The sequence below is a fragment of the Lactuca serriola genome, chromosome 6 (assembly GCF_051521515.1).
Source record: "Lactuca serriola cultivar US96UC23 chromosome 6, Lser_US96UC23_V15, whole genome shotgun sequence".
Lineage (NCBI taxonomy): Eukaryota > Viridiplantae > Streptophyta > Magnoliopsida > Asterales > Asteraceae > Lactuca > Lactuca serriola.
This window is the reverse complement of record NC_136413.1, coordinates 63115617-63187705: the sequence shown is the minus strand read 5'-3', so window position 1 is coordinate 63187705 and position 72089 is coordinate 63115617. Positions and strand designations below refer to the sequence as shown.

Below are 72089 nucleotides of genomic sequence, written 5' to 3'. Positions count from 1 at the left end.
TTGAAGGACTTAGGAAGGTTGTCCGCCCTATTTCCTTTTCTTCGTTGAGATGTGGTCTGGTGGGATCGGATGTCCATCCGAAGGTCGTTTGATTCATTAGTTATATACTATGTATACAAGCTTAGACATACGGGTCACTTCAGTCAATTCAGTTAAGAGTCTCTACCGCTAGTATATCACTTTCATTAGAAACCCACTATTTGGGATGCATCTTCAGGACACGGCCTTCTCCGTCGTCTAGTTGGTAACCAGAGTCTCCTGTAGGGAGAGCGGACATTGTGTGTATAGATCTATACGGGATTGACACTCCCGCACCCTGACTGCTAGCTACAGTCCACGGCTCACCAAGCCAAGGAGTGACAAATGTCACATTATATAGATGCTTGCAGAGTGTCTGGAACTCTAGTCAGTATGGTTACGAGTATCCTGGGTTACCTTATAATTCATGGCTTTAAGGTACCGGTATTTCGTCAGCAATTTACACTGTATTATGATGTCACTTTTCAGAGTCACGCTGTTTTGACCTTGCTAGCTGTATCTTTCATTTGATACTGTCTGGGGTCTATAGTCTCTGTTTCGACCTTGCTAGCGGTATCTTTCATTTGATACTGTCTGGGGTCTGTAGTCTTTGTTTTGACCTTGTGAGAGATACCTTTCAATTGGTATCGTCTTCGTTCTATATTCACTGTTTTAGACCTTACCAGCTGTACCTTTCATTTGGTACCTTCTGGGGTCTATGTCTCCCCTTTGTTAGACTGAACCAGACTTACCGTCAGTTCGATACCCTCCTAGAGTCTATGATTCTTTGCCTTAGTTAGCAGTCCTCACTGCTGAGGCATATGTTTTTCCCTGATGTCTCTTGCTTTCTTTAATAATCAAATTAAGTATTTTGATAATACTAGCAATTGAGGGAAAACTACCTTTGACCACATTACACTGAACAGTCTTGGTAGAAGGCTGCTTTATTTAAAGAAAATATAGGATTTTCTGGAAAGAACACTGTTGCACTGAAACCACTTAAACTACTACTTATTAAAGTTATTTGACTAAATGACATTAAATACTTATGAACTCACCAGCATTTGTAAAAATGCTGATACTCGCTTTTCAAATAACTTGTAATCTCAGGTCAGCAATTAGACAGGTACATCCCCGGAACTGCTGATGAAGATGGCTTAAGTACCTTGCTGCACTTTATATATTTTGCTTGTATTACTTTGATACTATGTAATGTAACCATGTAAAATTATTCTATTAATGCAATGTTTTGTTGTACTTTGATTACTATATGCATGTGTTGTGATACTTGACATGACGTCATCCACCCCAGAACGTTTCCGCCGTTCCGGTTTTGGGGTGTGACAGTAAGGGAGGCTAATGACCCTCTAAATATGGTGCAAAACCCCGAAAATTAGGGTTTCATCCTCTAGCTCCAACGCGTCGAGTCGTGTCCTCCGACTCGCTGAGTTGGTCACTTAAATTCGCGGTCAAAAGCGTTCCTACTCGACGATTCAGGGCCTCTAACTCGTTGAGTGGACTTTTCAATATGAAAAATAAAGCTGGAAATTAATACCTGAGAGTCGAGGTGTTACAACAAAACAAGTAAATGGTTAGGTGACCTTTATTCCATCCATTTAATCCAACTTGGTAGGTAGCGATTACCAATTTTCATCAAATGTAATTCCAAGATAATGAGGTCCTAAACAACCATTGTTTAAATTTTGCATGTTTGATCTCATCTATGCCCCAGGCCTCTCATGCTTAGGTGACCTTTATTACACAAGATTCCCGATCAAGTCTTCGTACCTAAAAAACTTGTAGCATTGTAACTAACTAGTGACTAGGTGACCTATCTGGCATCAGAAATTATAAAAACTACCTCGAACATCATAAGACAAAACCCAAGCGACCATGTGACCCTATACCATAAAGATTGTACAACAATTCATGACACCCTTTTGTGAAAACATAACTCTTATATAAGGTTCTTTTGGATCCAAATAAAACTTCATTTTATTAACATTTATCCGTGATCAATTATAAACTAATATCTTATATTTAAAGTTTAGTTGTAGAGCGCTTTAAAAACCGATTATAGTCTTTTAATAAAACTTCATTTTGTATTTATGATTTTATGAATTTGTAGAATAAAATTCATTATAAACTCATCTTATATACATCTTATGTTAAAAAAACAATCATATTTTGATAAACCAAAACTTACATGATGATAATTATGTTTTAAATCTCATTTAGCATTCATAAAACATAATATCAACATAACGCGTTAAATTTTAAAAAACTAATTTCATATATAAAGTTTTGACTTAAACATAATATCCAATATTATAGTTTGACATTATAAAACTATAAACTGAATTTTAGTCTTTTTATTAAAACTCGTATTAATTATAAAAGACATGAAGTTTAGATTTAATTTAAACCATATTTTAAACCATTTTAAATATTTTAAAGTTGGCTATTAAAAGTTTTACAATGAAAACCAATTTTAAGAAAAAAAACTCAATTTTAAACGTTTTAAAATACTTTTAATAAAATTCATCATTACACTTCTTATGTTATAATATAAATATTTATTTCCCAAACTCCAAGTGATGTTAATTTATGATAAAATGTTATTTAACATGCAAAAACTATTTTCATACATAAAACATAAAATATAACAAGCATAAATAAACATCACAATTATGCATCAAAAGTGTATAAACCAAGCCATAAACTAGTAATAATTTTTGTAAGCCAACACAAGAATTATTGTCTTTCATAATGGACTTAAGAGATACTTCAAAAGGTCTCAAAGCTTCCATTTGCCAAGACAACTCTTTCTTGCAAAAGAAACTTCAAGGCACCATGTGTTGTAGAGGTCATGACACTTAAACTATTAAGATCATAATTAATCGCAAAACCACGAGTAGAAGCTCAAGGTTGGGATCAAGGGCAGGGCTTTATTAGGGCGAGGGGGGTGTACCCCACCCCCCTGATTTTTTGGTTAGAAGTAGCCCATATATTTGAATTTTATACATATTAGGCCTAAAAATATAAAATTTTGGCTATCCCCTCCCCCCCTCCCATGTTCACCGATTTTTATACGTGTTATATTTCCAACTCCCAAAATCAAATGTTGAAGCTCCGCCTCTGGTTGAGATTATAATCTTAAGTGGTTAAGACATAACAAATCTTCAAAGATAGTCATTTCTTAAACTTGTTACATTTGGTAAAAAGAATAAAACGACTCTAACTACTTTATTACATACAAAATAAACATATAAAAAATACTAATTTATAAACTAAATAATATGAACAGATAAATATTAACCAAACACAACACAATGGTCATATTGGTTTGTATCTACACAACAACATCATATGAAATATACAAACAAACACTTTGTTTTTCTAAGGTAATTTTATACAACCAAATGCATGAAAAATTGGTTGAATAAAAAAAATACTAATTATAAAATTACGAGTTGGCAAAGACAATATATATAGTGATTTCTTTGCCAAAAGAAATACTAAAAATATTTTCCAAAATCAAAGATTATCATATTAATATTAATCTTTCCAACGTGTAAAAGAGACTATGATATTTTGGTATCTACTAATGATTTATTTAATTGTTTGGCCAAAAAAATCATTCAAATGGTTCCTTTTTCACTTTACTCGTATAAGTTTTGTTTCTCACATGATCATACATCTCCATTTCTCTCTGTCTCTGTCTCCTTCTCTCTATCTCTTTCTGTATATATATATATATATATATATATATATATATATATATATATATATATATAGAGAGAGAGAGAGAGAGCTAGATTCATTTGTTTAAACTAATTATTGTGTTATTGTATGAGTAAATACAGACCAATCATTTCAAAAGGGTAAATATGTAATCTTATACTTAATTAATTATGGTAAATATATAAATCAATTAATATCCCTTTAATTTAGGGATATCAGTTTTAAAACCCAATTTCTAGTCCGCCTCTTCCCTCCTCTCTTATATTCATCGACTCCGGCAGGCATGGAAATGGAATGGATGAAGAAGATGGGTGAAATAGCTCACCATAAAATCAAAACCAATGGAATATCGATGCATGTTGCAGAAAAAGGCGACGGACCTGTAGTGCTCCTCCTCCATGGCTTCCTGGAGCTCTGGTTTTCATGGCGTCATCAGATCACTCACTTAAGTAACCATGGTTACTATGTCTTCGCACCTGACCTCCGCGGCTATGGCAATTCTGACTCCCCATCCTCTCCCTCTTCCTACACCTTCTTCCACATAGTCGGCGATCTCATCGGCCTTCTAGATCACTTCAATCAACAACAGGTATGTCGTATGTTGCTTTAATGGCGATGAAGCTTTAATCAACGTTAGGGTTGGATTTGAGTAAGTATGAATATCAGGTGTTTGTGGTGGGACACGATTGGGGCGCAACCGCCGTATGGCATCTAAGTCTTTTCCGGCCAGATAGAGTCAAAGGAATCGTTTATCTCGGTATTCCATTTTTTCCAAGATACCCTATCAATCCAAGTCACTTATTCACCAAATCGTTTTGAGACAATTTCTACATCTCTCAATTCCAGGTTCTTCTTCTTCTTCTCTTTCTTCTTCTTCTTTCTTTCATTCTGTTTACATGGAGATGAGTTTTATAAAGTTTAGGAAATTAATATAGGAATTAGGAAGAGCAGAGAGGGCTTTTGTGAAATACGATTGCTTAACACTAATCAAGAAGTTTTTGCTGATCAACCATGGCGATGTACCGGTAGCACCTCCTGGAATTGAGATTATCAATCACATGGAAATTCCTTCGGCCATCAGAAAGCATTCGATGTCAATTCTGTGCACGGGAGGTCGTTTCAGATTTCAGGTTTTGCCCCCTTTGTGCTCTGCTCTCTGAGTTAATCGAGGCTGTTAATAGATATTAGTCATATCAATAAGCAGTTTTATTTGCAGTGACGAATGCTCAGTTTGTATAATTTTTTTCATTTAGTATTTCATAGACATGTAGGCCGATCGATCAGGTGTTCTTTGAGTTTGAATTGGCAGAAAAGCCCTAGTTTTCATTATTTGAACCATCCCAAACGAAATCCCCAATAAAAATGTACGGAATTTGGAATCTTCTGTTGGATGATTCAAAAATATAGTCTTGAATGATGTCATTGATAAACTCGATATGTTTAGGTTTTTTGCGAATTTGTTCTAATTGTCTAATTTTTATAGGAAATTGAAAGTTGTTTTGATACACACCAAGCGCTCGGTAAAATGTTTCAACTGAATGGTATTTCTTCGTTTATAATATTCTATCATAAAAGAATGATTTTTATAATAATCATGAACATATTCTGTTAGAATGCCCCGAATTAATAGAATTATTGGTAAATGAATTCCAATTCTATCAGAAAGGAATCACGAATTCCATTCATGCTAGAATGGAATATGGATATTTTCTCACCAATTTATTCATTGGATTATTTTAGCTGATGCTTGAAGAACGGACCACGAAATTTGAACGACGCCTCTTAGCAACATTATTCTTTTAGAATAAATTAGTGTATTTGTTAGATTTTGATGTTTTTTTCCCTGATTTTACAGTTTTTTAGTGTTATTCTTTAACAACAAATGTAATTCTTAGCAATTGTTACATGTATTCTATAAGAATTAATAGCATTTTTGTTTTAATTCTTCAATTGCTGATTCGAGAATTTGTTATTCTACAAGAAATATGTTTAAGAATATTTTTATAATTTTATGGTTCTAGAATATATTTTTTGAACATACTCAAACATATTCTGTCAGAATGTCCGAATTAAAAACCTTATAATTCGTAAAATCGGATTTTTAAAATTAATAGAATCTATGATCCCTTAAAATATGCAAATTTCCTTTATTAAATCTATATTAATTGACTAAAATACCCTTCTAGTAAATAGATGGTATTTTTCGATTATTTTTAATTCAATAATATGTATTAATTACTTTCTTAAAATAAGTAAAATGATTGGATCATATTTATGCATAAAATAACACAATAATTACTTTGAATAGAATAACCTAGGCCTATATATATATATATATATATATATATATATATATATATATATATATATATATATATGCACCTTAATAAGAATTTAGCCTCAAATGCTGAATTTTAAGAGGTACAACCCCTAAAACAACATATACAATCAATTTATGCATTATTATTCTGTTAACATAAAGTAAATCTCTCAAAGACTTTGACCTGATCCTTTAATCTTTGACGAAGTCTTCTTGAAACCCCGATATCCTAGCAAAAATCTTTTAATTCTGGCAAACCCTCCCCTTATATTAGGCAATCGTCTCCTTCTCTGATGTCATTTCTCGTTTCTCTTTCTATGAAGCTGATTTTCTTCCTCTCTCAGTTAGAAAACCCTAACCGTGACACTAGCACTTTTATATATCAGCCTGATGACCACCATCATCACACACCATCGTCTCCATTGCTAACATTGAATTTATTGATTTCACCTCTTTTTAATTTATATTTTTACTTGATTTTCAGGACTCTGTGATGTCGACGCAACCATCCCCACCCTCTGTTCCAGTCATCACTCTCCAAGTAAGATTTTACATAAGCTTTCAATCACTTTCTTTCTCTCCATTTGTTCATATGCTTTAGTCACCATCGTGCACAACTTGAAGCTTGACGCAGTTGTGTTGCTCTTTTTTGCACCATCCCTAACCAACAACCTACTGAATATGGCGCCTTATCCTCACTCTATATTGACTATACCCTCTGTTAATCTTCTTCGCCCATGGTGGGATGTCAAATCCACAAAGCAAATTACACTTTGTTTGCAAACAAAACGTAATATAATGGTAAAAAGGGGTATCAATCCTCGGGGAAATGGTTGTATTCAATCACAAATGCAATTTAAAAGAACTATTTTAAATAAACTAACTAACTACAATTAAACTAAAAGGGGGGTGTTTGATTACTTGAAAACTAAAAGACTTGAATAACTAAAGACTTGCAATTAAGCAAGATAGTGAGATGCTTAAATATTGGAGAGAGTTCGTTAACTAAGGCAATTCAACACAATGAACGTTTGTGTGTTTATCATTAGGATTCAACATGAAGCGTATCATTCATCCCAAATTGGTTATAGCAATCATGAAGCATGATATGCCAAGATTCCTCTTAGGTAGTATGGAGGTTGGGAAAGCCCACAACACACCTTCTTAATCAAGATCAAGGGTTTAATTGAAGCAATTGAACCCAAGAAGTTAATTAGCCTTAAGAAAGAAGGAACCCCCAATTCCTAGAGGATGTAAATGCTTACACATCCATAAAGGATCTATGATTCATAAACTAGAGATGATTTTACCATCATAAATCCCTTGTTCTAAGTTAATTCAATGATTCAACGCAAAACCAAAGAAATAAACTAACAATAGCTCATTCAAGTGCCAAGCTCACGATCAAAGCATTAAACAAGCATAAGAAATATGATCTAGAACCATAAACATAAGATAATTGATAATCTAGCATAAATCCTTCAAAAACCCACAAACATTCAAAGGTTTTAACCAAAGTTAACCAATATAGAGAAATTAGCCACTCATGGAAACAAAATAACAATCACAAAACTCTAATTGCATAAAGAAACTACCAATATCTTGGAAAGATGAAAAGAAATGAGTCTTGAGATTCAAAATCGCCTATGGTGAAAAATCGAGAGTGTAGCTGATGGATCTGATCCCCCAAGGTTATGGTGTGCCAAATGACCAAAATGCCCAAACTGGGCAGTTGTGCAACGGAAATTCCACCCGCACGACGGAAGTTCCACCCGCACAAGTGTTGTTGTAATGCTATTGGTCCTTCATTCCACCACTCCACCCTTCCACTACCAAAGATTCATTTGGTCCCCTCCATATCCATGTGATTTAAACCAACCAATCATCATTTAGTTTCAAATGTGGATGCTCCAAGCCCAAAATGAAAGTCCAAGATCCATCTTCACAAGCCCACTTCATCCAAGCCTTTAGATTTTTAAGCCCAAATCTTCTTTTATGGATCCGCCAAGCCCAACAATGCATCGGAAAGCCCACTAAGCCCAACTCCAGTCAAACCGCAACCACAATAAGCTCCAAAATCCTGCAAAATTTCTTATGCAAAATAAAAAATCCCCGATACGATCCATCATAAAGAAAATAAAGAATATACAATGCAAAAATAATTAAAAAAAAGCTAAAAATCTAAAATAAACTAACAAAAATAAGGAAATAAAATAAGCTATCAAATCACCCAAGCTTAAACCTAACTTGTCCTCAAGTTAGAACAGGACTAAAATGAGCTCGGGATGAGCTAAACTAAAAAGGAAAAAGAAAGATACCATCTAACTTGGTCAACATCAGTCAACATGGTCAGAATTAGTCTTTCATGGACCCTACGTATCTTCAAAATGTTCCCCGCTTTAGAGCCATAAACCACATTCTCAACCACTTGATGGGTGAATAGATCACGACTGGATGTAGTCGCGGTGTGCAAGACAAAGGAAACAGAGATGCACCCAGTGGGGGCACTTTAAATCACCAATGCAGATCATAATGCATGAAGGAAAGGCGCCTCTTCACACACTATGATTCCTACATTTGTGAGGCTAAAGTGTATAATAGCGAAATAGGGCTTTGCAGCACGGCCTCCGGGCAAACATCCAGTTTCAGAGGCTTCTCCCTTGTACTGTCCTTGACAGTCTACCGTCTCATCGTCGGGGCCTTTTCTCACCAAAAATAAAAAATAAAACAAAATAATAAAAATTCTACTTAATCTAAATCTAAACCTAACAACCTAAATCTTCAATCTTGAACTTCTTTTATTTGGTCTTCAGTCTTCTTTTCTGGTTGATTTTTTTAGAGAAGTCTTGAACTTGGAGTCTTGTTCTTCTTTTTGTGTTGCTCTTTTTCTTCATTTTTCTTGTCTTCATTTTTGTTGTTTTTCTTGAATCTTCTTCCTTGTCTTTTATTGTCTTCACTTTTTCCATTTTTTTTATATATATTTTCTTCTTGGAAGGTCTAAGGAATTTCACCATGTAACATAGGACTCCAATAGTGAGAATGGAGTGATAGATGGAGGCTAACATGAACACCTATTGATCATTAACAATGTTTCAAGATCTACTAACAGGGGTGGGATATGACTAAAAAAATGGGTGTTACCGAAAAAAAAACTTGGTCCCAAAAGATGTGAATTGGGGGACCCACTTCAAAGTTCATCAAGCACCTCAATGGAAGGTGTGATAAATCAAATCTATCTAAATATCTATTCTAGACCCTTAGAAAAATGATGACCTATCTTAAAAAGGTGGTGAGAATCTAACTAAGTAAGGCTCGGACGAGACTCGGGAGTACTCCCCCCAAAACCAAGATGCGAGTCTTCAATGTATTCAAAATACCATATCAGGCTAATCTTTGCTCGCACACATCGGTTTGACCAACCACATCCCTCCGCACCTAGACCCAATCAAGCTACTTGCATCCGACCCCCACATAAGCGGTCTCAAAATGGTATGTGAGGCTCAAAATGTGTCCCATTTATCAAATACAAGGAATTCCATATCAATACCCATAACCAATCTATGATTCGATACTTATGACTCGACGCTATGGTATCTGTAGGGATGAGAAGACAAGAGAGAACAAAAATGCAAGAACTTAAACTAGAATGCATCTAAAAAGTATGAAAATTAGAAAAGAAAGAATTAAAATATGCAATATTTTTTTTTGAAAATTTTATGCAATTTTTATGAATGACTTAAATGACTTACTCTAAATGCAACTATATACAACCTAAATGCAATAAAAAAAATAAAAGATAAAGAATACCTCACCCCAAGCTTAAAATTAAGCATTGTCCTCAATGCTTAGGATGAGAGTAAGGAAGGATCATACCGGAATCAAGGTGGAGGAGGCCCACGAGGAATACAAAATGATGTGTGGGTGGAGTTCTTGGCCGCCTAAATACACACGGGTAAAAGCTTGGTCGCACAAAAGAAGCACATGCAATGACTCAAAGTTTTCTTATGGAGTGGCATATTTGAACGGGTACCCTCGCAAACTTTACGCGGGTGATGGTTGAGTCGCGCAAATAAAGAATTAGCATCATTGGTCTCGCAAAGAAGAGGAAGGATTTGGTCTTGGCCGCGTAAAAATCTACGAGGGTGGAAGGCAACCACGCAAGTAGGTTGCAAGGGTGGCAGTCGGTCGCGCAGAACCTGCACGGGTGGGGGAGCAGCCACACGTGTACATCCGAATCCATCCCGTGTTGGAGGAATTTTGGAGCTCGGATTTACGCGGCCAGGGGTCGTCCGCGCAACTGTTATGCGAGCACCCGCGCAAATTGCAAATTTTTGGCATTTTTTCAAACTTCACCAAGATCATTGCTAGACTTCAATATGCTTATTTTTAGACTAACTTCAAGCTTAGAAACACCCAAAACTTCAAGCGAAGATTATTTATTTACAATGCATTTATTTAACGTCTTTTCCAAGACATAGCCCTGCTTCCGTCAATCTTCGTAAATTGGAGTCTCCAATGTGACGTTGTCGAATTCTCCCATGTCAAAGCCTTCATTAAATGGCTTCAAGCGATGCCCATTCACTTTAAATATTTGATTTGTTTCCAAACTCTTAATTTCAACCGCACCTTGTTGAGACACTTTTATGACAATAAAAGGTTTGTGCCATCGAGATTGCAATTTTCCCGGGAATAGCTTTAATCGTGAATGATAAAGAATAACTTTTTGACTCTGAATAAAGTGTTTTTGGGTTATGTGCTTGTCATGAAATGACTTTTTCTTCTCTTTGCACCTTTTGAACCTTTTAATTATCTTCTTCTTGATCACTTCCATCATTTGAGGATTCAATCTTCTTTGAGCTTCCCTTTTAGGCTTACAAGCATCTTCCATGAGTATCTTGTCTGTGCATACATTAGGGCTTATCTCGTTTATTGGCTGTTATGTGCTTGTCATGAAATTCCTTTTTCTTCTCTTTGCACCTTTCGAACCTTTTAATTATCTTCTTCTTGATCACTTCCATCATTGGATGATTCAATCTTATTTGAGCTTCCCTCTTAGGCTTACAATCATCTCCCTTGAGTATCTTGTCTATGCATACATTAGGGCTTATCTCGTTTATTGGATCAATCACATCAACCCGATACAATGGAGAAATGTTGCTAGGGTACCTCATTGCTTCAAAGACGTTAAAGTGAATGGTTTCTCCATCAAACTCCATAGTTATCTTTCCATTATGGACATCAATGATTGTGTGAGCGGTATGCATGAAAGGTCTTCCAAGGAGGATCATATATGATTTGGAAGGAGTCTTCTCTTCAAGATCAATGACATAAAAATATGTCGGAAAAACAAGTTGATTAACTTGTACTAACACATCCTCCAACACTCCTCTTGGAGACACAATTGACTTATCTGCTAATTGAATGATTACTCTGGTTTCTTCCAAAGGTCCAACATTGAGAGATTGAAAAACCGAATATGGCATCACATTGATCGAGGCTCCAAGATCTAGCACTTTCAACATGCAAATCACTAATGGTACAAGGGATAGAAAATATTCCCGGATCCTTGCATTTGGGAGTTAACTTCTTTTGGATAACCGTAGACACATTTGCATTGACTTGAATCTTTTCATTTGCCTTGAATTTTCTATTCTTGGTGCATAAATCCTTGAGGAATTTTGCATAACTTGGAATTTGCTTAATAGCATTCAATAGTGGAATGTTGATTTGGACCTTGCGGAAAGTTTCAAATAATTCATTTTCTTCCTCTATCTTCTTGGAAAAGGTTATCCGGGAAGGAAAGGGTGGTGGTATGACCAATGGCTTGATGGGCTTGTTGGAATATTCGGGTTGCTCAATGTTTGGAACAACCAGTTCCTTTGGAGGAACTACCACTTTCGAAGGTTCAACAACAGTAACCTCATCTTCTTCTTCTCTTGAAACTCTTTTCAGGTTGCTTTCTCCAAGTGTTTTCCCACTTTTCAAGGTGATTGCACTCACATTGGGATTCTTCTCGGTTTGAGATGGAAGTCTACTCCTTTGTTCTATCTTGTTGATAGCGGTGGCCAAGTCTCCGATTTGTGCTTGAATGTTGGAGAAGGTGTTCTTGGTCTCTTGTTGAAATTGGCTTTGCTTTGAGCAAGAGAAGTAACGAGTTCTTGAAGGCTCATTTGATGGTTACCACTTGATTTGCTTTGTTGTGGAGGTTGTTGGTAATTTGGAGTGTTAAAAGAAGTTTGTGGATATGGAGGTTTTTGAGAGGGGTATTGTGGATGTTGAGGTCTCATCAAAATGTTTAGTGGATTTTGCTTTGGTGGGTATGGGTTGTTTGGGTTATTCCTCCAATTTGGGTTGAAATTTTTTTGAAATCCCATGGGTCTTGGTTGACCTTGATATCCTCCCATTGCATTAACATCCTCCGGTTCACTACCAAGTGATGGACACTTATCTGTATAATGCCCCGTCATTACGCAAATACCACACACCATCAATTGTTGACCACTTCCGACCACCATTTAACTTAGTACATTAGTCAAATCTAAGAGCTTTGATTCCAAGTGTTGGGTGTTGCTAACTTCACCAACCACTTGTGGAGAATTTCTCTTCATTTGATTGCGAGTTCCAAAGTTCCTTTGATTTTGAGAAATGGTTCCAAAAAGTGATCTTATCTCTTGAGGTGTCTTGTTGAAGATGTCACCACAACTTGAAGCATCAATCATCCTCCGATCTTTTTCGTTCATGCCCTCATAAAATTGTTGAAGAAGTAACTGTTCAGGAATGTTGTGTTGAGGGCAACTTGTACACAAATTGTTGAATCACTCCCAAAAATCATAAAAAGTTTCATTCTCCCCTTGACGAATACCCAAAATGTCACTTCTTTGGCTTGATATTCGGGAAGTGGGATAAAAAATTGCTATTGTAGGCCTTGAGTAACTCTTCCCATGTGTGAATAGATCCTGGTGGTAAGTTGAATAACCACTCTCTAGCTTTGTCTTCCAAGGTGAGCGGGAATGCGGTTAACTTGAAATCATCCAATGTCACATGGTCGGACAACATGCTAACACATATCATATGAAATGACTTGAAATGCTTTTTATGATCTTCTCTATCCAATCCATGGAACTTGGTAAGTTGATGTATGAAACTTGACTTCAATTCAATTCCTCGGCGGCTTGCGGGATAAACAATAGCAACAGGTGTATGAGTAACATCCGTCTCCATCATTTGTCTAAGTGTCAACTCTTGAGGGGGATTGGGTGGATTGGGGTTGTTGGGATATTGTTGCAAGTAATTGGGATTTTGTTGGTAAGGTGGGTATGGGTATTGTTGGGGATTCTAGATTGGTAGTGGATAAGGTTGGTAGTTTGGGTATTGGTTGTAAAGAGCTTGCTGTTGTGGGTACATTGGGTTTTGGTACATTGGATGGTGTTGGTAATTGGGTTGATTTGGGTAATGTACTTGTTAAACTTGAAAAAGCATTGTTTTGAGGTTGGTTGTTTTGGTGGAAGTGTTGGTTTTGTGGTTGTGGTAATGGTTGATAATTGGGTTGGTTTTGAGGAAGGGCTTGATTCCAAGGTGGCATATCAATGAGAGGTTCTTGTGGTGCTATCTTGGTTGATGGGGTGGGGTATTAGCATCTTGATTATTTGGGTTTGTGTTGGGATTGTGAGGTAGAGTGTGATTCATGGCTATGTAGTTTTCAAACGGAATGTCTTCAAAGGATTGACCAATAATTGGAGAATTCGGCTCGGTGTCGGTATCACTTGAAGTATGAACTTGATCTTCTATGTTGATTAGTGGAGATGATGAAGAATATTGAGCAAGTTGTTGTTGCTTTGCTTGTTTTTCCTAGCTTTTTCAATCTTTTTGCTTCTTTTTCAATTTCTGGATTGTAAAGTAGCTCACCGGTTCTTGTAGACCTAGGCATAAACAATCAAATAACAATAATCAATTTCCCCGGCAACGACGCCAAAACTTGGTGGGATGTCAAATCCACCAAGCAAATTACACCCTTTTTTTGCAAATAAAATGTAATATAATGGTAAAAAGGGGTATCGATCCACAAGGAAATGGTTGTATTCAGTCACCAATGCAATATAAAAGAACTATTGTAAATAAACTAACTAACTACGATTAAACTAAAAGGGGGGTGTTTGATTACTTGAAAACTAAAAGACTTGAATAACTAAAAACTTGCAATTAAGCAAGATAGTGAGATGCTCAAATATTGGAGAGAGTTGATTAACTAAGGCAATTCAACACAATGAACATTTGTGTGTTTATCATTAGGATTCAACATGAAGCTTATCATTCATTCCAAATTGGTTATAGCAATCATGAAGCCTGATATGCCAAGATTCCTCTTCGGTGGTATGGAGGTTGGGGAAGCCCACAACACACCTTCTTAATTAAATCAAGGGTTTAATCGAAGCAATTGAACCCAAGAAGTTAATTAGCCTTAAGAAAGAGGGAATCCCCAATTCCTAGAGGATGTAAATGCTTACACATCCATAAAGGAGCTATGATTCATAAACTAAAGATGATTTTTACCATCATAAAGCCCTTGTTCTAAGTTAATTCAATGATTCAATGCAAAACCAAAGAAATAAACTAACAATAGCTCATTCAAGTGCCAAGCTCATGATCAAAGCATTAAACAAGCATAAGAAATATGATCTAGAACCATAAACATAAGATAATTGATAATCTAGCATGAATCCTTCAAAAACCCACAAACATTCAAATGTTTTAACCAAAGTTAACCAATATAGAGAAAGTAGCCACTCATGGCAACAAAATAACAATCATAAAAGTCTAATTGCATAAAGAAACTACCAATATCTTGGAAAGATGAAAAGAAATGAGTCTTGAGCTTCTAAATCGCCTCCTCCATGTCTCCAATGGTGAAAAATCGAGAGTGTAGCTGATGGATCTGATCCCCCAAGGTTATGGTGTGCCAAATGACCAAAATGCCCAAACTGGGCAGTTGTGCGGGTACCCGCGCGACGGAAATTCCACCCGCACAAGTGTTGTTGTAATGCTATTGGTCCTTCATTCCACCACTCCACCCTTCCACTACCAAAGATTCCTTTGGTCCCCTCCATATCCATGTGATTTAAACCAACCAATCATCATTTAGCTTCAAATGTGGATGCTCCAAGCCCAAAATAAAAGTCCAAGATCCATCTTCACAAGCCCACGTCATCCAAGCCTTTAGATTTTTAAGCCCAAATCTTCTTTTATGGATTCGCCAACCCAACAATGTATCGGAAAGCCCACTAAGCCCAACTCCAGTCAAATCGCAACCACAATAAGCTCCAAAATCCTGCAAAATTTCTTATGCAAAATAAAAAGTCCCCAATACGATCCAAGATAAAGAAAATAAAGAATATACAATGCAAAACTAATTAAAAAAAAGCTAAAAATCTAATATAAACTAATAAAAATAAGGAAATAAAATAAGCTATCAGCCCATTTATATATGCCTTCCCCTACCTCCCATTTTCTCCATTTCAAAATTTAAACTCTCCTATCTCACCTCTAGCTTGTTTCCTCTCTACCAAACAGTCAATGCCCACAACAATCATGCCACCATGTCTGCCATGCTACACATAGTTGTTGCGGCCACCACCACCACCAGTCGCCACTTGCCTCCGTGTAACGCCCGTAGATCCGGGCTAGTCAATTTAGAGATAATAGGGGTCGAGAATGACTTTTCGACAAAAGATTATTTAGAATAAATAATCTTAACCATGTTGTATAATATGTCTCAAGGGTTCCGTACATATAAAGAACGCCAAAATCCGAGTTATAACAAAGAAGTTATGGCCCGTCGAAGTTTTACGGCAAAACCGGCACAACACCAGGAGATGTAAATAGTGAATTTATGATGGAGGACTTTTTAGCCTTAGTGATCTAAACCAAAGTTGTAGTATACATTAAACCGAGAACATCCATAAAAAGAACGCCTAAATCTGACTTCGTATGAGGAAGTTATGATTTTTCTAAGATTCGGCTTAGCAGTGTACAGCCCGAAACTTGAATTTTAGTTCGAGCGGTTTTTGGCTTACACAAACTTAATGAGAGTTGAAGATCTCATTAATAGGAACTCAACGGTAAAAACATAGACGAAAACGGAGTCCGTATGTACAAGTTATGAATTTTACGCGGACATTTAACAGTATAATCTCCTCCTACTTTTAAATTTAAGATCGGTCGAGAATTAGCCGATGGAGTCTAAATGATAGTTTTAGATCTTATTTTTACCTACGTGTGGATATAAAGAACGTCGAAAATGGAGTTTGTATGTGAAAGTTATGAATTTTTGAAAATCGGATGATTTCCACCCTGTGTGCGATGCCACGTGTCAGCACCAGGTGAAAACTTGGAGCCTACGCAACACCATGACGTGGTGAGGGCCACCACGACGTGGTGACGCTCTAGGAGCACTATAATTAGAGGTGCCGGGGCAACCCTCAACCTCACACCTTCACCCCTTCTTTCTCTCTCTATATAAACTTTCTCTAAACCTCCCAACCCCCCCCCCCCCCCCCCCAAAAAAAAAAAGCCTAGGGAACCCCCTAGCATGAGGCGGAAGCCCCGGAGCGCCTGACGGCTCCGAAAAGAAGAGCCTTCAGCTCAGAAACTCTGCTCTGGCGGAGCCCGGTTTCTAAGGAAACCCGCTGTAAGTGAGCTATACCTACCCTATCTTTAGTATAGCTTATGTTTTAATATAGTAACGTTATTAGGAACTTATAATGAGTATTTGGGCTATTATTATGAGTTATATAAGAGTGTTTCTTAACGCTTATATAATAGTAATAATATCTAGACTATTAATTAGTCGTTGTTAACTTTAGACTAAACTCTAGTGGTAATGATACTAGGTTTTGTCCGAGGGAATTGTTTTAACAGTAACGAAGTGTTGTCCGAGTACCGAGTCATCACCTTATCAGGTGAGTGCATAGTTACTTTCATCTTACACATAGATATGAAGTATTTTATATAAATTATGTGCTATGTGTGCATATTATCTGAACGATTTTATACACGTTTTAAACGATTTTATACACGTTTTTATATGTATTTTATATCTATGCTAGATGAACGATTTTATACATGTTTTAAACGATTCAAACTATATATGTATTTTATATCTACGAAAATGTTGGGATAAAACATGGGTAGATATAATAGATGGAATATGTGTTGGACGATGAGTAGAGAGGTGTTATAGACCACGAGGTGAGGGTGAGAGGCGAACGATTGAGAAGCCTTTTTCCCAAACGATGGCCCCGTCATTCAGCAGAGTATGGATGACAACCACAAACTATTCTAGACAGTCCAGTGGAACACTAGCAGGCTCGCAACCTGTAGGTGTTGTGAACAATGTGTTCACCGGTGTACTTTAAAAACCCATTGACATGTATTGCGAGTGGATACTGTCGATAAACGAAATAGCCCTAGCAGCTATGGATTTAGTGCCCGTTGAGCAAACTCTGACAGCTATGGAATTAGTGCCCGTTGAGTAAACTCTGGAAACGATGGATTTCGTGTCGATTCCTTAGGATGATCCTTAGGAATAAATGAACGAGGAGTAGCTGATTCTTAGGGTAGACCCTTAAGAGTAAAGAAGATAATGAGGATGAGTAATTGGGTTAACTGTTTGACGATTAAATATAATAATTATATTATTGTGGGTTGAAAACCCTATGTACTCACCAGGTTTCCCAACCTGAGCCACTCAGTTTATTTATACCACATGTGTCGATACGAAGTTACATTACACTGAGATATTAAGGAGATATAAATCACTAGTGATAATGAATGTAAGTTACGTTTATGCTTATGTTTCTGTATTGACGTTGACATCCCAAATGTTTTAAAATGAATAAATATACATTTCTTCAGAAATGCTTTGATAACGTATTTATCATGTTTTACTGGGAACAAATTCCGCAACATTTTTATTAAAAAAAAAGGAACTCTGATTTTTATAAAGCATAAACATAATCGGTCTTTTCTGACTGTGAAAATGGGGAAGTCACACTCCGCTAGGATCTAAGGATAAATTCTTTTTGGAGGATCGCCATTCATTATGTAACATTGTAAGTTCTTCTGATAATTCATGTTTGTTCAATTTTACGTTGGTATCAAAATAGATCCAAAACAGGAGAAACCTAAGGATCTCAATATCGACCTCCTCCTTCCCCCCACCCTCTCTGTCATTCTGATTTGAAATCACGGATCCATCATTTGGGTTTTTTGCTCTAAACCTTTTTTTTCATTCTATTATGCAAGTCATATGAATAAAAAAAGATGAGGTTGAATTTTGTTTACTTGACCGAACCAATCTCTTTCACTTTCTTCATCTCTCTCCCACACACAAAGCTTTTGTTTTGGTTTTCTAGAGGATCACCCACCCACCACCACTCTAGGAGACCAAAGGCTTACCATCACACCTCTTCCAATACTGATCAATCTAAACCGCCACTGAGGTATCTCTCTTCAATTCCTCTATCTAACTATGTCTGTGTGTGTTCAACTTTACGTGTGTGTTGATTCATGGACATGGAATGAAATCTAGACACCAATCGCTACCATTATCAATTTTCAGCATCACCTAGCATCATCCTTTGAAGTCTTAGGTTTAGTTTTTTGTTATCATATTTGCTCTGGTTGTTTGGAACAAGAACAATCAATGGTTTGTTCTTTCCATTTCTTATATTTGGGTAGACATTTAATCTTTAATGTGGCTTTGTATGTGTTTAATGGGTTTTTGTATGTATTTTTGTGTGCAAAAAAAACATTTTTGTAGATTACAATTTAGTAATATATTTGGAGGTTACTATTTTTTGCATGAGGGGGATTATAAATCAATAATCTCATTTAGGTCGATTGGATATGACTGAGCATATCAAGGTCATTCCTGCTAATCAATAAGCTTTAAGTTTTTCTTGTGGCTGTTGTAAACCGGAGGGTAAGCTTTTATGAATTCTTATTTTATCTGTTCATATTCATCGTGATTTCTCTGCCTTTTGTACTCACATTTGTATTTGTTCTTTATTTTTTTAGGGCTCCGTCTTTCCTCGAATATAACTGAGCATATTACAACAAGATTTTACGTTCTTCATGTTTTCCTTTGCAACTTTTGATCAAAGGGAACGTATGTCCTTGATCTTTTAGCTTGCAACCAAGGTTAAATTTGTTAAAAACATAACAGATGAAAGAAAGGCAGCTTTAGGGTACCCTTTTGGAGAAGAGATGAACAGATATAAGTCAAAAAGAAAAGGTCCTTGTGCAAATTTGGAAAAGATAAATACATGGCTAGATTTGTCTTTTTTCCTTTTCATTTTGGATCTCGAAGTACTAGGCAACAAAAATGAGTTAATTGTTAGTGGACTAACTTTGTCAGAGCTAATGGTATTTTTATTATTTAGATACGCTGGTGTAAACACCCTTCACAAGAATGCCTCTAAATTTTGTAATTCTAGCATTTTTCTATAGATTCAATTGAAAAATGTACTTCTGCTAAAAAATAAACATTGGGTCCTAAGCTTCGTTGTAATAACATATATGAAGTTCATGCTTGGGTTTTTTTTGTGATGTATGGACTAAGGCTTGAAATTTCTTCTTTGTAGGATGTAAGATGTTAACCTTTACATTATATTGTAGGACAAAGGGTAGTTAGGAAGTTAAGATCTGTGGCTGGATTGCAGGACAACCGTGACGTCAACTTCTCTTTTTATCCAATAGCAATGTACTTAAATCTTTTTGTTTCTCATAGCATCATACTTTTATTTCTTTTATTACAACATATGATATTTTACCCTTATATACATCTGGTATTTTCTTTTACACTAATTAAAATTTTACTACATTTAGAGAAAATAACTCATCTTGATGACATGGTAAGTTGTTGAGAGAATAATAGTGTTGCATGGTGAACAATATTTTCAAAGCTGAAGTTTGAAATGGTCTGATGATGTTGGTGGCACTGATTGGGTCAATTTTTCATGGATGCAAATTATTGATGATTTTACCCCTATTCTAAAAAAGGTGGATCTTGAGTGATCTTCATTATCATTTGTGATTCATAGTAACCATGGAAGTACATTGCTATTCTTGTGATAAAGATGCAACAAGTTTGAATGTGGTGTGCCCTTAATGCTATGGTACTATGTAATTTTGGTATGTTGTCCTTGGTTTGGTGGTTTTTGGAATCTCAAAATCTAAGTTGCTATTATTATTGACAATATTTTTTCTTAGTTGACTAAATGACCTCCTTAGTTTGGGTTGTTTGTATTTTGTTTTTGTTACATTTGTATTGTCTTCCTTTGTGTTGTTTTTATTTAATATGTATGTTGCGGTTTAAAAAAAGTTGCTGAATAATTAAATTAATTAAAGTTTAAATTTTCAAAGTTATTATGAATTTAAAATATAACTGGTGTATTACTTTTTTTGGAGAGAGGATTCTCCCCTAACAAGGCTGTCCGGGCCACCTTTTGCGCACCTCGAATAATCCCTGGTGCGAACATGAAGCAACGTCTCATGCCCTAGAGTTACTCCACTACAAACGAACTTCCATAGCCATAAGAGCAAGGGCGAAGTTACATACAATGTAGGGGGGTCCTATGACCCACCTTATTTTTTAAGGCTTATTGTGAACTATGATGGAAAAAATTTAGGAACCATCTTAAAAAGATTATAGGACCTACCTTTATAGTGTTGGACCAAAATGGATGACCAACTATTAGTACCTAGTTAATTTGTAACTTTATCTATACTGATCCCACATCCATATTGGAGTAAAACATATGTGGTTTTTGTTACTTATAAAAAGAAAAGCTTATGGGAATTTATTATGGATTGTTCAAGTAATCAAGCTTTCTAGCTTCCGCTCCAACATTGTTAAGTGAAGTTATTGAGTAAATATTAATGGTTAAATCCAATGCTTCATTTATTTCAAGTTTAAAACAGGTTTAGTTATTTAAATATTAATGTTGCATGTTGAACTACATTATTGGTTTAATGTTACTGTAGTTGAAATAATGCCTGATTTTTTAGGTTAAATCGATTTTAGTTTGGCCGAGTTTTAAAAATCCGAATTTATTAATCGAGTAGGCAAAACTCGCATCAGTATAGAGTCAAGTCCAACTAACTTGTCTATCTCTCATCCTAGTTATCATAGTTTTACAACACTGCATATGACCAACTCACCACTAATATTTTTACTTTTTCATTTTCATTGGTTTCATTGAAATAGGGAACATGTGATTGTATGCCCTAGACTCGCCACTGCATAAGAGTGTAGGTGTCGGGTTTGAACGTGGGTCAATAGATTATTTTTTATAACACTACAACAAGATATATAATTAATAAACATAAAGAATCAAAAAGTACATCAAATTTGTTCGTGGGTTTGAGTTAACGAAAGAAAAAGAGATTGAAATTTCTTTTTTATGTTTTGTTTAACTGTCAACCAAAATAAGATCTAAAAAAGTAATGAAAGAAAATAATAAAGTAAAGGCAAATTGATTTAAAACTAAACTTTTAAACAATTTTTATTTGAGCTAAATGTTATGAATATGAGTTTTTATCTGCAACTCTGCAAGTGAAATTTTGTTGGTTTGACCCGAACTAGAATCATTCATTTATTTTCAACTTAAAACAACGTTTTTCTTTAACCCAAACGATGACATACAATTATTTTAATTAAAACATCAATGTAACATCATATGCTTTTTTTAGTGTTATACGTTTCCAAAAGAAAATTAATCCCCGTAAGTAAACTATTCATCGATATAAGTTTACTTACCATCTATCAAAAAACGACCGCTCGAAATCTATTTGCTCATTGATGTATGTAGTTGGTATATATTTTCATCCATATTCGAATAAATTCAATGATCCAAGTTGTTAGTGTAATGTTGTTTAAGTTCAAACATTAAATAAGAGAAATGGTAACGTTCTTTTTAAATGACAGTACAATCTTATATTTAATCATAAAGGACAAGATAAGTTTATTTGTAACCTAAAACAACATAAATTTATTTATAATGCAAAACAACTTCTATTTTTACCCAAAAAATATAACATATATTTATTTTTATTTCAAAACAGTAACATTCTTTTACTTTTAACCTGAAATAATCTACCAAAAAAAAACTAATCGTTTTCGGAAAGTATTACCTAAATCTAATATATTGTTTGTCGAAAAATAATACATTGTTCGTAGGAATAAATTGTGTATAAATTTTAATATGACATGTTTACGAAAACAAACTAATTGTTGAATTGAAACTAATATTGTTGAACTAATCGCCTCTAAAATTAATTTGTTAAAAAACAATTCGCACCCGTCGCTTGGCGCGAGTAAACGACTAATATATATATATATATATATATATATATATATATATATATATATATATATATATATATATATAGAGAAAAAAGGTTGAGAATGAGAGAATCATTCTCAGCCACACATTTATTTTGCCGCAAAACACTTAGGCCTACCGGCGAAAATGAATAACGGATAAACATGTGTTTTCTAATAAAATATGTTTCCTTAAACTATGCTAATCATTACCTTAATATACACAAAAACATACTTTTTTTTTTGTTTTTTTGATTTTTAGAAAACCATTTTTATCGAAAAAATATTTTAAATATATCAAAATTCATAATATTTAATCATCTATAAATAGACATCCATATTGATATAGTTTTAAGATAAATAATTTTTTTTAGAGTTTCAGCTCTCGTTATTCATAAATGAGTAAATCTATCAGATTTTTATTACAATACATTCGTTATTCACTTATAAATAAAATGTATGCTTAAATTTTTTTTTTCATATAGTTTAACTATCGTTCATATATGAATATGACATGTAATAAAGTTCATACTTAAAATATATTTTTTACATCATCTTTCGTCATATATTCTATTTATATATGAATTAAACGTATATTAGTTGTCGTCATATTTTATATTAATATATGAATAAAACATTTATAAGATTTTTGTTACAGTCAATTTGTTATTCATATATGAATAAGTAGTATAAATGATACTTAAACTGTAAAAAAAATTTTAATTATATATTTTTATTCATAAGTGAATAACGAATGCACTGTAGCAAAAATTTGATGCATTTTTATTCACTTATGAATAATGATAGCTGAAAATATAAAAAAAAAATTTGTATTTTATTTTAAACTATATCAATATGAATGTCTATTTGTAGAGAATAAAAAATCATGAATTTTGGTATATTTAAATTCATTTTTCTATAAAAATAGCTTCTTAAAAATTAAAAAAACAAAAAAACTATGTTTTTGTATATATCAAGGTAATAATTAACATAGTTTAAGAAAACATGTTTTGTTGGAAACACATGTGCATTCCTTTCTAATTTCTGCTATAACATGGAGACTTTTGCGGCAAAAATAAATGAGTGACTAAGAATGACTCCTCTATTCTCAACCTCTTTTATTTTTCTCAATTGAACTTACCTATCTCTCTTTTTCTCTCTCTCTCTCTCTCTCTCTCTCTCTTATATATATATATATATATATATATATATATATATATATATATATATATATATATAGATATAATTGTGTTAAATATAAATATTCAAAAATTAGGTATGTAAAGTAGAGAAAACAAAACATTTGAATTTTTTTTCTTAAATGATTTAAATACAAAAGTCTTCTTGTATAAAGTCTTCAAGGTTAACCTCATGTGTCTACCTCAACTTTTTGCACTGTAGTGGTCCAAAATGTGGAAAACTAAATTATAGATATTTCGTTCATTGACTATTGTGAATGGTTGAAGGATTTCAAACTTTATTTAAAAAAATATGTAAAGATGTTTAAAGAAGCGATTCTAATTCATCCTAGCTAGATTGTTACCTGCCCAAAAACTATTGTTGTTATGTCCATAATTTCTAAGGAAGCAGGCATAACCAATCTTTTGGCATTCGGTTTTTTAGAGTATGAGTGACTAAAATGCATAATGGTATATAATGGTATATTTTCTGGTCTTCTTCAGCCAGACAATAATAAAGTGGAAGTATTAGCTCAAAAAGTAAAATACTTCCTATTAAACATGAATTAAACATCAATATGCTTTAGAGTTAAAATATACATGGGCTTAGTGTTTTGATAAAAATTAACTTATAAAAATTACCTTATAAAATAGATTGCAATTTAAATATATAAATGGACATTTTAAAATATAATTAAATAAAAAATATATAATTAAAGTAACATTTGGAATATTTTTGAACAAGTTTCATAAACTTATTAAAAGTTATCTCAAAATAGCTTATTAAAAACTAGACTAAATTACAAAAATGGTCCTTATGGTTGTCAAAATTCTACGGTTTTTGTCCAAAAAAATTAATGGTGCATCACTGGTCCACTTTTAGATTTTTTTTATTGATTTTGGTCCCTATGGTTGCCATTTATTTGTGGTATTGGTCCACACTCCACCTAAAATGACAAATACACCCTTAAATAACTCTTTTTTAATTTCTTTTATTTATTTTATAATTATTCTAATTAAAAAAAGAAAAAACAATCACCCTTCTTATCCTCCGGTATGCAATCACCCCTCTCCCCTTTGTTGTTATGTTCTTCATCCCCAAAAAACCCTCACATGGAGCAACCAACGTTTGAAGATCTGACCGCTGCCTACACTAGACCGATGACATCAATATGAACCTCATCGACTCTGAAATCAGTTTGAACCCCATCTTCGTCGATGAACATTAACCTCCGTTCTGAAACCATAGTTTTGAGAGAAAATTGCAAGAATGGTCCTTGTGGTTAGGTCGAAATTGCCACTTTGGGACAAACTAGTTTGGACTAGCACTCATAGTCTAATGGTTTTCATTTTCTTACCAATGTGGTCCAATTTACTTTAAACTTTTTTCTAATGACGATTTTTCCCTTGGTTTTGCTTTTTCAGTTTATTTATTTATTTATATAGTTTAATATTTAAAAGAAAAATAAAAAAGAAAATACCTCTCTCTCTCTCTTAACAAAAAAACAGTTGACCCAGTCATTTCTCAACATCTATTCCTCCGACGAAGAAAGGAGGTTGCCGACCACCACCTTCGCAGCCCCTCCCCGCCTCCCTCCGGTCGTGTAGCACCACCAAACACCCATCCCTTCACCCACTGTTTTGTTGTTTTTAGCTTCGACAAATTGACCATCCCAACTCCCACAAATCGACTTAGCCACCAAGAAATGAAAACCCAAGCCGCCAATAAACCCTAACTTCAGAGTTTGCAGCGGCTCAACCATCGTCTTCGTCGAGTTTCTAGGGTTTGCAACGACATGGAAGGGCTTCAAAGACGAAGATTAGAAAGTCGTCAAAACCCCCAAGGGTTTTCAACGTCGCCGTGTTCGTTGTAACTGGTGTAGATCGGTGTCGTCCTACCAGATCTGCAACATTGTCAGATCTGTGGCTATTTGAAGGTGAAGATCCGTTGAACACCCTATCTTACCAGATCTCCACCTCAAGCGTAGGAAGCCACCATTGATTACTACTACGTCGTTGCTGCCTTGATCTCACCTTCATCAGTTTAGGGTTTGCAAACCCTAGCTCCGTTCGACCCCTTTCATTAAAAACCCTAGCTTCGTCTGGAGAAGCTCCAACGGTCTTATCGTCGCCCCTTATCGCTGGAGATATCTGTTCGTCATAGTTCATCCATTGTATCGTTGCCACTACCCTTCTTTTGTTTACAGATCAACAAACACTTTTGATACAATTTGACTGGTAGTGGTGGTTGTATCCTTCTTAGTCTAGATCTGTAGCTCGATCCGACTTTCATTTGACGCTAGGGTGTTAGTGGAGGTGTTCACATGTGTTTTTGTTGACGTTGATCAATGGTGGTGGTGAAGTTGATCGGTGGTCATGGGTGTGGTGGCGATGACCGGTGGTTTTGGAGGATTCTAGCAAAAAGAGGTGAGCAATATAGGTAAGAGAGAGAGAGATATATATTTTCTTTTTTGTTTTTCTTTTAATTTTAAACTATATAAATAAATGAAAAAAAACTGAAAAAGCAAAACCAAGGGCAAAATTGTCATTACAAAAAAGTTTAAAGTAAATTAGACCAAAGTGGCAAGAAAATGAAAACCTTTGGACCATGAGTGCTAATCCAAACCTATTTGGCCCAAAGTGACAATTTCGACCTAACCATAAGGACCATTCTTGCAATTTTGTCTAGTTTTGACGGCGGCTTTGACAGAAAATGATGGGGAAGACTCCCTCTATCTCTCTCACTCTCTCACTGGTCTACTCAGATCTACTTAGATCTGTCAACCCACCTTCATCCTCGCTACCTCCTCTTTAATGTAACCCCATCATCCGAATGTCAAAGTTTTAGAAGGAGAAAGAGACGAGGAAGGGACATATACATGTGAAGGAGATGATTGGCGACGTTTGGGTATTGTCGGAAATTCATATGTGTAGGGTGGATGAATAGGGAGGTGTCGCGGAAATGAGGGGCGATAGATTCGTTGCTGGAAATATTAAGAAAGAAATGGGCTAGAGTAGAGGGGTAGTGGTGTAAGTGGTTGTCGTTTTCGACTCCTAACCCAAACTCCGATATGAAAACTTTCACTCCAACGGTAACTACGTTTAGAAAATCATATCTCTGAAGGTGACGACTTCGATTTAGTCCGGCTAGGGGAGGGAGGTGGTGGTGGAGTATATTGATGATGGTAAATCCGTATAAAAGGGCGAACAATGCTAGGAGTGGGTCATATAGAGAGAAAGAAAGATTGGGGTGACCCCTGCTTTTATTTTTAATTAATTAAAACATAAAATATAAATAAAATAAATAAAAAACAAATACAAGGGGCAGAATAATCTTTTCAAGTGCATAGGGACCAAAATCACTAAAACTATCTGAAATTTGACCATTAATACACCAGCAAATTTTTTTGGACCAAAACTTCAGAATTTCGACAACCATAGGGACAAATTTTGCAAATTTGTCAAAAAAACCAGCTTATAAACTAGTTTATAAGATTAAGAAAAATAAAGAATCTACTTTTATGGTTTTACCAAACAAGTAAATTACATTAAACTAACTTATTTTTGCTAAACATTGTTTTAATTCATAATTTTGTTTATCAACTATCAGCTATCTTTTTAGTCCATATGTCGAAAATGGACTTATTATGAGACGTATCAAATAGTGAATAAAAATAAAAACAATTAAATATTAATTCAAAATCTTTGATGTTTAGTTTCATAATTGATTTTTCTGAAATATACGTTAGTATTTTAACAATCTCGATGAAAATAATAAAAGAAAAATAAAAATATGTAAAGTCATGATATTTTTTTATTAGGTTTAAATCATGTTTTTATAATGGACTAGGTCAACGATTCAACTAGTTTTATAGTAAAACCGACTAGTTCAATCTGATTTTTAAAAACATACAAAAAAATGCTCTTAGTTGACCTAATCTCTTTACCAGTTCACGATCCAACTGACGGGGTTAATTCAAGTTTTAGAATATTAGGTATAACCTCTCTTTTTAAAGCGCGAGTGTGATCAAAGAAATAATAGAAATGAGCTACCTTGATATGGAATTGAAATCGGATGCAAGAAGCTATGAATTTTGATTTTGATAAAAAAAACCGATATCTAAGTTTAGCCTATTCATAATATAATAAAGACAAAATTGTAAAAATGGTCCATGTAGTTTTCATATTATATGGTTAAGTTCCAAACCTTTAGAAAATTGTAGATTTGGTATGTTTGACCTACTTTCATTGTAGACTTGGTCTTGTTAAAACTTAAAAGAATCTTTTACCCTTATTATTTATTTCTTTAGTATTTATTAAGTATTAATAATTATAAAATACAAAACAAACCCTCCACACCACATCACCCCTACCCCCCATTATCCCACTCCACCCCTCTCACAAGGCTTAAACCATACATCTCTCTCTCTCTCCCTCTCTCTCTCTCTCTCTCTCTCTCTCTCCTGCTACTACATGGAACGACCACATAATCACCAACATTGTGTTATATCTGTGCATACATATTAGCCTTAATTGATATATATATATATATATATATATATATAGATATATATATATATATATATATATATATATATATCAATTAAGGCTAATATGTATGCACAGATATAACACAATGTTGGTGATTATATATATATATATATATGAAAACTATGACCACCATTACTCCTACCCTCACAATGCATATATATCACCACCGTTGCTCGATTTGAAAACCTTAAATGACAGCAACTAACGTTTCTCCTTCAACCAATAACATACGCTCTATTTTTTTTATCTTTATGTATACTTAGTAGATGGACATGGAATTGGATACTTGAAAAAGGCTGCAGATAATGGCAGAAAAATCCTATTTAGAAATTAATGTTTATCCTCATCTTAATATATTCTATGTGTCGATATTTAGAAATACATAAAAAAAAACCATTATATCATTCAAATTAGCATGTAGGAAGGTATTTGCACCACAAATCAATGTGTGTTATTCTTGTTTCTTGAATAAAAATTAGAAACCCATAGATTGTGTTAACTAAATATCTAGAAATCATACGTATGCCTGTATTTATCTTGTTCTTGATATCTAGACCCAGACTAGTGGTTATCGGATTGTGGTGCTTTTTGTGTTCGTCGACTCTTTCCTAAATGTGTGTACATCGACGATGAGCTCCATACCTAGTTAGTGGTGCGCGTTTATTTTCTAAAAGTGTAACACCCGATCATTTTCGGTAAATTTCCTTTCCTTATTCTTTCAAGTTTTGATGTTGAGGGTGTAACTATGTAGGGCGTAGATAGCCATCTACGCGCTACGTAGAAGGAATCTTGGAGACAGGGTTTTAATGATCTACATAAGGCGTATATCTCGGTGCGTACTCGCCCAAAGCCCAAAGCCTAATTTTGGAGTTTTGAGCCCTATTTAAGAGCTCTAACTTTCTTGAGGGCTTCTATTATCAGCCTCCACTCCCTTCATACCGACTCCTCGAAATCTTAATCTCCACTTGTGAGTTTTTGAGCTATTTGAGTGTTTTGTGTTCATCTTTGATGGAAGGATTCCATTGGAGAGCACTTGGGAAGCTTCAAGTCTTGTGGATCTGGAACTTACATCTCATAAGCATCCTATAGAAGGTATAAAGTTTGTACCTTTATACTTCTTTGATTAGATCTAGCTAGGATTTCAATTTTATGCCTTTTTGGTCCCATTATCCTGGTATATTTGAGTATGAGCTACTCTAGACCTTATGGAGTGCATTTCCAGATGTATTTGAGTGTATTAAGTCATAAAAATAGTATCTTTGACATATCCAACCACACATGCATGAGTTTGAGATCCTTAGAATATTTTATAAGGTTAGGGTTTGTTCTTGAGCCTTGATATGCCATGGAAGTGCATAAAGTTTGGAACTTTATCACTTAGAACAATTATTTAGACCAGATCTGAGAGTTAGATGTGGTGTCCTTTTGTATTAAGCTCTTAATGGAAAGTCTGGGCTTCAACATAAGTACGCATGACATACTTATGGCTATGTAGCGGGTAGCTAGGTTTTGCCTTGTAAAATCCATATGATGCTCTACGCAGGGCGTAGAGCTGTTACGCATGACGTAACTTGGCTGATGTTGACTTTTGAATTTTGAACGTTGACCGTTGACTTTGACCAAGTTTGAGGTTAGGTTAAATGGAGCAATTTTAGTAGTAGATTGTGGCTTGGTCCTTGTTTATGGTATAGGTGATTTGTAGAGACAATGTTTGGAGCAATGAGCAGTTCAGCTATCTTTCAGATTGTGAGGTGAGTTTTCCTCACTATACTTGTGGCTCGAAGGAACCAATGCCGACCCACTAGGTTCTATGATGTATCCTAGTATATTAGATGTTGATATGCTGTAGTGTTTTGTTATACTGGTAGATTTGCATTATTATCTGTTTACTGGTTATATGTTTATCTATTGCATATGTTGACATAGTGTGGTTGGTAATTCAATTTGATGACTATGAAACTAGTATGCATGTTGTTATATGTTTGTGTGTGTGGTATTTTGGGGGAACAAGACTTATGTTGTGGGCTCGGGAGCAATCCAGACATAAGTTGAGGGCAGGAGGGCAAACCAGACTTATGTTGTCAGCTTGAGAGCAATCCATACATAAGATGAGGGCCGGGAGAGAAATCCAGACTTATGTTGTGGGCTTAGGGGTAATCTAGTCTAATGACTATGGACCTAGTGTGCATGTTGTTATATGTTTGTGTGTGGGGTATTTTAGGGGAACTTACTAAGCTTATGCTTACAGTTTGATTTTATGGTTTCAAGTACATCTGATGATAGGGACAAGGAAAAGATGTGATTATGCACATCATTCTCGATATTTATTTGACCTATGATTTTGGGATACCCCGGTTAGGATTATGAATTTTGGAATCTATGTTTTGTATGATTTATGAATTTTGATATGGTTTTAAAAATGAAATTTTGTCATGATTTTTGGGATATTACAAGTTGGTATTAGAGCCTTGGTTTGAGAGATCTGGATGAACACTCATGTGATTCCAAACTCAAACTAAGGATCTACAAAATGACTTTCAAATTTTCTCTAAAATAATCAACATAGAGTATGTGATGTGTACAATCGGCCATAACCAAGGAAAGTATTCCCCAAGATACCCACACTTGTTTTGTGTATAAATGATATGATATAATTGCATGTTAGTTGGTATGCTAGGGATCTTCAAGAATTACATGATAGAATTGCATGATTTATGATGCCTGGTAGGCTAAGAGAATTTCTTGTTATGCTAGATGGAATTGACATTATTATTATGGTTGCTTAGTGTGTGCACCATAGTTGTACATAAATAAGCTTTTATAGCAAGAGAATGTTTGATGTAGCCTTATTTCCTATTCCTTTTCTGGTTGTCAGCTTAGGGTAGAATCAAGTATTCAAATATCTATTGAATCCAATGTTATATATGATTGACATGCACGAGTGGCTGCAGGGTCGATGGAAGTTCCATGAGTGAGTATGCATTGTAGTGGGCCAGCGTGAGGAAGGATTAGTCACTTTTAGGAGAGTATGTGTAGGATGTATGCGTATCCTAGATGTTGGGCCTTGTGGCCGGGTGGTCCGTGACGAACCCTTGAGACAAATACAGGTAGGTGTGGTAGGTAGTATGGGCCCGTACTACTCGAAGTACAAGACCCATACACTTATCAAGGAAGTCAGGAGTCCTAAGGGATTAGTAATTCTATAATGATGTAATTGAATGAATTGTGGTCTTTGTTATCTCTTTTCTTATAGTCTCTAACTATTATCTCATTTCTTTTATCTCTATTTTTAATCGTCCTACACCATATATTATGAGTATGGTAAAATACATATATAATTTCTTTTAGGATAAATCGTTATCTCATATAACACATATATCATGAACTCAGATAATAAGCACGTATAACATTCAGGAAAATTAAATATTTGATATCTATGTATAAGCTGAAGGTAACTATGCACTCAGTTGACTTAGGTGAATAACTGGAGAATTCGGTAGTGCTTTGCCAAACTCCTTGACTTTCTTCTGACGTGACCTAGTTACGAATGTCACTGCGTCTTAGCTAAATATTCCTAGTGACTAATGATAGTCTAGATTCCTGATTAATCCCAATGTCTACATCAAGATCTATCAAGTAAGGAACAACCAGGTAGGATATCGGAGGTAGGCTCCTTTTGGTATACAGAGTATACTATTTGGAAATCCCATTTTAAACATCACACTAAATCCAGTCTAGACATCATCCCCGTAAGTAGATCAATTAGTATAATGACTTGGAATTACTGATAATTCTTAACTATAAGTTCATAATAACGTTTATGACTATAATTAAAAGTTAAACTTGAATAAAATAAGTGTAGCTTAACTTACAGAGTGTGCTGATGAAAACTGGGAATTAAGCAAGTAGAACTCTTTCTCAAGAGCTCCTAATTGCCGGCTATCAGACAACACAGGGTTTCGCCGACTAAAAACTTAAGGGATAATGGGCTTATAATTGAGAGAAATCTAGAGAGAAACGTTTGAATGGTGTTGAAATGAATTGAATTTCGAATCCTATTTATAGTTGAATTTGGACTGCGTGTCGCACACCTAGTCCCCTGCGTGCCGCACACCTAGTCCCCTACAGGCCGCGCATTTTTCGGAAGTGATGACGTGTCGATTTCTGCGTGGAGCCACATGTCACATTCTGGGTGGAGTGTCAGTGCGTGCGGTGCACTTTTTTGTTGCGCGCTAAGAATCAATGCTCTCAAGAAAGTTCATATCTTCTTCATACGAGCTCTGTTTTAGATGGGTTTTATATCCAAGTGTAGCTATCAATGAGATCTACAACTTTCATTTAGACTCTGTCGACTAGTTTTGATTTTATTTTGAAAGCTATATTTTTAACAGGCTTAGACTGTTAAAGTCTGTTACAAATTCATAACCCTCTCAGATGATATCCGTTTTCGACTGTCTTTATATCGATAGAATCATGAAGACGAGATCTTCAACTCTCGTTTAGATTGTTTTTCGTAACAATCAACTGATCTATACTTCAGTTTCTGAGCCGTATATTGCTAAGCTGAAACTTCTAAAAATCATAACTTCCTTTTACGAAGTCATATTTAGACGTTCTCTATATGAAATTTCTCGGTTTAACTACTACTACGACTTTTGTTTAGATCACTTGGGCTAAAAGCAACCTATCTCCGATTCATTAATTACGACCTACAGTTTGAACACGAAACTTTAGAAGGTCGTAATTTGTGCACTCAAAGTCGTATTTGGGTGTTTATATGTACGAAATCATTGTCACATATACTATTACTTTGGCTAAGATTATTTATCCTAAATAATCCTCTATCAAAAAGTCAATTTTATTGCTTATAATAGTCAAATTGACTAGCTCTAATTTGCGGGTGTTACAGTTATCTCCCCCTTAGGATGATTACGTCCCAGAATCATCAACAAAATAGGGCTTGTATAATGACTCCGCACATTACCTTTCCATACTAGGTAATAACCATAATTCTTACTTGTTTTTATAGAGTTTCCAACTCTTATACTTTTGACTATTGGTGGTGCTCAATCTTGCACCTGCTCTAGATTTGATCTTCATCAGAAACTCCTACTCCATTTACTTTGATTATCGTAGCAGAACGATGGGTCATGTTCTAATGTCCTCTTACCGTACGATGAAATGGCTAGACGCATGTCTCTTTGAGTCAGACTCCAGAATGAAAGATACCTTCCTTTATGTTATAATGTGATATAATCACTTTCTAGCATGTCACACTTCTAGCTACAGGCTACTTTAGCCTTAACGGCGACTACGATACCTCTATTGATCACTTCGATTATCTTTTCCTTCAATCTCTTGACTTGGATTTTACACCGATCATGGCTCTATGAACCAATTAATTTACTCCGCAAATTTTTTTCTCAAGTCGGACTCGATTCGATATGACCAATAGGGTCGGAATACATTCATCCTTTTAGTCATTACCAAAACGATCGTAACGACAGACATGAACAAAACGAAATTAATTACTAGTGCTTTAGTAACTTTGTGACTCATCTTGGTTTAAGTATGAATCCTGTGTTTTCGGTAGTACGGGCCCATAATACCTTCCACACCTACTGATACATGTCATAAAATTTGTCTCGTAGTCTCCAAGCTCTAAAATCACAAAACAATTTAACACATACAAATGTGTCCAAGAAATCATAAAAATATTCCTAGACTCCAGTAGGACTTCTTCTAGGCGTATCTTTAATAGTAATTATGCTCTAACTCGGTTGGTGGTGGAATTACCAGACGATGGGACAACTTCAGGAATCATACTAAAAGTTCTACTATCCTGCTAATCGAAGGTGTACTTCAGATGTGTCGTACTATTATGTATTATAAAGGTAAGATACCACTCTATAGGTATTAACTACGATATCTTCCGATAGTTGTCATTCACTATCATAAGCCCTCTCATTTCTTCCATTTGCTCAGTCCACTACAAATCTTTACTATGACGTTCTATACACCAAAGCAGACGTTTGGTGTACCGAGACAAGAATATAGACAGAGAAGATTTTGACACATTATCTTCCTTATCACTCCGAAAAGTTATATTCTAGTTCTAATACCGTAATTAAACATTTAGAAACATGAACACATAAAATTTCCTAATTATAGGTCGGCAACATACCTTAAACCTAATAGCAATTTAGATAGACAACCTAAGACATGCTATAATATAAATGATTTAGCACATAAGAGCAATTTAGGCACATTCCCTAAAGTAAGCTAGTGCTTGTGTCAATTCAGGTGTACTACCTAAAATAAAATAGAAACACTTCTCGCGATCATCACATATCATTCTAAGTTTAAGTCTAGAAATCCTAAAAATTTGTAGTCCGCTTAAACCAATGCTCTAATACCAACTGTGACATCGCCAAGTTTACGGTCATTTTAGAAATTTCATTTATGCTTATTTTAAAACAAAGTATTTCTTTTGTTGCGGAATTGGTCCCAAAAATATTATTTCAATGTGAGATAATATTAACATTAAACATTTCCGAAGAAATGTTTGACCTTGATATCTTTTCAAAACGTGGGATGTCATAACTGATTTGAGAAACATAAGTGTAAACAGAGACTTACAATGTATCAGTATAATAACAATCTACATCTCCTTGAATCTCTCAGTAGATATATACATTATCTATTAGTACTTTCGTATCGTTACATGTGATACAAAGAAAATAAGTGGGTCATGTTGGGAAACCTGGAGAGTACATAGGGTTTTCAACCCATAATAAGATAGTTAATTATCAAACAATTAACCAAATTACCTATCCCCATTATCTTCTTTATTCTTAAGGATTTACCCTAATGATCTTTTATGCTGACAGTACTAGTTCATGGATTTCTCCATAATACTTGTCAGTAGGTTGCTTTCTATCTTCCTTCCTAAAGGCTTGTTCTAAGGAGTAGACACGAAATCCATCGCTGTTAGTTTTTTATCTAATAGGCACTAAGTCCATAGCTGCCAATGTAATAGACATTAAGTCCATAATGCCAGTGTTTATCTAATAGGCACTAAGTCCATAGTTGCCGTTGTTTAGGGACGAAATCCATCGTTGCCCATGTTTAGGCACGAAATCCATTGTTGGCATTGTTCCACGGGACGGTCATGAATAGTCCGGTGGTTGTCATTAATACTCTGCTTGATGATTGGTCTTTGTTGGGCCTAGTCTCTTGCCCTACCTCTGGTATGGTCTCTCACCACTATTCTATCTTTGGTATGATTTCTCTCCATTATTCTACCTTTGGTATGGTTTCTTACCATTATCTATGGTATGGTTTCTTACCATTATCTATTTTCTTATATTCTATAACTATTATCTCATTTCTCTTATCTCTTTCTATCCGTCCTACCCCATATATTATGAGTATGGTAAAATACATATCTATTTTTTTTAGGAAAGATCGTTATCTCATATAACACAGATATCATGAACTCAAATAATAAGTACATATAACATTCAAGCAAATTAAATACATGATATATATGTGTAAGCCGAAGGTAACTATGCACTGACTTAACTTAGGTGAATGACTAGAGAATTCGGCAGCGCTCCACCAAACTCCTTGACTTTTATTCTGACATGATCGAGTTACGAATGTCACTAAGTCTTAGCTAAATATTCATGGCGACTAATGATAGTCTAGATTCCTCACTAATCCCAATGTCTACATCAAGTCAGTTTGGTATAGAAAGTATACTGTTTGGAAATCCCACTTTAAACATCTCACTAAATCCAGCATAGACATCATTCCCGTAAGTAGATCGATCAATATAATGACTTGCAATGTCTGATAAATCTTAACTATAGGTTCATAGTAACGTCTATGACTATAATTAAAAGGTACACTTGAATAAAATAAGTGTAATTTAACTTACAGAGTGTACTGATGAAAATTGGGAATTAAGCAAGCAGAACTCTGAGTCGATAGCTCCTTATTGCCAGTTATCATACACCACAGGGCTACGCCGACTAAAAACTTAAGGGAGAAAGCGCTTGAAATTGAGAGAAATTGAGCGAGAACCATTTGAAGGGTGTGGGAACGAACTGAATTTCAAATCCTATTTATAATTGAATTTGGATTGCTTGTCATGCACCTGGTCCCCTACGCGTTGCGCATTCGGTTGGAAGTGATGACGTGTCAATTTGTACGCGGTGCCACCTGGCGTATTCTGGGTGGAGTGGCAGTGCGTGTGACACACTTTGTCGTTGTGCGTGGGTGCACACGAAGAATTTATGTTCCCATGAAAGTTCATATATTCTTCATACGAGCTCCGTTTTCGATGAGTTTTATATCCACGTGTAGCTATCGATGATATCTACAACTTTCATTTGGACTCCGTCGGCTGGTTTTGAATTTATTTTTAGAGCTATATTTTTAATAGGCCTAGACTATTAAAGTCCGTTAAAAATTCATAACTCTCTCATACGATATGTTTTCTCGACTGTCTTTATATCGACGTAATCATGAGGATGAGTTCTTCAACTCTCGTTTAGATTGCTTTTCCTAACAATCAAGCGATTGCTACTTCAGTTTCGGAGCCGTATACTGCTACGCTGAAACTTATAAAAATCCTAACTTCCTCTTATGAAGACAGATTTAGACGTTATCTAAGTGCATGCTCTCGGTTTAATGACTACTACAACTTTCGTTTAGATCACTTGGGCTAAAAAGCAAGCTATCTCCTATTCATTATTTACGACATACGGTTCAAACGCGAAACTTCGGATGATCGTAACTTCTTCACTCGAAGTGGGATTTGTGCATTTATAGGTACAAAATCGTCGTTACATATACTATAACTTTGGCTAAGATTATTTATCCTATAATCCTCTATTAAAGTCAATTTTAACGCTTACAATAGCCAAATTGACTAGCCCTAATTTGCGGGTGTTACAATGACATCCCGAACATGCCATGTTTTTCTAATGATGAGATTCACGAGATGATTACCACCCAGGTGACCATGGATATTAGGGAGGCGATCTCAGAGGTATTTGGGTCTATTAAGACCGCCATGATCAAGATGTTTGACGAGCGCTATGCTGCCGTAGCCACTACAGCTGTTGTTCGGACTTCTGCAATACGGAGCCCTCGGAGTTCGTCCGGGTTAAGGACCCAATTGTTTCCATGAAGTGGCTATCTGATGTGGAGGGTTGTTTCTTTACTTTTTCATTCCTAGAGGTCCAAAAGATCAAGTTTACCTTGAACCTTCTTCGTTTGGGGGCGAAGGACTGGTGGAAGCTGGTGACCGGTGCTTATTCTCCTACATAAAAGGTCGGAGTGACATGGGAGCAGTTTACATAGATGTTCTGTAGAGATGTTCCATACTGAGTTTGTTCCACTGGTGGAGAGGGAGAAGTTAGACCAGGAGTATCTGTCGCTAAAGCAGACGATAGAGTGGGTGACATAGGTCACTAAGATGTTTATATAGAGATCCCTTTTATGCCCCGAGTATGCCTCTTCAGAGTAGGTTCAGATGTCCCGTTACATGAGCCTGATCAAGAAGGAGATCTGTGAGTTCGTATCAACCCAGAGGTATAATTCTCTATGAGCTGCAGTACTTCGCTCAGAGGAGAGAGATTGAGATTGAGATTGAGACCCAGATGAAAGATAGGAGGTAGGCTCCAAGTCAGACTCAGCTGGCAGCAAAGCAGTTTAAGCATGCCGATTCGCGATCTGGAGGTCATACATGTCACACTTGTGGCAAGTGCGGGAAGGTGTATAAGGGACATGTCGATTATCGACGAGATGCCACAAATGTGGCAGGGAGGGCCATTTTGCTATGGATTATCGTCAGCATGCCTCATTGCCGAGCACTGGGAATTGCTACCACTGTGATCAGGTTGGCCTTGTGAAGGCCAAATGTCCCTTGCTCGCTGCGAGAGCAATGTAGACTCCAACACCGGATACTTTGAGGATTACAGATGGATGCCAGGGGAGACTTGAGGCCCTGAACGCTAAGGGATGTGCTTTTCATGGTTGGTTCGGCCTTTTGTTCCGCTACTAGGGATCGATAGTATCTTCAACATGGGTGTTTAGGTTATCTCGCATATGTGGTTTATGCTTAGGAGGATGGGAGAGTTTCGGTTTCAGATGTGCCAGTGGTCAGGGAGTTTCCAGATGTATTTTCGGAGGATTTACCCGTTTTGTCTCCCGTGAGATAGGTGGAGTTGTCCTCTCAGCTTCTGGAGCTGTTGGGCAAGCAGTTTATCAGATCGAGTAGTTCACCGCGGGGAGCATCAATTCTGTTTGTAGAGAAGAATCATGGGTCATATCGTATGTTCATAGATTACCAGGAGTTGAACAAATTAATAGTGAAGAATCATTACCCACTCCATCGGATTGATGACCTTTTCGATCAGTTGTAGGATGCAGCTTGATTCTCTAAGATTGATTTGAGGTCGGGTTACCATCAGATGAGAATCTGGGAGGAGGACACGGAGAATACAATGTTCCAGACTCATTATGGTCATTAAGAGTTCATGGTGATGTCGTTTGATCTTACCAATGCACCTGCAACGTTCATGGATCTGATGAACCGGGTATGTAGGCCAATGTTTGACACGTCAATTATTGATTTCATCGATAATATTTTGGTCTACTCCAAGACCAGGGAGCAGCATGAGGAGCACTTTAGATAGCTACTTGGAGTACTGAGATAGGAGTGGCTTTATGCCAAGTTCTCCAAGTGTGAGTTCTGGTTACGAGAGGTCCAGTTTCTGGGTCACCTCGTCAATCAGGACAAAATTCTGGTCGATCAGTCCATGATTGAGGCAGTGATGCAGTGGGATGTCCCAAAGTGCCCATTTGATATTATTAGTTTTCTAGGATTGATTGGTTATTATCGGAGGTTCATCCAGGATATCTCAAAGATTGTAGTTCCTCTGACCCGCCTGACGAAGAAGGGTGTGGATTTCTGCTGGGGTCCTGAGTAGCAGGCTACATTTGAGAGTTTGAGGAAGAGGTTATATGTGAAAGATCTAGTATGCTTAAGAGTCATATTAAAATGATATTGCTAAATAACATATGATCCTAAGGGTCACACTAACAACAACTTGATACAATTGATTATTTATTAGAAATTGATTTTAATAAATATTCATAAACTCTTATAATAAATTGGGGAAATATTTATTTTAAGGAAAAAATTATTTTACAATACAAATAACACATTATTTCATAATGTATGAGTTAATAAGTCATGTACAACATTTTGTAATAGTTGAGTCTTTTGTCTTTTACCTAAAGACAAAGTTTATATTTTATAAACTTTGAGTTTATAAATTTAAACTATTTGTCTTCTTTTGAGAACATGGCTTTTGTATTTGTTTACTGGAAAAGTAACCACCCTAGGAGACATGATTGATGACTTAGGGGCATGGTAGTCTTAAAAGTGTAAATACCTCATGGTTAAAGACCATGCTTTATGGCTATAAAAGGATGAAGCTTTCACTTGTATTACACACACCTTTTGTCTTTCATTTTTGCCTAAAAATTCGTGAGCTTCTTCATCCTCTCTCCATCTCTTCTTTAGCTTTGAGTTCTTGAAGAAATTGTTACTTGTTTTTCTCTCTTGGAATATATACTTGGGTATTTTGTTCCAAGCTTAAGAGTTAACATAAGAACTAGCATTCTAATGAAGTTGGGATATTGTTGGTGTCTCAAGGGTTCATCCTCACTCCATCAACTTCCAAGCCTTCCCTAGAGGACTCAAAGTGCTTCAAAGGTTGTTACCACTTATTCCTTTTATGGTTGTGTTTTAAATGTTTCTTATACTTGCAAGATGATCCTTGGTGGGTGATAAAATGTTTATGTTATTTTATAAAACTCACATCTTCTGTTTGCCATTATTTGTAGTTTTTGAAACGAAGTTTTAAATAAAACCCAACAATTTGTATCAGAACCACCTTGCAAGTTTGGTTAGATATTTGATTTATGGAAATCTTAGTTTTTGGAGAATATGGATAACTTGTTTTTGTATAAAAACAAGTTCATACATATTTTCTTTGACAACTTTATTATTGTTATTTTATGTGACAAAACTTACATGCATTTTTGTCACTTAAAGTTGTCTTTGAAAAACAAAGGTTGTTTTAAATTTATATGTGTTTTAGAGTGCATAAACATGCCTTGGACCATTTGTGTTGTTGTTTGTGTGATTTGGTTGAAAATGGTTTGTAATATTTTTTGTTCATAAAGTATGTAATAAAAGTAGCTAGTTTTTATTCTTGTTATTTTTATGTAATATATTAGTTTTAGACTAGATCTATTTTATGAAAAACGTAACAAGATGAAGATGGAGGCCATTTCCAGAAGAACCATGGAGACTCATAGTTTTTATAAAGATTTTATAAATGTTCATAACTTTTATAAAGTTTTTATAAAATTGCAACAAAGTTGGTTGTCAATGCAAGTGGGAGCTTGAAGATCACATGAAGAAAAAGTTGTAATATTTAGTCCCTTTGTCCCTTAGGAAGGACTTTACACTTTTGTGTTGGCTCACAAAAGTGTTACATTTCAAGTAAATATTTTGTGTGGTTGATAACTTAGTTTTTCACAAACTCGAACTATTTTTTAACAAAAATAAACATCACATGAAGTTTGGATTTCAAAAGGTAAAATATGGACATAAGATGTAACATATTTTAGCAATAAAATTGTTAATTACGGCAACTTTTGAAATATTGAATTATTGGTGTAAAAATCATGTTTTTATAACTTATTCAAACTCCAAAGTATTATTTAATGAAAGGAAATTTTATTAAACAATATTTAAAAGGTTCTACATGGGTCAAACACAAACTTAATACTTGTTATTAATTGTAAAATTGAACCAAGCCGAAATATAAAAACCGGGTTTTTTATAAGAACAAAGTGATTTTTTAGAAAAATTGATACCATGACATATTGGATGCATGCAATTGTCATGATATCACATGTTTTAAATAGAATAATAAAACATACAGATCCCTTTTTTCAAAATGCAAGTCTATGCCATCCAATTTTAGACACATTTGCACATTACTTGTATAATGCTAGTGGGATAAAGGATACCTAACCATTAGTATTATCATTAGATGGCCAAAGTATTTTTGCAATTTCTATAACCAAGTTATGGACCAATTGTACAAGTTTCTCTAATTGGATGACTTGATTGGAAACCTCTTGTGATAGAGGTCACCTAAGCAAGAGTATTCCAAGGCGTAGATAAGACCAAACATGTCAAATTAACAAATGGATTGTTAAGGGTCTCATAAATCTAGGAATTACGAATGGTGTAATTAATACAAGTTATTTACCTTGTTAAAATAGGGTAAATGGGATAAAGGATACCTAACAATTTATTTGATTTGTAACTTGGATCCTAGACTTTAAATAAGTAATGTTTTAGGAAACAAAAGGGGTATTATTATTTAAAGAATTAAATACTAAATGAAAACTTTGTTAAACTTTTGCAGATGACTCCACCAATTACTGTAACACATCACCTAATGAACCTTCAGTCAATTCTTGACAAAGATAAGCTCAACCACTCCAACTTTTTGGACTGGTAGAGAAATTTAAGAATCGTTTTGAAACAAGAAAAGAAAGACTATGTCCTTGAAAACCAAACCCCTGATGAACCACCTGCTCTCCCAAAGGCTGCACATGATGCATGGCTAAAGAATATGGATGATTCACTTGATGTTTCATGTCTTATGCTTGCCTCTATGGTTCCTGATCTTTAGCGGGATCTGGAACACTACACTGCCTTTGACATGATTGAACATCTCAAGGAGATGTTTGGAAAACAAGCTATAACTGAAAGGTTTGACATTATGAGAGCACTTCAGGCCAAGAAAATGGAGGAGAATGGGAATGTGAGCACACATGTTCTCATGATGAAAAGCTACATTGATCAATTGGAGAGATTGGGCTCTCCATACCCACAAGACTTGGGTATAGATATCATTCTAAACTATTTGCCAAAGTCTTACAATGCTTTCATCATGAAATATAACATGAATGGGTGGGAGAAAGCTATCTCTGAGTTGCACGGGATGCTAAAAACTACAGAAAAGATATCCCAATTAAAACTCTCCAAGTTCTCATGATTAGGGAAGGAAAAGTCAAGAAGAACGAAGGCAAGAACTTCAAGGGAAAGCCACAAGCTGGCAAGGGAAAAGGAAAGAAAGCTCCTCAAAACCCACCACCCAGGAAGAAGGAAAAGGTTGCCAAAGATGAAACATGCTTTGAGTGAGGAGTTGTCGGTCATTGGAAAAGGAATTGTCCTAAGTACCTTGCAGAGTTGAAAAACAAGAAGGCCGGGGAAGGCCCTTCAGGTATATCCTTTTTCATGATTGAAATGGGATTATTTACTTTTTCATCTAACACTTGGGTATTAGATACTAGTTGTGGAACTCATATTTGTAATTCGTTGCAGGGGTTCAGAAAGAGTAAGGATCTGAAAGAAAATGAGATGATATTACATGTCGGCAAGGGAGCACGTGTTACGGTCCAAGCTTTAGGACATTTTGATTTATGTTTACCATATGGTCTGAACTTGACATTAGACAATGTGTGTTTAATTACTTCTATGACTAGAAATATCATTTCAGTTTCGTGTTTGAGAAAATATGGTTATGATTTCAAATTTGATGATGATAACATTCACTCCTTGAAAGGAATATTTTATTTTGAGGCTAGACCAATAAATGGAATTTAAGAATTAAACCTAGATGACACCATACACAATAAGTCCCTTTATCATGTTAACACCAAAAGGCCCAAACCAGATTTAAACCAAACATATCTATGGCATTGTCGCCTTGGTCATATAAATAGGAAGCACATATCTCAACTCCAAAAGAGTGGACTTTTGGGGGAAAATGACATTGATTCATTTGACATATTTGAATCGTGTTTATGTGGCAATATGACAAAATCCCCATTCTTTGGAACAAGTGAAAGGGTAAATGTTTTATTAGGCATCATACACACCGATGTATGTGGACCTTTCAAAACAATGTCAAGATATGGTGAGAGATATTATATCACCTTTACTGACGACTTCAGTCATTTTAGTTATGTGTATTTTATGAAACATAAACATGAAGCATTTGAAAAGTTTAAATTGTTTCAAAGTGAAGTTGAAAATCAACTCGACAAAACAATCAAAATCCTTCATTCGGATAGAGGAGGCGAGAACTTGAGCCAAGAGTTCCAAGACCATCTAAGGAGTCATGGAATTATCTCACAACTCACTCCACCTAGAACACCACAACTTAATGGTGTTTCTGAGAGAAGATCGGACCTTACTTTATATGGTTCGATCCATGATGAGTCGAAGTACCCTTCCTTTATCATTTTGGAGTTATGCTTTACTCACCGTAGCCCGTATCTTGAATATGGCACCAACTAAGAAGGTAGAGAAAACACCTTATGAGATGTGGTATGGAAGACCTCCATCCTTATCTTATATGAACGTTTGGGGATGCGAAGCCTAAGTTAGAAAAAAAGACTTCCAGCAAAACTGAGCCTAGATCTACCAAATGCATCTTTGTAGGATATCCTAAAGATTGTTTAGGATATTACTTCTACATCCCAAGTGAAAATAAGATCTTTATTTCACGAAAAGCTGAATTCTTAGAAAGCAAGTTTCTAACAGATGAGGCTGTTGGGAGGCGTGTGGAACTTGAAGAATATCAAGAACCTCAACCCGATGCATCTTTAGTTGGCACTAGTATTGAGCAAGAGGTTGTTGAAGATGAAGAGATCATTGTCCTTCAACCTACTGAAAGATAAGGCATTCACAGATCTAGTAGAATTCGTCATAAACATGAGAGATATGATTTCTTATTGAAGAGTGTTTCGTAATGATGAATGCTGATGAGCCGGTCAGCTACCGATATGCAATGTTAGATCCCAAACCTGACAAATGGCTTGAAGCCATGAACGCTGAGATGCAATCCATGAGAGAAAATTAAGTCTGGGACTTCGTTGATCTTCCTCCCAATAGCAAGACTGTTGGAAGTAAGTGGGTCTTCAAGAAGAAGATTGACATGGATGGCAACTTACATATATTCAAAGCAAGATTGGTTGCAAAGGATTCACTCAATCTCATGGGGTTGATTATGACGAAACCTTTTCACCAGTAGCTATGATCAAATCAATTAGGATACTATTTTCCATAGCTGCATATTATGACTATGAGATATGGCAAATGGATGTCAAAACCGCTTTTCTGAATGGACACTTGGAAGAAGATGTCTTTATAGATCGGCCCGAAGGTTTTGTCGACCAAAAGCATCATAATAAAGTGTGAAAGCTCAAGAGATGCATTTATGGGTTAAAGTAAGCATATCGTAACTGGAATCATCGTTTTGATAATAAAATCACAAAGTGTGGTTTTATTAGAAATGAAGATGAATCTTGTGTTTACATGAAAACAAGTGGGAGCTCGGTGACATTCTTGGTCCTATATGTGGATGACATATTGATCATGGGAAATCACATTCCAAATTTAAAAAGTGTAAAGACTTGGCTTGGAAAGTGTTTCTCAATGAAGGATCTAGGTGAGGTACAATACATTCTTGGAATCAAAATTTATAGAGATAGATTAAAACGATTTATAGGTCTAAGCCAAGGTACATATATTAAGAAACTATTGAAGCGGTTCAATATGGAAAACTCTAAGAGAGGATTTGTACCCATGGTACATGACACTATAATAAGTTCATCTTAATGTCCTAGCACAAAGGTTGAGCTAGACAAGATGAAAGATATTCCATATGCTTCTGCAATTGGATCCATCATGTACGCCATGAATTGTACAAGACCTGATCTTACTTATGCTTTGAGCTTAGTAAGCAAGTTCCAACAAAATCCAGGGGAGAGTCATTGGAAAGATGCGAAGAACATCCTAAAGTACTTACAAAGAGCTAAGGATTTGTTTCTCGTCTATGGAGGCGTGGAAGATAGCTTAAGTGTAAAGTGCTACACTGATGCTTCCTTCACAACTGATCGAGATGATTTAAAATCACAATCTGGATATGTGTTCATTATCATTAGGGGTGCGGTGTCTTGGAAAACCTCCAAGCAAAGTGTTGTTGCACAATCCACTATAGAGTCAGAATACATTGCTGCTTCTGAAGATGCATAAGAGGCTGCTTGGATGAAGAAATTTATTGGGGGTCTAGGGGCAGTCCCTACCATTCAGGACCCCCTAGACATTTTCTATGATAATGAGGGTGCTATTGCTTTGGCAAAAGTACCCCGAGCACACAAGAAGACCAAGCATATTAGCCACATATTCAACTTCATCCGGTATAAAGTTGAAGAAGGTGAAATTAGTATTCGCAAAGTTCAACCGATCAAAATTTGGCGGACCCTTTCACGAAGCCTCTTCCTCAAGCAAAATTTGAAGGACATGCTCGAGGAATAGGAATTCGCTATTCTAGTGATTGGATTTGATCTATGTATTAGTATTGAATATTGGAACATTATATAACATCATCTATTGTAATGACTATGATATATATGGCATATGATCTTTTCATTAAATATTTGTTTTGTTCTTTATTAACATGTTTAATCCTTGAGTAAATTTATTCACACTAAAACTCCATAGTCAGTTGTTATTGTGGGAGCAATAATGAAATAATACTAATATGAAATAGGATGGTTGACAAAGCGTTGTAATCAGTTTCATACTAGAGAATAAGTATTGGAGTGACCCGTTCAAGATCACTTCATAGATCTCTGTCATGAATGATACTTGATAAAAGGTAATATCTATATATCCTTAACACCTGAGATACATATATGGGACTTGATTAAGGGGAACGTTATGCTTTGATGTAGTCAAAAGCTGCTCTTTTATTAGGCAGTTATAAAAGCTATCATCAGGTATGATGTAAACTATGCAAGAGGCGTATGTAGTCAAGATGAGATTTGTTCCTCTTATTCGTTGAGAGTTAGACGTCTAAAGCCTGATGTATAGTTGAACACTTACATGAAATTTGATTGCGATCCATATCTCATGTTCAACATGATGTCCATAGCAAAGGGATAACTGATAAACTTACCTTACTCACTAATTATAGCCTTGGGGCTTCTAGGGAATTGGGCGTTGATGGAATGGCACTACATCATATTTTGTTGGGGGCAGTGAAATGTTGCTAGACGTTCACCACTGTCTATATTAATATGATATGAGTCTTGTGCAAGTAGAAGATTGAAAGATCTAGTATGCTCAAAAGTCATATTAAAATGATATTGCTAAATAACATATGATCCTAAGGGTCTCACTAACAACAACTTGATACAATTGATTATTTATTAGAAATTGATTTTAATAAATCTTCATAAACTCTTATAATAAATTGGGAAAATATTTATTTTAAGGAAATAATTATTTTACAATACAAGTAACACATTATTTCATAATGTATGAGTTAATAAGTCATATACAACATTTTGGACTAGTTGAGTCTTTTGTCTTTTACCTAAAGACAAAGTTTATATTTTATAAACTTCGAGTTTATAAAATTTAAACTATTTGTCTTCTTTTGAGAGCATGTCTTTTGTATTCGTTTAATGCAAAAGTAACCACCCTAGGAGACATGATTGATGACTTAGGGGAATGGTAGACTTAAAGTGTAAATACCTCATGGTTAAATACCATGCTTTATGGCTATAAAAGGATGAAGCTTTCACTTGTATTACACACACCTTTTGGCTTGCATTTTTGCCCAAAAATTCGTAAGCTTCTTCATCCTCTCTCCATCTCTTCTTTAGCTTTGAGTTCTTGAAGAAATTGTTACTTTTTTTTCTCTCTTGGAATATATACTTGGGTATTTTGTTCCAAGCTTAAGAGTTAACATAAGAACTAGCATTCTAATGAAGTTGGGATATTGTTGGTGTCTCAAGGGTTCATCCTCACTCCATCAACTTCCAAGCCTTCCCTAGAGGACTCAAAGTGCTTCAAAGGTTGTTACCACTTATTCCTTTTATGGTTGTGTTTTAAATGTTTCTTATACTTGCAAGATGATCCTTGGTGGGTGATAAAATGTTTATGTTATTTTATAAAACTAAAATCTTCCGTTTGCCATTTTTGTAGTTTTTGAAACTAAGTTTTAAATAAAACCCAACAATATAAGGCCCCAATGTCGATCCTTCCTGAGGGTGTTAAGGATTTTTTGGTATTTTGTGATGCATCAATCACAAGTGTAGGGGTGATACTCATGCAGCGGGGCAGAGTCATAGCCTATGCATCCAGGCAGTTGAACCCTCATGAAGCCAGATATTTGACTCATGATTTGGAGTTCAGGGATAAGGTTTTCGCCTGCACTCTAGATTTTGCGACATTATCTATATGGGGTCCGATGTACCATCTATATAGATCACAAGAGTTTGAGATATGTTATGGATCTACTGAATCTGAACATTAGGCAACACATATGGCTGAACATTAGGCATCACCGACGCTTTGAGCCGCAAGACGGTTAGTTCTTCTGCCTGAGAGCACTGTTTGAGGATGACCATCGACTCCCCACTTATGGATTTGATCAGGAAGGCTCAGGTCGATGGAGTCAATAAGGAAAATTGGAAGCATGAGATGACCAGAGGTGAGATTGGCAGATTTTCTACCAACAGTCGCAGATTTTGGACCTAGTGTGGTCGGGTATGGGTGCCATTTTCTAGTGGGGTCCGATAAATAATATTGAAGGAGGCTCATAAGTCATGGTTCTCAATTCACCTTGGATCCAGAAAGATGTATCGGGAATTGAGACTTAGTTATTGGTGGCCATGCATGAAGTGAGATATTTCATGGTACGTGGAGAGATGCTTGACCTGTCGGATGGTCAAGGCTGAGCATCAGAAGCCGCATGGCAAGTTTCAGCCCTTAGCGATTTCCAAGTGGAAATGTGAACAAATCACTATTGATTTTATCACCAAGTTTTTTAGCACAACCAAGGGATTTGATGCGATTTGGGTTATCGTTGACCGGTTAACCAAGAATGCCCACTTTTTTGCCATTCAGGAGAGTTCTTTGCCCGAGAAGTTGGCCAATGTGTATATGCACGGGATTTTCGATCGCCACGGTGTACCAGTCACTATTGTATTTGATTGTGATGTACAGTTTACTTCCCGGGTTTGGCAGAATTTTCACGAGGAATTGGGTACTAGACTACATTTTTGCACGACTTATCACCCTATGATTGATGATCAGAGTAAGTATACCATTCAAACGCTTGAGGATATGCTGAGGGTTTGTGTCATTGATTTCGATGGGAGGTGGGACTCCTATCTTCCCATGACTGAGTTATCATACACCAACAACTATCATTCCAGTATGGTACGCCACCTTTTGAGCTTCTCTATGGAAGGAAGTGTCATACACCGATATGTTGGGAATAGGTCGACCATAAGGTCATGGGAAATACTGAAGTGGTCCTTCAAACCATGGAGCTTATTCAATGGATCAGACAGAGGTTGCAGACAACTCATAGTCGACAGAAGAGTTATGCCGAAAAATGACAATCTGAGTTGGAGTTCCAGGTTGGAGATATGGTCTTACTGAAGGTGTCACCATGGAAGAATGTTATACACTTCAGGAAGAGGGGCAAGATGAGTCCCCATTTTATTGGACCGTTCTGGTTAGTGGCCAGAGTAGGCAAGGTGGCCTATCGATTATACCTGCTTGAGGAGCTTAACCAGATTTACAACACCTTTCATATTTCCTAGCTTCGGAAATGTGTGGTCGATGATTCAACGCTGATCCCTTTGGATGAAATTTAGCTTGATGAGCGCCTGAATTATGTGGAAAGTTCGGTAGCGATTCTAGACAGGAAGACGAAGGCCTTGCACAACCAGATGGTACCTTTGGTCAAGGTCCAGTGGCAACATCGAAAGGGTTCCGAGTGGACTTAGGAACACAATGCGAAGACGTGATTGTGTATATCATTCTCGATATTTATTTGACCTATGATTTTGGGATACTCTGATTATGATTATGGCTTTTGAAAACTATGGTTTGTATGATCAATGGGTTTTGATATGAATTTAAAAATGAAAATTTTGTCATGATTTTTGGGATGTTACAAAAAGTACCATAGGTAGGTGGGTTGGATGGGGTGGATGGTATCTATTTTATATTTTCAAATAATTAAATATTTATAAATATTAAAAAAATGTAAAAATTAAATGATAAGGGTAAAAAAGTCTTTTCAATAATGATAAAAACCAAATCTATAATGAAAACAGTAAAAAATGACCAGAAACACTACTTTCTAAATGTTTTGTCCAGATAAAATGAAAAACCACATAGATTAATTTTGCAATTTTGTTTATAATAAATATTTAATTTATAATTTATCTTTTTGCTTATTATTATGATAATATTCATAGGAGCAAGACCATCCAAATGGAGATTGAATGAGAAATTTAATGGTGAAAAAATAATGACTTGACCATACAAATGTTAAACCTATATTGTAGCTAGATCTAACAATTCGTGTATTCATGTCATAAAAATGTGTCAGCCACGAATTTAATACGATTATATAATGAAAAATAAGCTTTATCTGAATTTTTTCAAGATGTATTCATGTTGTGTCGTGTCTTTTACAGATTCGTGTATCCGTGTCTCGAATTATCAGATCTAATTGTAACCTAAGTTTAATGAATGCGAGTTAAATGATGATTGAACTCTGATATATATATATATATATATATATATATATATATATATATATATATATATATATATATATATATATATATATATATATATATATCACTTTTTATTTATTTTTTATTTATAACTTAATTTATTTTATATTTAACAATTTAATTTCTTAAGTTAATTAAAATGATAGTATATTTTAAGTTTGTAAGGAAATAAATTTTGTTTTATAATTTACTTTTTAGTTGTCTAAACAATAAAAAATAAAAAATAAAACATTTTTTTTAATGATCATATCTTATTTACATTACAACTATTGAAATTACGACATGACGTGCTACACTATCATGTACTTTTTATTTAATATATTATTGGTAACTTTTTAATTTCTAACATCTAATCTTTAATTAGTAATTTATAATTTTAATTTCTAATTAATTTAATATTTTAGTTTTATGTACTAACTTTATTTATAAAAATATATAGTAAGACCATGATATGACCATCCATTAAATTTTAAGAGTGTTTAATAAAATATTGAATTTAATGGGTAAATTAGTAAGTTAGTGAAATCGTGATTGGTTTAATTCAATGTATTAGAGATGTCTATTAAGTAATTAATCAAACATTTACATAAAAACTAAATTATTGTTTTGACTTTTTTGACAGAAAAAGTGTATTTAGAAAAAAGTCCAGTGATAAAAACAAAATTAATTTCATAGATATATCGGTAGAAAAACTCTGATTTTAAAACTTGTAATCAACCTTGTTTTTCCTCATTCAAAGATACGAAATATCATGCTAAACGGATTCCATATCTTAGTATATATGAAAAGGCAAAATAATATCCTATTCATAGGATGCGGCAAAACGGATTCCTTCACAACCTCTTGGGAATCTCGACTGGTTGAAACCCTCCCCAGATTTCAACACGCTAAGCCCTGATTAATTACCGCATTCATTATACACCTCTCAAATCGTGTTTACATATGGCTTCCATGCATCATTTGGTTGTATCGTACAACTGTTTACTCCATTTCGAACATGGGTTTGTCTTTGTCATGCCTCTATATATAAACAGAACGTCTGATCCAAAAATATATCAAGAGACTCAGTAACAAAAGCATTCCTCACACATTGTGTGGAAAATAATTTATATATAAACAATGCCTGAGATTGAAGGATCTCCGGGAAGCTCCATGCATGGAGTCACCGGACGGGAGCAGGTGCTGGCTTTCTCCGTTGCTTCTCCCATGGTACCCACTGACACCACCGCCAAATTCGACCTTCCAGTCGACTCTGAACATAAGGCAAAAGTCTTCAAGCTTTTCTCTTTGGCAAAACCTCACATGAGAACCTTCCATCTCTCCTGGCTCTCTTTCTTCACCACCTTTGTCTCCACCTTCGCGGCGGCTCCACTCGTTCCCATCATCCGGGACAATATTAATCTCACCAAATCAGATATCGGGAATGCTGGTGTTGCATCCGTGTCTGGAAGCATTTTCTCCAGGCTTGTAATGGGTGCAGTATGCGATATGCTGGGACCCCGCTACGGCTGCGCTTTCCTCATCATGCTGTCTGCTCCGACAGTGTTTTGCATGGCGCTTGTTGAAGATGCGAGTGGGTATATCGCAGTGAGGTTCATGATAGGGTTCTCTTTGGCGACATTTGTGTCTTGTCAGTACTGGATGAGCACCATGTTTAACGGTAAGATCATTGGACTAGTGAATGGGACTGCCGCCGGATGGGGAAACATGGGTGGTGGTGCAACACAGCTGTTGATGCCGGTGTTGTTTGAGATCATAAAGAAGGCCGGTGCGACGCCGTTTACAGCGTGGAGGATTGCCTTCTTTATACCCGGGTTGATGAATGTTATAATGGGGATATTGGTGTTAACTCTTGGCCAAGATTTACCAGATGGGAACCTTGGTGCTCTTCAGAAGAAGGGTGATGTCGCCAAAGATAAATTCGGCAAGGTATACATTATATATATGTTCACACTAGGCTATTATATTAATTAACTAAGGAAAGAATTAATCTTAAAGTCAATTTGATAGTGAGATTATGATTTTGTGATCGTTTTTTCAGGTGTTATGGTATGCAGTGACGAACTATAGGACGTGGATCTTTGTACTTCTCTATGGCTACTCCATGGGTGTCGAATTAACCATTGATAATGTCATCGCTGAGTACTTCTATGACAGATTTGATCTAAAGCTTCATCTTGCTGGAATTGTTGCTGCCACTTTTGGAATGGCAAACATCGTGGCCCGACCTTTCGGAGGATGGACATCAGATTTCATGGCCAAAAGGTTTGGAATGCGTGGCCGGCTATGGAACTTATGGCTTCTCCAGACAGCCGGAGGGATTTTCTGTCTCTGCCTCGGTTTAGTCAACTCTTTACCTTTAGCCATCACCTTTATGATCCTCTTCTCCGTCGGAGCACAGGCTGCATGTGGTGCAACATTCGGCATCATCCCTTTCATTTCCAGAAGGTCTCTAGGTATCATTTCAGGAATGACCGGAGCCGGTGGAAACTTTGGATCTGGGCTGACCCAATTAGTGTTCTTTGCAAACGCATCATTCTCGACTGCAAAAGGGTTGTCTTACATGGGTATCATGATCATATGTTGCACACTTCCGGTGAGTTTGGTTCACTTTCCTCAGTGGGGGAGCATGTTCTTTCCACCTAGTAATGACAACGTTAAGGGTAGTGAGGAGAATTACTATGTTTCGGAGTGGACAGAGGAGGAGAAGCAAAAGGGAATGCACCAAGGAAGCCTGAAGTTCGCTGAGAACAGCCGGTCGGAGCGTGGAGGAAAGGTGGCATCGGTTGCATCACCAACAGATGCCACTACTAACAATAACCATGTTTAAAATTAATCAATTTTACTGTTTCAGTTTACATCTTGAGTTGAATTAATACATAGTGACAAGCTGTCAGGACTAAGTATATGAAAATTTTATAGATTTATAGATATTTGATGTTTACCTTCAAATGTATTATATATACCCTTATAAATAATTAATGAAGCTAGAGTTCGTTATTCCATTAATTCCATCATGTATCAGATGACAATTAATTATAGTGGTGCTTAAAAACGGAAATCTTGAAAGAGGGAGAAAATAGAGAGAAATGTTTGAATTATTATCTTTAGCAAGATAGGAAACCCCGCTTCGCGTGGGTTGGATTCAACACTAATTAGAAGAAAACTGACGGGATCCTCAATATATTGTTGGTGATTTGATGACCATTGCTCATATTGGTATCAAAATGTAAGTATGTTGTTATTATGGGTAAGAAATATAGTTACAAAAAATTGAATTTGAATCACTTGTATAAGAATTAAAAGTCTAATCCTAAGTTACAAAACCAATAATACACTCCGTGATCCCGAAATGACCAATTTACCCCTACTTACTTTCCTGTCATCATCACACTTCTCTCTGCAACTTCATGTTAAAACAACGTAACCATCTGCCCATAGTACCTGTCAAGAAACTTGTACATCTCATCAAAAAAAAAATACTAAAGTACATTGCCAATATCAACAAACCAAAGTACGTTTATTTCATTCGCCTTTGTACAAAGGTTTTCGCTCCAATAAACCAGACCCGGTCTCCATTTCTAAACCATGGCTAATCACTCTTTTAGCCATACATGAAATTATTCTATGGTTTGCCCTTTATTTTTTCTACCCATAATAACAATGTGCTTATATTTATTTGGTTATCAATATGGGCATTTTAGTTTATATGTTACATATTTTTAATCTTAGTATATAAAGATACAAATAAAATACCAAATGACAATGCTTCTTTGGGTGTTATCTTTCGGCCCGTGAAAATAAGTTCTTTGGCTATTGAGCTTCCAATTAACCTAGGAAGTCTCTGTGTCCCTCCAGCCTTGTAAAAATATATGTAAAAATATGACAACCATTTTTTTTATAAAAAAAATATATATTTGTTCTTATATTACCGGTTTCTGGTAAGCCCAGGCTTCTCCTGATGACATCAAATTATTAGAAAATGAAACTTACGTAAAAAAATCATAAATAATTATTGCGAGCCTTTGATCTAGAAAACACATATCTATATATCTGTCTCCGACTGTTGGATTAGAATTCGGCCTAGATTTGGATTATATGTGTGGAAATATAATGAAAATGTTTAAAAAAACGTTCCTGTGTTATTCAAGTATTTTTGTAACGACGGTAATATAAGTAACTACAGTTGGCCAAATCTGTGGATGGGCCGGTTCATTAGTTTTCAATGCCTTGGACGAGATAATAAAATAATGCCCTTATATTTATGTCAAACGATAAGAAAATGCATAAAAAACTACCTAAAATGATACATGAATGCATTCTACAAATAAATTGTCCATCAAAATCATATTCCTAACCATTTGACACAACGGAGGCATCGAAGATAAAACCTGGGTGCGTGGTATCAGAGAAAGTGGTTTCACATTTCATGGCTTGAGCGTGAGTCTTAATATCAGGCACTCTTTGTGACCGAGCAAATGTAAAGTTCCAATGTGAAACAAATTCATAAAGCTATCATTTTTGATAAAAATCTGTGTGATCTTTTTACCTGTTATGCAAAGCACAACATATTTTTTTTGGGAACTTTGATGTTGTAGAAGCTATATGAATGACAATTTCATTGAGCTGCTTTTGGACCTGTTATTTACAATAGAAAAAATACATTTGATAAATTTGGTCAAATCAGAAGAAAGTATAGACATCATGGTGTGCCTTCTTTTACCAAGCCACAGGTACCTGCATGTTTTTCACACTCTAAATTTAGTTAGGAAAGTAATGTTTAGAATTTAGAACAAAAGGGTATATCTAGAAGATGAAGAATTAGATCTTCAATCTTTTCTTGTTAGTCATCTATTCTTGAAGGTCACCTGGAGTTGGTGTAAAGAACACGCACAAACACTTTTTGAGTGCGAGAAAATAGATTAGTACACACCAATGGTGAATCATTATTGTAAACATCAATGGTACAGATACAAAATGATTGAATGTTTTCGGAAATTTTTAATAAATCATAAAAATTAATTCTTAATAGTCATCAGGAAATTGATGTATTTCATTAAGCACAAGATGAGAAGCTGGCAAGCAGATGCTTGAAAAGAACTGAAATCATGAAGTCCCACAGGAACTGTGCAAGCTTTCTTCATCAACAAATTATAGTTTGAATTAATAATCCCTAAAACTAATGTAAAACATAAACTCATACTTCATGGACAAAATATCAAACAAACCTGCATTGTGGACGTTTCTCAAGAGTCGATAAATGTTCCCGACCTGAAACAATCCAGTAAAAGTAAATGCAGCAACATGTAGACATTATGATTAAAAGACATAAATATCCCTACATCATCATCATTGCAAGATTACAACCTTATTGATATTAACATAATCAAATCTTGATAGTATAATTATTGATACCTATGTTCACTCTAGAGCTTTATATCTAGCATCAAAATCAGCAGCAACACATCGAACATCAATAATCGTTATACACCTTCATGATTTTGTAGGAAATAGTTGACAGCTTTCTAGATAATAGAAGGTTCATGAGGTGGCAACTGCAAATTTCGATAAATTCAAGCTTCATTGAAGGCCAGCTGGAGAGAAAAACATAGAAAAAAATCTAAATTTATCTAACCTTGTAGCACCTGGTTCCTCGTACGTAAAATTTATCTTCGTGTTTTCCATTTTTAGCCTTGGACTCGGCGAGTTGTAGGTCTAACTCGCCGAGTAGAGACGGGATCCGAAACACGTTTAAGTTGGCGACTCGGCGAGTCCATATTCTAGACTCGGCGAGTCCCCGCTGTCTGATGAAACCCTAAATTTCAAGGGTTTGCACCCTATTTAAACCCTCTTATCCGCCCCCAAGCTCGCCCCTTTCACCCTCAGAGCTCTATACTTCGTTCAAGCCTTGTTCCTTGTGAGTTTGAAGCATTTTTGTGTGTTTTCTTGAAGGTTTGGAGAGGGAAGAAGAGTAGATCAAGAAGAAGAGGAGGAGGCCAGGCATATTTGGGTTATCTCAGTGATTCCCTTGATGTATATCTCAGTTTCCCTCTGTTTTCATGCTTAATGTCCCTTGTAGCTCCATGAAAGTCCTTCTTGAGCCTTTCCCCAAGCTTGTTTGTGTTTTAGGGTTCGTAATAAGTTGTTTAGCCTCTAGATCTAGGCATGATTGAGCTCCAGGAGCTTGGATCTACTGCCTTTATGGAGCCATATTGCATGAAAGCCCTAGATCTACTCTTTTGGTGCATTTTGAGCCCTAAAACCTTCATTGGTGAATATTTACACGTAAAGTTGGAAACTTTACGTGTTATTCATGCCCTAGAAACCCAGATCTATGAATAGCATGAGTTGGATTCAAGTAGAATCGCGTGTATAGTATTTGCATGTAGCCGACTCGGCGAGTCGTTCATCTGACTCGGCGAGTCGAGTCGCGAGTCCCCGAGTTTTCCCCTTTTCGTGCTTACGGGGTGGAGTGGTGAGTCGTGGGATAGGACTCAGCGAGTCGGAAGCTAGACTCACTCGTGAAGTAACTCGGCGAGTCAGTGCCATGACTCGGCAAGTTCAAGGCAATCTTCTTGTCTTAAGAACAAATCGGCGAGTTGTTCATACAACTCGGCGAGTCACAGCTTAGAGTGTTCTTCGGATGAAGACGAACTCGGTGAGTTGTTCATACAACTCAACAAGTAGGATGAAGGACTATTGGCCTTTAGTTTAGAAGGAGAACTCGTCGAGTCAATGCTTAACTCAACGAGTAGAGACGGGTTTATGGTCGGACAAAGGGATAGGGCTCGGCGAGTTGACAAGTCAACTCGGCGAGTCGGGCCAACTGATAGTTGACTTTGACTTGACTCTTGATTGGTAAAGGGTAAATGGTCATTTTACCCTGAAGCCGGTTAGCAGTATTTGATTAAGGGTTTTGTGGGAATTATAGCTGGAGGATTTCCGGAGCGGCAGCGGCAGCAACAGCAGACAGTCAGTTCCCACACAGATCAGCAGCTACTTGGAGGTGAGTTTCCTTCCAGTAGTAACGGTTCTAAGGCACCAAGGCCGGCCCATATAGATGAGATGTTAGTGTTAGAGTGTGGGTCGAGCCCGTATCTCCTGGTTGATTTGAGTATGATATATGCCAGTATGTTAGAATTGTCTATACTCGTTGTCTGTGTGATACTTGTATATTACGGGTTAGCAGTTGAGTGTGAGCGAGGCCCGTATCTTTTTGAGAGTGGAGTGTGGTCAAGGTCCGTATCTCCCAGATAGAGGAGTGTGGGCGAGGCCCGTATCTCCCAGCTAGTGGAGTGTGGGCGAGGCACGTATCTCCCAGCTAGCGGAGTGTGGGCGAGGCCCGTATCTCCTAGTTGTTCATTGTATGTTTGTATGGTATGAGGTATTATGGGGGAACTCACTAAGCTTCGTGCTTACAGTTCTCAGTTTTGGTTTCAGGTACCTCTTCTTCGAAGGGGAAGGAGCTGGCGCGGTAGCGGTACATCACACACATGCTTTATATTCCACATTATGATATCACCTGGGGACTTGTACTTTGACACTTTTATGTTTTATAAAAATGCTTTCCAGACATGCAATATCTTTTGCGAAATGAGATGATCGTTAAACGTTTTATTCCTAATGTTTTGCTAAGCACATGTTTTAAGAATGAAATTTTTGGCTCGTATTTTTAGGATGTTACAAACCTCATTTTACCTGCAATGACGACAACATGCAGTCCGTCTCCATCATTTTCGTTGATACCCACCCCGTTGCACCACTCTCTTGCCCTTCTAACTCCACAACTACCACCAAACACCTGCTGGAAGAATAAAGGTAGGGCACAAATGGAAACGATGATGTGTGAAATCAGAGGTTTTTAGAGTATTCGGTGAACTCGGAACGTTACGCCGACGACTTCACTTTTCTCTGTCACCGATTTCCCTGTCTTGATTGGTAATCGAGGTCGGACAATTAAATCGATAATCGTGGGTCCTATTTTGTGTTCGTGTAGTTTACTGTACATTCATCTCTTTCATAGAAATGGGTTTTAGATGAGTTTAGAGAGAGACGGTGGGTTTCCATGTTCTTGAAGAAGTCGATGGCGGTGACAGTTTGATGGAGAGTATCTACTACAAAAGCAAATATAGCAGATAAGCAGTATTCAGAAAAAATCCCCAAACCGCAGTGGTGGTAATTTACCTTTTGATTGAGAGTGTAGAAGCAGGTAAGCAGTAGAACAGATGAGTCGATGTTATGATTTCTAAATATAAGAAAGATGGAGATGTGATACCTGATTCTGTGTGTCGCAGTTGTCACTAATGAAGGGAGCGAAGGGATCGATGGTGGAGAGTGTAGTGCTGTCGTGCGCTTGAGCCTGTATTGTTGCTATTTTGGAGCACTATGCCGGTGGGAAGTAAATGAATTGAGATAGAGATGGAGGGATGAGCCGATGCACTGTAAGGGTCTAGAAGAAAAAAGAAGCGGTGACGGTGGAAGGATCGGGAATCGGACCAATTCCACATTTAGCAAACATACATAACTATAAGGACCAATTATGCCAAACCTTAGCCACTTTACTGTAGCTAAGGTAGGATAATTTTAATATATATATATATATATATATATATATATATATATATATATATATATATAATTATAATGTAAAACAACCTCATGTATAAGTGATATATTTGCATTTATTAAAGAGTTTGAAGCCTCGGGTTCGATTAGCAATGGCTGCAATGCTTCTTTCATTTCGTTGACTCCAAAGAAGTTTGATCTGTTAGTTCTTAGTGATTATAGACCAGCTAATCTCATTGGGTGTATGTACAAAATTCTCTCCAAAGTACTTGCTCTTAGATTAAAAAATTTATATGGAAAGTCATTGGTTTGGAGCAATCCGCTTATGTGGAAGGTAGAAGTACTCTAGATGGCTTGCTTGTAGTAAATGAACTCATATCTTGGGCAAAGAGGATTAAAAAGCAAGTGCTTATTTTCAAAGTGGACTTTGAAAAAGCATTTGACTCGTTAAATTGGAGTTATTTGGATTCTATTTTGGAGCAAATAAATTTTGGTGTTAAATGGAGAACTTGGATTCGGGGAGGTCTTTCTTCAGGAAAGGCTTCTAGTGAAGGGTTCCCCTACTAAAGAGCTTATCATAAAGAGAGGTGTGAGGCAATGCGATCCTTTATCGCCTTTCTTATTCATGATTGCCATGGAAGGGGTTAGTGTTTCAATGAAAGAAGCTTGTGACCGCCATATCTTTCAAGGTATTTCTTTACCTCATGGTGGGCCTATCTTGTCTCATCTTATGTATGTGGGAGAGTGGTCCGGAATTAATTTCTTGAATTTAAATCGAATCCTTAGATGCTTTTTTCTTGCTTCGGGTTTGAAGGTGAATCTTTGTAAAAGTAAGGTCTTTGGTATCGGGGTGGATGATATTGATATTGCTATGCTTGCTAGTATTTTGCATTGTGAATCCGCTTCTTTCCCATTTTCCTATCTTGGCCTTCCTATTGGGGATAATATGAAGCTTACTAGGAATTGGAATCCCATTGTGAAGAAATTTAACGCCAAGCTATCATTATGGAAGGCTAGATCCCTCTCGTTTGGAGGAAGACTCACTATTGTGAAATCTAATTTAAGTAGTTTGCCTTTGTACTATTTCTCAAATTTTAAAGCTCCAAAGAAGATTATTGAGTTGCTAGAAGGTATTCAGAGGAGGTTTTGTGGGCAGGTAATGAGAATAGTAGGAAAATTCATTGGGTGGCTTGGTACGTGGTTACTAAACCCAAGAACTTGGGAGGTTTTGGAGTGGGGTGCCTTAGATCGATGAATCTTGCTCTTATTACGAAATGGTTGTGAAGGTTAAAAGTGGAATATAATATTCTGTAGTCCTCTTGTATTAGAGCTATTCACAACATCGATTGTATTGATGGAAAACCTTTGGCTAAATGTGGTATTCCCTGGACATGGTTTACGATATATCGTAGCACTTAGGAGTTGGAGGAGTGAAATATTTGTCTTGATGATCTTTTTTGCAGGAAATTAGAGGCTGGAATCGAACTCATTTCTGGAAGGAAAAATGGTGCGGAGATATAACTTTAAAAGATACATTTCCGAAGTTATACAAAATTGAGTCAAATAAAAATTGCAAGGTTTCAGACAGATTGGAGGGTAGAGATGAATCTGTTTTGCTTACATATTAGAAAAGGCTACCGAGGAAGGGTAAAGAGATGGCTGAGCTTGAGGGTTTAGAAGCTGTTGTGGCAGGTATAAATATGTCCATTTCTAATGATATGTGGGTGTAGAAGGGTAGTTATTCATGGCTTTTCTCGGTTTCTTATCTTAGAGGTTTGATGGCGTTAAATCTCGGTGCAAATGGCAACATGGCTGACTTTCAATGGGTGAGTTGGGTCCCTATCAAAGTTAATTGTTTCATTTGGAGGTTACTTTATAGCATGATCCCGTTTGCTTATAATTTATTGCTTAGAGGGGTTGTGATTAATGAGTTGTCTTGCAAATGGTGTGGTAGTGAGATGGAGTCCATAGAGCATGTTTTTTTAATTGATCTTTTTCTGCGCATATTTGGATTTGGTTTGGATCATGGAGTGGCCTATTTGTTACTCCTCCAGCCTGTATTGAGGACTTTATCTCTATATTGAAGATTTCGGTGGGAAGTAAAAAGAGGAAAAAACTGGAGTTGACGCTTTTATACTCGGTGGTGTGGTTTATTTGGAAAACTCATAACGCTTTAGTCTTCAACAATTGGAGAAATTCCTCTCTTAAGGCGGTAGATGAATTTAGTTGTTATCATTTAATTGGTTTAAGAATAGATCGATGTTTAGATACAGTTGTTGGTTGGATTGGTCTATTTTTATGTTTCTTGCTTGTACTTTGTAGTTTGTGCTAGCTTCTTGCTAGTTTTGTTTTAATATATCCGCCGTTAAAAAAAGTGATATAAGAGCAATCTTTAATTATAATGTAAACAATGTAAAAGCTCATGTATAATTGATATAACAACATTACTACAAAGCTGACTTCACTGATAGAACTAGAGACAGATATTATCCGTAAAGAAATGGATTATCAAAGGTTAGCGACACAAAATAAGAAAAAATCGATTAACTAAATTATACTACCTCTGTCCCAAATTAATTGTCCACATTTGACTTTTGAAGTAATTATTTTTCAACTTTGACCTTAATTATTTTTCTTTTTGATAGATAATATTTAATAAAAAAACATATAAATGGATTGTATTTTAAATGACTTTCTATTGTTATAAGTTTCATCAAATAATATATAACACAAATAAAAATATTTAAGGTCAAAGTTGAAGAAAAAAAAACTTCAAAAGTCAAAAGTAGACAATTAATTTGGGACGGAGGGAGTATAATGCTAAAAAATATTAGCGACAAATTAGACACGAGGACTCCCTTTGTTATTCCTCACAAGACGGGAATAAATCTCCAAATATAGGAACTGTTGCAAGAACACGTTAGTATTTCTTTCTCAATTTATAAAACCCTAAGGGCTGTTTTGTACAGAGAATTAAGAATAGAGAAAAGGAATGTATTCGACTTCTCTTGTCGATGTACATGTGACTTGTCGGAACTCTCAGATTATAGTCTTCTAAAAGAAATTACTTATTTCGTTAAGAATTGATTGACTTATAAAAATGTTGTTTGAAAAAAAAAATAAACATAATAAAAAACTCGTTTCCAATTCACTGCTTAGTGCAACCAAACAAGAGAAATGATTATCAGAAACATTTCTATAGTGAATTCTCTATTATACCAAACATGAGAGAAAAGAAGCAAGAACCCTACTAGAACTAATCCAATCAATATGCAGAGTATCCCATCAATCAGAGATTTCCTATTGATAAATTTTTTTTCCGCCACCCAACATTATGACAAGAAGTGTTAAGGATTAAAGGATTTTTTCCGGACTTTATTTTGAACATAATGCTAGAAGAACCAAAGGTTCTAAGATCATAAATGCTAGCAATTTCAGATAAACCAAGATCAAGTGTAACACTTCAAAAATCAAAAAATTTAAACTTTTAAAGACAACCCATTATCCATAATTGTTTACAAGAAAAGTCCTTGTTTCAAAAGTAAATTCATATCAGAGTATCCCAAAATTCAATATCATGAAAATAGGAAGATGTGAACGATTAAGCATTCGCTTTCCCACGATCCTTTGAAGTACATGAAACAATAAACTGAAACTGTAAGCCAAAACTTAGTGAGTTACCCCAAGTACCATCACACTACATAACAAACAATAGCATGCAAATATGATCCTTCAACATGCTTGGACCGCCTCGCAGGGACTACAACCTATCTGGACCGCTCTATGAGCCTTCACTATGACTGGAATGCCTCGCAAGACCTACAGTCTATCCTGATCGCCCCAGGTATCTTGGCCTTCAGCACAAAGCATGACCGCCTCAACCCAACCACAATATGTCGACAAATGTAACAGATAAACATAAACATAGAACCAACAAATACAGATAATCATACAAATCTAATAATTAGTCGTATACTAACATAACACCATCCTATAAACATGATACGTAACCTAGTGGGCTGACATTGGTGCATTTGACCCACAAGTATAGAGAGGAAAACTTACCTCTCAGTCTGAAGAAATAGCTACACAGATCAATGCTCCAAATGTTAAATCTATCAGCCACCTATACAATCACAATCACTTAAGCTCAACTACTAATCAAAATACCCATAACACCCCTAATTCAAACTTGGGTCAAAGTCAACCTACACCTGACCGCCACATCGTGGCCAACCATGCCCACACTGCGGTTGCAATACGACAAAACAGGTGTGCTCAACCCAACCACCATGTCGTGGTGAGGCTCCACCACACTGTGGGGATCAGTCAACAAGACTTAATTCCTTAAGCTTATTTTCCATCCCATTCCAAGGGTTTCCAAAGCTCAATCTAGGTCCAAACCATAACCTAGATGGATAAAGTTTCCAACTTTATCCTTTAAACCTTGCCAATAAGTCAAGATCCAAAACCCTAAGTTCTTAATGGAAGCATAAAGCACATTCCACTCATTAAGCACTCAATCCTTAGAGTTACTTCTCTAAAGTTTCCTGAAGGGTTTCCAATACCTTCTCGACCATAAAAATCATAGATTTAGGGAAATACATGCCCAATGCATGTCCTTTCCATTTTTAGGGCAAAACAAGGGCAAAAGGGCCAAGATTTCATGCATATCCTCAAAACTCAAGTCTACTTCAGATCCAAAGAGTTAAATACTCCAAATGGCATGGTGATTCACAAAGTTACAAGATTTATGAGATCTCATCTTCCAAAACCCACCAAACATGAAGAAAAGGGGCTAAATCCAAGATCTAACAGCCTAGCAAAGAAAAGATTGAGTCTTGAACACTCACCCAAGTCCAAAGGAGAAGCTAGAAGATGAATATATTGCTTGTAAAATGATAATCCTCACCAAAGGCTTCCTTCTCCTTCAAAGATTCCAATCAAAGTATGAAGAATGAACTTTCAAGAATGATGGAGGCTAGGGTTAAAGTTTTAGTGCTTAAGGTGATGGAGGCTAAATGACCTTGAAACCCTAGCCATAACGTCCTTTAAATAGGGCTCAATTCCCAAAGGATTCGGGTTTCACCAAAACTAGTTACCATGTTGTGGCAGTTCATGGCCATGCCATGGTGGTTCATGAAAACCCGAGACCCAAAAGATAATGCCATGCTGTGGTGAAGCTCCACCACTTCGTGGCCATCCAATACAATATTGACATTTGTGAATTACATTTGTACTTGAAATGGGTATTACATCAAGGTTCTTAGTTTTTTTTTTAGATAATTCACCCAACACAAGATGCGTCAAACCATAGGCATGATTTGGGTAAGTGGAAATCTAGTCATCTCAAAAAATTCAGAGATTAAGGATGTGAAAGAAAAAGAAAGACCGATTTGAAATGGGAGATAGTAAAAACAAATCCATGAGTAAGACACAATATCAGTTCTTAATTTTGGATCATGCGACCTAAAGATTGTTTGCGGGTGAAAAATCCCTTCAGCCCAAAGAGATTCGATTTTGGTGTTAGAAAAAACACCAATTTCCTTATCATTTCGATGAAATCCTGAATCAATGAAGTCTTCATAGACTAAACCCTCATTATCAGTTTTCGAGATAATGATAGTTTTATCCATAATTTTGGAGAATATAGAAGTGACAGAGAAAAGAAGATTTACCTAAAGAACTGATCAGGTAATAGGGAATGAAAGATTGCATGGGTCAATTTATAATGCATAAGCCAACCGGTTGATTTGAGTTCAAATTTCCTTGGAAATCTAACAAACATCCCATCTCTTTAGCATATAACGACTATAATTTCTAGAAATTTCCAATTCCCAGGATCCTGAACTAAAGATTTATGGGGGCTATTGCTATGGGTACAATTTTCTTACTATTTTTATCCTAAGATTTTAAATATCTTCAGCTTATACTAACATCCTAAGCAAGCCCAAGATCTTATATTTAATCAATATCTTAGACTGCTATTGTGTTTCTTGTAATATAGTATGGAGTAACTAAAGGCTTAACTAGAGTTGAGTGGACCAGGTCAATAACACGTGGTCAAAGCCTTGTGAATGTTGAAGACTATCGTAAAATCTAGGTCAAGCATGGATCAAGGAAGATCCTTAGAATGTCAAAATATTAGTTACTATCACTATGTATATAAAGTCTAGCTAATTATCATTCACATATACATTCTCACTTCCACTTTCACTCTGATTCTCTCGACATTTGATCACTTTTACTCTTATTCTAAGATATAAGTTCTTAGGTAGGTGATTTCATCAACTCCCGTAGTTTTATCCAAAAGGATTAAGAACTTTACTTTTAATTAACCATGTTCTTTCATTTACTTTCATTTACTTATTTTTGTTTGATCGATTACAACATATTCTCTTATTTATTTGATTGTTAATTTGTTTTCACTATCAAAATTACTACGATACTTTATGGTGTCTTGGTATCTTTTTGTGTATCTTGATATTTATCAAACAAAATTACTTGTTAATCAACTTTGGCACTATTTTTGACTAAACAATTCAGATACACTTATTTACACCATGAAATAAAACACTTTGTTAATCAGTTTTTTGAACATACTTATTTTCTTCCAAGGATCATGGGCACGACCAAGATGTTCAGGGTTATTTCAATATCTTTAATACTTTAATTTTACATACCTTATTTTAAACATTACACCACACTTACTAATTTGGTTACAAAATTAGTTTGTTAATTTTTAACCAAAACAATATATATATATATATATATATATATATATATATATATATATATATATATATATATATATGCTGACATGGACTTTTAAACATCATAAATAGTAATAGACTTTTAAATTTTCCCACTTAGCTCATTGTTCCTTTTCTTGCTCATACATAGTCATTGTATTTTGAAAATTAGTTAATACAACGTTTATGTATTTGGTTGTGGTTAGTCATTACATCAATGTGTAACGATAGGGATTGGATGTATAAAAGGTTACATTAGGGGTACCTTAGCATGTCGTATAAGGCTAAGGTCAAATACTTTTTTGATGTTTCTTGTTCTAATGAATTCAGGGATTATATTAGATGCCCTTGATTTAAATGCAATAATAAGCTTTTTAAAGCAAGAGACGGAGTAGTGCTTCACCTTTTAAAAAGCGGTTTCACCCCTAATTATACAACTTGGTGGGAACATGGTGAAAGAAATATGATATTTCAACATGAGGGGAATCTTTTAATTTGATGAAGGATCATAATCCTATAGAATATGATGATGTTCTGGAAGACGATGATGTGAATGTGTGCATATACATGCTAATTAATGTCGTTAAAGATACCCATAATCCATCCTCCGATGATTCTATGATGAAATAAAAGATGTTGATGGTCCTTTGTGGGATCAGTGTGAAAATGATACTAACTTTCAAGTTGCATCATAGTTGTTGAATTGGAAGCCAATGTACAAGATATCTAAGGCTTCCTATGATCATATACTTCTAATTATTAAGCGAAAGCTACCCAAAGGTGAGAAGTTGGTTGAGAACTTCTACGAGACAAAGAAAGTTTTGAAAAGAATTAGACTACCATAAATAAGGATTCATGTATGCAAAAAATCATTGCATGATCTTCTATGGGGCATATTCTGATTTGAACGGGTGTCAAGTGTGTTATTATGATCGATACAAGCCAAATAGATTAATTCAAATTCATCATTTGGTTTTGAGGTACTTTCCAATTGCTTCTAGACTCCAAAGTTGTATTTTTCAGAAAAGACGACAAAACAAATGACCTGGAACTAGGAACATCAAACAAAATCAGGTTCGATGGTCTATCCAAGTGATGGTGAGGTTTGGAAACATTTTAGATCAAAGCATCCAGAATTCGTAAGCGAACCACAAAATGTTTGCCTTGGGTTATGCACTGATGGGTTTTGTCCAGCTGGATCGAATTACAAAACTATATACATGTTGGAAGGTTTTCTTTCAGTCTATAACTTACCTCTGTGGATGTGTTTAAAAGGACCGTATGTTCAATTAAACATGATTATTCTTGGAAAAAGAGCTCGGGTAAAAATTTAGATGTGTTTCTTAGTCTGTTACTAGACGAGTTGAAAATGTTTTATATCGATGGTTTTAGCACTTTTGATGCTTCCTGCAAATGCAATTTCATTATGAAATTTATGCTTTTATGGACAATAAGTGACTTTCCTACTTATGCAATGTTGTTAGGATGTAGAAGGCATAGAAAGTTAGCATGTCCATACTGTATGGGTGAGTCAGGGTCATTTTAATCATACCATTGTAATAGAACAACATGGTTTGACTGCCATCAAATTGTTTTATCCGAATTACACATACAAGAATGATAGAAAATGTTTTTTGCATAATAAATTTGAGCGATTTGTTCCACCGCCTACATTAACCGGCGATCAAATTAAGGAGAAAGTAAGACACTTCCCAATTCTTTATGAAGGTAAACCTTATAGACCAAAAAATGAAAAATTGTATGGCTTAGGGAGTAATCATAACTAGGTTAATTAAGAGGAACATATTTTAGGAGCTACCATATTGGAGAAATTTGTTAATCCGACACAAGCTTGAAGTCATGCACATTGAAAAAAATGTGTGTGATAATATTTTTAGCATCGTCATGGCCATTTTAAAAAGAAAAGACAATATTAAAGCAAGGAGGGATATAGAGCATCATTTGCTTTGTACAAGAACAAGTTATTAAAATATTCCAATGGTTGACTAAACGTAAATTTCCAGACGAATACGCTTCAAACTTGGGGGGATTAGTTAATGTCGAAGATCGTAGATTTTATCGCTTTAAGAGTCATGTGTGTCATGTATTTATTCAAATATTGTTTTCTATTTTCCTAAGAGGGATGACATCACATACAAAATGGGATGCAATTACAAAACTGTGTACATCATTTCGTGCAATATGCTCAAGGGTGTTACACATGAATAACTTGCTTTGCTTGAAAACAACTATTTTTGAAACCATTTGCAATTTGGAAAAAGTCTTCCCATCTAGATTTTTTAACTCAATGTAACACCTTGTAATCCGTTTGGCTCGTGAAGCTATACTCGGTGGTCCAGATCTGTACATGTGGATGTATCTTTAAGAAAGGTATATTTTTACCGTATAAAGTATCTTTTTTAAATTCCTTTAATGTTTCTAACAAGTCTTTTCCAACATCTATTTAGGAAGTTAGGATATATGAAAAGGAAGATAAAACCCACACAAAGGTTGAGGGGTCTATTGTTGAGGCGTATGTTGTTGGATACATATCCACTTTTTGCTCCTTTTATATATATATATATATATATATATATATATATATATATATATATATATATATATATATATATATATATATATATATTGCCAACAATAGAAACACGGTTGAATCGCGAGTCACGTAATTTTGCATCGGAAATTCCTAGTTATACAACAACTGGTGATTAAGAATTCTCAAAGTTCCATCTTGGATGTTATTTGAAAAAAATGGCCGACAAAGGCCCTTAAGTGATGATAAGATTCGTATTGCTCATAATTATATCTTGATTAATTATGTAGAGGTCCTAACTTTTATGAGGTATGTAATATTGTTTATGTTTTCCTTGCTGTTATGGTTGTATAAACTGCTTCTTATTTGTTAAGGTTGTTTTACGATTATGCGAGCCAAAAGATAACCTAATGTGGATGACGAAGCATTTGGGAGGTTTAGAGATCGACATTTTGCTAGGTGATTTAAAGAACATGTTGGTTTCCAACAAAAAAAAAATTGTGTTACCTAATTGTTTTGGTAAAATATTAACAAACTATTTTTATAACCAAATTAATAAGTGAGGTGTGATGTTTGAAATAAGGTAAGTGAAAGTAAGGAGCTTAAGATCTTGAAATGTGTTGAAGATCTTGGTTATGCCCAAGATCCTGGGTAGAAAACAATAATATTTAGAAAAGTATTTGATTAAAGTGTAATATTTCGTAATGTCAATAAAGTGTATTTGGGATAGAAATAGTGTTAAAGTGATTCAATAAGAAAATTAGTGAAAAAAGCTTAAGATACTCAAAAAGGTACCAAGATACCACACAATATCTTGATAATTTCGGTAATGAAAACAAGTTAACAATCAAGCAAATAATAAAATAAGTGAATGTCGATCAAACAACAGTAAACAAATTAAAATAAATACAAGAACACAAAGAATTACGTGTAAATCCCTAAATGCTTTTGGATCTCTAGCATTAAACCTCAGTAGGTGATGAAATCACCTGCTTTAGAACTTATATTAAATCAAAATAAAATTAAAAGCGCTATATGATCTTTGAAATGGTGTAAATGTGCTCAAATGTGAATAGAATCAGAGAGAAAGTGGTATTTAAAGTGTGTGTGTGTGTGTGTGTGTGAATATCGATCAACTAGTCTTTATATACATAACAATAATAACTGAAATTTCGATAATCCTGGGATCCTACTTGATCTTTGTTGAACCAGCTTTTATGAAGGTCTCCATTGTTCATGAGGAATTGACCACATGTGTTTTGAACTCGTATATTCCTTTCTTGTCAAGATCTAAGTTTATACACAAGATATCATAAGAAACATGATGGCGGTCCAAGATATTGATTAAATCCAAGATCTTTGGCTTGCCATGGATGTTAGTAAAAGTTAACGATATAGAAATAGTAAGTTAAAAATTCAACACACAACACTAATAGTCTAGTCTCGTGGTTTAGTTAACAAATGTTTTCATCATCGTTGGTTTCTAAAGAATCAAATGATATTAGTTAATATTTAAAAGAGTTGCATGAGGACTGTTATAGCATGTTCGATCCTATGAATGATATTTTTGTTAATGGTTATGAGTTTCACACTGAAAAATATGGTGATGGGCGAGTCATACAAAACAGTGGTGTGTGTAATAGGGACTTGTTATAATGAGGCAGAGTCCGACTATTATGGATTGTTGAATGAGTGCGTTGAAGTAGAATAAAGGCATATAGAGTTGTATTGTAGTATTGATCAAGTATAAATGGTTTGAGCCTAATGAAGGGGTAAAGGTCGTAAGAAAGCATAATTTGGTTGATGCTAAATACAAATAAAGGGTAAAGAAATGATGATCCATTTGTCCCATCATTACAAGTAAAGCAAGTGTATTATGTACGGTATCTATCAATGAAGGATTTGAAAATTTGGTGGGTTGTCATTAAGACAAATCCAATGTGTATTTGAACTACGAGAAAGTGTGTTATTTAAGAAGATGACAAAACAAGTGGACGTTGAGGACCAATTCTTTCAAAAGAATGGAACACTTACCTTCCACCAATAGTAGTGCAAATGAGGTGGAGGAACCCATGTGTCTTGTCATTGGAGGATAATACAAGAGTTTGATGTTAACTTGGGTGATTCGCATATAGAAGAAACCAAATAGGAAGAAGAATATGATGATAACTTAGATGATTTGGATGAAGATGGTGAAGATGAAGTTGAACTATGTGATGATTATTTTGATGATGAGTAATTACTTCCAGTGTAATGTGATATAATGTATTTGAAACTATATATCGACTTATAGACCTTATAAATATTATTTAAGCTAGATTGACCATTTACTTATTCTATATACCATTTATTTTGTACTTACGTATGTATTATAGCACATTACATTTAGTTACTTCTTAGTTACATCTATTAGTAGGCATACTTGATCTTGCGATTAATTTATTAATGACACATTCCATATGTTTTATTGACTGATAACACCAACAATGCTCTTGGCCGTGCTCCCGGTGGGGGAAATGGTCATATTCATGGTCATGGTGATGGTGGTGGTAGTTATAATGGTTGTGGTGGTCGTTGAGATAATGGTGGTGGTGGAGATACTCAATCACACAATACTAGAGAAAATCAAGCTTCATCTGTTAGAGGATCAAACATATTGGAACAAGCTCCAAGTGACCCAAAACTAGAGTTCATAATACAAATGGAAGTTGACCTTCATTTTTTATAGTCAATAAAAAAGTATGATAAGTACCAAGGGAGCGAAAAGAACAATTAAAAGGTTGATCAACAAGAATCATAAAACTGATATAAGATATAGTGTATAAGATATGCTTTTGATCTTGTTCCTTATCATTAATACACACTAAGGACAAATAACTTGATAAGCTCAAATGTACAACTTCATCAAATGTACTTCTTCATCAGATGGAAACTACAAGTCGGATGGAGACTTGGTCAGATGGAAGATAAATTTAGATGCCTCGATACTTTGGATAGCTTGTTCACTTATTGTACAATTGTACTATCAATCTCTCCCTAAGTGACATGTTATACATCTTCAACTCCTATTCTTCATCATCAAAGTCAGCATATGATCCTTGAGGAGCCATCATGAAATTTGGTCCACCACTTTATCACTTCAACAAATTCCTACTTCACTTCGTCGGATGTAGAGGATTGAACAACTTGGGTTGATCATCTTATCAAGCACTCTGTTGTGAATCAAATACTTTTGACTTACCTGAAGAACTTCTTCTTGGATGGTCCTTTTAGTCGATAGACATACCCAAGCTCAAGATCATTTGTTGATCCAATCGGCATTGCTTCAATTCCTTCCAAGGAAGTGTTGGGAGATTGATGAGTCCGAACAGTTTTGAAGACATAATGAAATTCAAATTCGATTCTCCTAAACTCAATGATGTAGTCCTTCAAGATTTTTTTGGTAGCAGTGAATGACCTATCAACAAGGACACCATTACTTATCTTGTGTATGAAGTGATATGCAGTGGTAAGAACATCCACATGATTCATCATAACAAACTAGTTTCAAAGACCGTGATCTTTGTTGAGTTTCTTTAGATATTGTTATAGGAGTGAAGATGAGCTTTGATTGACAGTCTGGTGATGGTCATGTTTGCACATCCCTGAATCGAAGTAGTATTTTTGATCAACTAGACATCATTTCTCGGTTTGGCATAGGCAGCGTGGAATAGATTAAGTTTTGCTCTTCCGGATGAAATTTGATCTAAGAGTGGAGCATTCGGTAGGATAACTGGAAACTTTGAGTAATATAGAAGAAAAAGCGATAAGGGGAAGTTGATTTGCTCATAATCTAAAGTTGGAAGCCATAATGACTTGTAAGGAACAAGGTGATTCTTGAATAACCTGGTTTTGGGTTCAAAGGAGAAATCCCACTTCTAAGGAACAATGTGATTCTTGAATAACCTATCTTTAGGGTTCTAAGGAAAAATCCCTAGAAAGGGATTTAGATTCTCTTTAAGTTGTTGAAAAATTATGCTTTCACTGAGAGCATGGTGCAGATTTGATTTCTCTTGTTCATATAAGATCTCGGACGATTTACAGACTTCATTGGACTTATCTTCTCATATTGATTAACAACAATGTGGTGAAAGAAAAAAATGCTTCAAATGAATATCATGTACACCATAAAGTTATATATACCTTTAGACACAAATGAACACATATAGACGTACACATATACACATACACACACACACACACACAT

General features: G+C 35.5%; 1 protein-coding gene and 2 pseudogenes across 1 annotated transcript; all 3 read left to right on the top strand.

Annotated features, from left to right (window-relative positions):
* Positions 1 to 4060: 4060 nt before the first annotated feature.
* Positions 4061 to 4922, top strand: LOC145059839 (epoxide hydrolase 1 pseudogene; annotated as a pseudogene).
* Positions 4923 to 45014: 40092 nt separating this feature from the next.
* On the top strand, positions 45015 to 45401 carry LOC145059836 (secreted RxLR effector protein 161 pseudogene; annotated as a pseudogene).
* A 5632-nt stretch (positions 45402 to 51033) lies between these two features.
* LOC145058753 (high affinity nitrate transporter 2.4-like) lies at positions 51034 to 52984 on the top strand. The gene is made up of 2 exons (XM_079006649.1): positions 51034 to 51904; positions 52017 to 52984. The coding sequence occupies exons 1-2, from the start codon at positions 51095 to 51097 to the stop codon at positions 52803 to 52805; spliced, it is 1599 nt and encodes a 532-aa protein (XP_078862775.1). The 5' UTR covers positions 51034 to 51094; the 3' UTR covers positions 52806 to 52984.
* The last annotated feature ends 19105 nt before the right edge of the window (positions 52985 to 72089 follow it).

Excerpts from the sequence above, each read along its gene's own strand:
- LOC145058753 (XM_079006649.1), top strand. The coding sequence starts at position 51,095 with ATGCCTGAGATTGAAGGATCTCCGGGAAGCTCCATGCATGGAGTCACC. Across the intron at positions 51,905-52,016 it reads CCAAAGATAAATTCGGCAAG|GTGTTATGGTATGCAGTGAC; the intron begins GTATACATTATA and ends TCGTTTTTTCAG.